Below are 72,089 nucleotides of genomic sequence, written 5' to 3'. Positions count from 1 at the left end.
AACAATAAGTCCTGTTTGAGTGAGTCGTCACAGAAACCACTCGTCAGTGATCACAGTCCGCCTGGAGTTTGCCCAAAGCCACCACAAGGACTCGCACACCATTTATCCATCAGCTTTCTTCTGCTCATCAGGGCGGGTCAAAGGGAAGTGGGTGATTGTCTTAGTCCCTTTAGAATAGGGGAATAACATGACCCCAGTGCCATGTACACCAGTGGAGTGGCTGGTGGAGTGAAAAACAGGCGTACATCTGGATTGTTTCATCATCTTCAGCCTCAGCTGATTTCTCAAAATTGTATTAAAATATTAATAACAGAAAAATCAGATGAATTCAAAGGCTTGATCCGTGTGTGACATGGCCAAGTGTCAGTATCAAATTAAATCAAATTAAATCACTTTTATTGTCACATCACATGTGCAGGTACATTGGTACAGCACATGCGAGCAGAGATGGGCAGTAACGCGTTACTTGTAACGCGTTACTGTAATCTGATTACTTTTTTCAAGTAACGAGTAAAGTAAGGGATTACTATTGCAAAATCGGTAATTAGATTACCGTTACTTTCCCGTAGGAACGCTGCGTTACTGCGTTACTAAAACCGTGATTTTTTTTTGCGAGAATGTCTCATGACAGTGACGTAAGCAAGTGTGACGTTGGTGACAGCAGCTGTGTGCAGATCAACAATGGATAATATATCGAGTGCAGAGAGAGTATGAGCGTGCAGCGTTTAAAGTGTGGAAGTACTGACCTTACTTTGAGTTTGATTCCATAAAAAGTGACAAAAACATTAGCGTCCATCGTGCGTGGGAAGAAAACTTCTTTTTACAGCGAAAAAAACCCCTAAACTTCCAACAAGCACCGAGTAGCTACGACGTGATGGGAAACTCACAGAGACACTCGCGCGGATTCTTCAACTGACCGCAGCACACCTACACCAGGGTAACCCTCCGCCTACCCTGCTCCTGCTTTACAGGTGAAAATAGAGCAAAAGGACCGCTGAGTCTTTGACTTTATTTATTTTCTGCTGTGTTTTACTTGCATCTGTTTGAAAGAGTGAGTGTAAACACAAAAAATATTTTATTTTATGTGCTGGAATGTGTAGAAAATAGGTTTAAATGTTAAACTAATTTATTCAAGTCAGAGAATGTTGCAGATAATTAAATTTTTGCTTGATGCATAAAGTTAAAAGATTAAAACTGATAAAACAAGTTAAAAAAAGAGACTTTTCCATTTGATTACATTTTGTATGATTGATTATGTAGAAAAAGTAGAATTGGGCTGAAAGATCTATCACTTTATCACCTCTTCAGGTTGTAAATCGTGTTTTTAAAAAGTAACTAAGTAACTAAGTAACTAAGTAATTAATTACTTTTGAAAATAAGTAATCAGTAAAGTAACGGGATTACTTTTTGGGGGGAGTAATCAGTAATTAGTTACTGATTACTTTTTTCAAGTAACTTGACCAACACTGCATGCGAGTGAAATTCTTGTGTGCGAGCTTCACAAGCAACAGAGTTGTGCAAAATACAATAATGTAAACAAGCAAAATACAAGAATGGCTACATCTGAAACTAATAAATATATGTACAATATATAATAGTGTATGCATTTCTGGATGTGTATACTAAATGTTTTTCTACGTGTGTGTGTGTGTGTGTGTGTGTGTGTGTGTGTGTGTGTGTGTGTGTGTGTGTTGTGATATTATTCTGTTATCATATGTTACCTTATATATGTAATCAAAGTAGTTGAAGTATGATACTGCTGTAGATCATATTATACCCTTTAACATAGAGTGTGTGATCAGTATGTAGTCTTAGTTTGCATTATACTTCTGACTTAAAAGAGTGTGAAAATCATTAGATCTATTGGATTGACCTGCATTACTCGACACTGTTGAATGTGTTACACTGTTTCTTGACATTTCATACTGCTGAATCATGAAGAGAATGTTGTGTGCAGAGGACCTTGTGCCGATAATAGAAGAGACAGACCACATTCCACACCCCCACCTTACAGAAAGCAGAGAAAGACAGGGAGCCGAGGTCATAACTTAGGCGCCGTAAAAGAGAAAGAATGTGAATATTTAGGCTTTTACGACTAGGTGGGGGCCACTAGAGACTATAAAAAGCTGAGCAACCCGTCACCATTATGATGGTCCTTATGCTCTTAAGTGTTGAATTGTATGGAAATAAATGATTGTTGATTGAGCATAAATACACCGAGTATTGTCCTTCCTTCAGCCCAAAGATTCAAAGAATTGGGAGATTTCAACAGTGTGTACACATATTTTACAAATTAAATAGAGTCAACAATAAATAAAATATATAAAATATACAGAGTTGAATATGTGCAAAACAGTGGCATTACTGTACAGTATGGAGTGCATAATGTTGAAGTTCCAGTAGTGAAGCTGAGGTGTCTATGACGTGTTCAGCAGTCTGATGGCCTGATGGAAGAAGCTGTCTCTCAGTCTGCTGGTACGGGACCGGATGCTGCAGAACCTCCTTCCTGATGGAAGCAGTCTGAACAGTTTATGGCTGGGGTGACTGGAGTCCTTGATGATCCTCCCCGCTTTCCTCAGGCACCGCTTCCTGTAGATGTCTTGGAGGGAGGGAAGCTCACCTCCAATTATCCGTTCAGAGCACTGCACTACTCGCTGGAGAGCTTTGCAGTTGTAGGCGGTGCTGTTGCCGTACCAGGTGGTGATGCATCCAGTGAGGATGCTCTCAATGGCACAGTGATAGAAGGTCCTGAGGATGCGGGGGCTCATGCCGAATCTTTTCAGTCTCCTGAGAAAGAAGAGGCGCTGCTGCGCCTTCTTCACTGTATCTAGAATAGAATAGAATAGAATAGAATTCAACTTTATTGTCATTGCACATGCACAGGTACAGGGCAACGAAATGCAGTTTGCATCCATCCAGAAGTGCTTTAGTGATATAGATATATTACAATATATATTAGCAATAGTATAGATATGTAAGTATATTACAGAAATGGGTCTATTATGGTATGTTATAATGTACACGGTATGAAGTATGTTGTGACTATTCTATAACTAAGTATGTACAGGCTGTAGTGAGTACAAGCTATGAACAGGATATAAATATACAGAATATGAAATAAATAACTTTACAGAAATCTGGGATATACAGCTATACAGAAATGGGAACTATGCAAGTTGTAAACAGTTGTAGGATTAAAGATTATTGAATGTACAGAATGATTATTTACACAGAGCTATACAGTACTACATTAATCTACATTAAGATATGAGTAAAAACTGAAGGTAGAGCTTATTTACATTTAGACATGGTCCGCGTTAAAAATGGCCTGTTGGGTGCATGTGCTGGTGTATGATTGTGTGGAAACTAAACGGCTGTTGAGGGAAGGGATGCAACACGAGCATGAGACTGCTGGACAGCAGTGCTCATCGACCCCCAAAGAACCCCTCAGTGTCTAAGGTGCATGTACAAGTGAGTGAACAGTGAACAGGTGACTGGGACTGCCTCGGCAGGACAAGGGCTCGCAGCTCCAGCATATTTTATGTGCTGGGCTGAACAGTGGCTGTTCCAGTGCTCACTGACCCCACAACCCTCATGGACCACACCGACTGGGTAAGCGTCTGTGAAGACCAGCTGATGGTGAGTCACCAGGCCCACTGCATGGCCCTTCTCCATGTCGGTCCAGTCCTTCCAAACCAATGGAGAACTCAGTAGAGTCCCTGTGAGACCAGTCAGGCGGTGAGTTTGAAGTGGGCACAGCTCAGCAGGTAACATTAGACTGGTCTCATGCACAGGAGAGCTAGCGGCCAAGGCAAAGTGGTACCAAGGTAGCATGGCTGCAGTACTCCTCTTCTGATGCAGCAGAACCCACCAGACCCTGAGGCCTCACAGCCTCATAGGTGCAAAGACTGCATCCATGCATCCAATTGAACACCTTCCCCTGAAAGCTGAAAGGCCTCCAGCCAAAGGCCTGTACATATGTAGTTAGTGTGTAGTGTGGTTGTTTGAACTTAACAATGAGGGCACTACTGAATCTTACAGTTGGTGCCAAAAGGCCATCAAAGGCAGGTTACAATGTAAACACTGTGTCCAGGTCTGAAACATGAGGAGTGTTATCAGGCCTGACATGTGCTCCTCTGTCCTGCAGTGGACAGAAACTCCTCTTTGGAGTGGCATAATTAATGCGTATAACATCATATTGTGACACATAATTGTTCTGTAATTTTAATTTCAGTAGTAGCATTGGCTACATTTTTGGGTAAATAGTCGTATATAACTTTGCTTTTTGCAAAATATCTACATGGTGCAAAATATTTTTACATTTACAAATACATTTGCATTTCAAGTTATAAGAATGATGCATTAAACATATTTGTAGTATTCACCTGAAAAAATATAACTTTTTCCTATCAAATTTGATGATTTTTGTGTGATTTTAGACCAATTGTGTTAATACAGTGTGGCATGAATAAGGCACAGCGGGTCCAAGGATCACAGTTTTGAGCCATCTTTATTTCACGCGGCTGCAGCTCTCAAGCTGCCAGCCGCAAATACACCACACCACAAAACACACCAACCGCTGAGTCCCCGTGTTTTTAACTAGGCGGGCGTGTTTAAGGATGCCCTGCAGGTGCGCAGACCACGCCTCACCACATACAGTATGTCAAAAGAAAAAACAAACAAACTATAAATTCAGACATGTGCCGAAAAGAATTAATGTGGGATAAATAGTTTCTAAAGGTAAAATCAAACGTAGTGAAAAACCAGAGGGTTAAAGAGGAATCCAAACACCCTCACAAAGGGGGGTCATTTCCTCTACATATGGAATATGGAACAGAGTACAGAGATAGTCTCGGTGTCATAGAGAAGCTTGGATCATCTGGCCAGAGTCATGAACCATTGTGCGACACACATGGAGCCAGTGAGGAAAAGAGGAGCCCGTTCCTCATAAAAACCAAACAGAATAACCTCATGTGTTGTTGTGATTTTACTATTTCATAAGCACATTCTAACCCCAGGCCAAACATACATAAAAATACACTATACATATGAATTACATTAAATGTAACTGTCCAATGGCTAATAACCTAACATAACCACGTGAAGACCGGGAGCTCATAGCACAAGCATGCACCTACTGTAACCCATCATAAGACTATGTTATTATTATATGTAAAGTATTTTTAATCTATTGTGTTTACAAAGAAAGGAAGATCACAGCAGGGCACGTGTTTAAACATGATTTCATAATCAAATACATAATTCTTCACCATATAAAATACATGTTCAACGCACCACAACAGTAGAGTCATCACATGATATTAAACAGAAGCTGCCACTCAGTTCTCGAGGTCTCACAGTGAAGCGGTTCATGTTCTTCTGTAGGTTCAGGCTGCGCTTCATATTTTGGCCACCAGATGTCATCAAAGAGAACTGTGTTGAAAAGCTTTGAAAAGCTCAACGAGATGTAAGCAGATGTTTCATTAGCTTATTTCCATCCTCTACACTTTGTACTACCTTTGTACCAGACAGCATAAAGTTTGTATAAAGGCTGAAGGTAGTCAATGAAACTAAGCGTCATCAGCGTAATCTCAGCTACACGTGATGTAACTGAACACTGACCATGAATACCACACCAGTGGCACCAGTGCAACACAGCCTTTATTGTAAATTCATCACAGTATGAAAAGCCAACCTGTTTATTTTGCACAAAACTACCCAGTATTCTAATGCAACAGTTGAATAACACAAATGAAGTATAGTCTAGCTTGTCTGTCCTGGTCTCATCTGTGATATGTCCTTTTGTCTCGAGTATTTGATTTTGATTTTGACATCTTCTCCTCCTATATCAGCACTTATGTTTCAGTCTCTGTCTCAGTGTTAGAGCTCATGATCAGTTGACCTTCCCTTGTCAAGGTAAATATATTTCTAAAGATGCCATTGGCATAAAATTCTCTGTAGATGTAAGTAACTCATCTAATCCACACATGCAAAGAGATTAAAGCACAGATGTCCATAAATTATGTGTAATAATCAGAAATGACAGAGGGAAACACATGAAGAAAGGGGGCTTTAATGGGCAATCCTGCCACTTAGTGCAAATTAATATTATCTGCTTTAGTCCCAAGTGATGTGGCCTATAAAACAGTATAAAACTGAAAAAAAATCTCATGATAGGTAAAGCCAGTGAGCTCTCTCACAACACACCCTGATGGCATTGGCTATAGAAGAATTTCTAAACGCCCACCTCTGCAGCTGTTTATTGACTCTGACAGTGAGCTATGCTAAAATAACAATAGATCTCTCAGCTTCCCTGCCCAAAATAAAAGTCAAACCAAAGACAATTTGCTTACCTAAATTCCTATCACAAAAAACAAGAGAAAACAGGTTTCAACAGAAAAAAAACTTGCCATTCCTACGAGGCTGCAGCAGTGTTCGATATATACAGTGAAAGAACACGAGTTCTCTAATTTACAGAACTATTTACAAAGGTCGCATCTAGCACTCATATTACCACACACACAAATTGACTTATTCTCAGTAACAACACAGAAACACTCGGCTGCTTGTTGGGTGGTGGAGGCCAGGAGGGAGGGGCGAGGTGTCATCTGCACCCGAGAACCTTACATGGAGTCTCCATCAAGACACACCCATGCACACACCTGAGGGGGAGGAACGAGAAAAACCCACAACAATATCCTCCAGTGGTTTGATGCACACACAAGAACACACACAACCCCTAAGATCTTGGGTCATACCATTCCACCCCACCGCAACAAACCCCCAAACATTTCTCCCTATAAGAAATGTGTATTTTACACCCCGAGAGAGCATCGGCTACAATGTTCCCGTGAACTTTCTTAAAGCAGATTTCAGTGTTGAAGTCTTGGAGTAACAAAGACCTGCACATAAGGTATCTGCATATGAGACAAAAACACAAGAGGGATATAGTCAGAAAACACAATGATTGGGATAGGGCTAGAGCCAAGATACACTCTGAAGTGTTGTAGTGCTAACACGTTTTCAGTTGTGCTGTAATGTAGTTGACGCTTCTTGAACTTTTGCGAAAAATAACAAATTGCATGGCCCACATAATGCTCATCCCCCTGTAGGAGTGCTGCACGAATTTTGGTTGCTTCAAAACCAGCTTGACACTCATTGGACCACCAGAGGGGGTGATATAAAGTCAAAGCTGCCAAAGAAGCACGATGCACATTGTCACTACCATACCTAAGACTACCTAAGATACCTATGAATCAATCCATTGTGTTTGAGTAGCAGGGAAATCCACTATTGCTTGCACTTTAGCAGCCACTTAAAGGATTTGCCCTTGCCCTACCTGTTTACTTATATGAGTAACTACAGCTTTACCAAATTCACCTTTGGCCAAGTTCAACATCAGAGAATTATCAGAATACACTGCACAATTACTTATCCCACACGGATCAGTATTCATTAGTCACTGGAATGTGGCTGGCGCATTTTGCAATCCAAAGGCATCGCTGTATGTTGTAAGAAACGGTCCGGTGTAACAAAAGCACTGATTTCAGCTGCATGGGTGGTTAGTGGGACTTGTCAGTATCCTTTAACGAGATCTAGTTTTGTGACAAACTTGAGCCGTCCACACAATCATCCATATATGGAAATGGGAAAGAGTCGGGTTTCGCGACAGCATTAACCTTACGTCATTACAGAACGGCACCGTTTGATCAGGCTTTGGCACAAGAAGTGATGGAGAGCTCCAAGGACTACTACTGGGTGCTGCAAAGTTATGATCAAGGAGATGTTTTACTTCTTGTTGCATCAAACCGCTTGGGGTTTATTTGGTAGATATGCCGTTTAACGGTCACCCAGAGCAATTAACACAGTGGTTTGAGTGGGAATGTCATTAAACAGAGTTGGGTGGCTTTGATACGCTTGTGAATATCTGCCTGAGATTAACACAGGTGTGATAAGTAGGAATCTCGAAAGTCGGTCAAGATCTCAGAGTTTCAGAGAGCCATACCAAAAACAGAACTGTGTTTGTCATTCAGCCCATCATCACAGAGGTTAAAGGGAGTGACCAACATTGACGCAACATATACGGAAGACTGGCTATTAGCGCTATCGGTACTTTTACAGTCAATGTAAGCCTTCAGCACATCGATGTGGCAGGCACGACTTTAATTTTTACGTTTTTTTATGAGATAAAAGACAAATATGCTCCAATTATAAGTTTTCACAACATATTATCAAAACAATAGAATTTCATGTTAGTTTTACATGGTGCCATGCACTTCCTGTTCCTGGCTCAGAGCCTAAAGGCAGCTGCGCACAGGCAGTAAACACTTTTTATCATGTGTGATAAACAGAATACTAAGGTGATTGGTCAAAAGCCACAGTTCTCCTTTTTGACTGTGATCCAGCACTTCGGCTCACCTTTCTTCTTCTGCAGCTTTCTGGGCATCTCCTTATTTGGAGATGACCCTTCTGCCGGCAACGTTCCCATTACCATGACAACCATCACAGTTAAAGGGGGTATAGTGCATACCATAATAACAGATTTATGATCAAGGCCATACTCCTGTGAGGAGGTTGTGAGGAAGTGTTGTCTGTTAGTATCAGAGTGAATTCAAAACTATTCTACAATACACTCTGCGCAATAAAAACACTAATATGCGATGCTAAAAATGAAATATTAGCCTTTAAGACAAAAATAAATCCCAACAGGTAAGCACAACATAATCTGTCTCACTGAGTTTGTGCTCTACAACATACAGACCTGAAGACCTTGCATGTGGGGTCGAGCCAATGACAGGCACTAAAGCGAAAACACGGTCATGTGACTGAAGGACTGTGTGTAGCCCTGCTAGAAAAAAAAAGAGCAGCGGAAAGGTGTGTATGATGTAAACTATTTAGTCATGTCTTTTTGCTTTAAATAAAGATGTGGATGAATAAGATGATTTGTTGTTGTGTAACTTGGCCAATCAGCAATGAGCTCCCAGTGACCCTTGCTGTTGTCCTTGATCACATGACTTTCCACAGTCGCCATTGCGTTCACGTTCACCCAACGTCATGTGCTCAGCAAACTGTTACCGAAGCCGAATCACTGCCCACATAGCAAAATTGCTATGGCCCGGATCTGGCCCACACAATGTGCTTATACATGGCCCACATACCGCAAAGGATGACAGCCCTTTGGTGGCCCAGATCTGGTTTTCTAGAGGTGGCCCACACATGGGCGACCAGAAGGCCAGTTGCAGACACACTGCTGGCCCTGTGCTGGCCCAGAACAGTTTCAGCTCTGGCCCCTGATGTCAGTCTAATGTGTACCTTAATCAAAGCATGTAATAACAACATGTTCCGGAACATAATAGTGCAAAAGTAATGTGACGAAACTCTGTTCAGACAGGAAGTGGACTGTTTCCTGTAAAGCACTTTTCTATTCTCCCAGAGCTCTATACAACAAACCCACACTTTCTCTAAACTGAGTGCTTCCTAACTACATTCATACACATTCACTCTTGACATTCAGACTGGAGAAGCCAGGGATCAAACCACTAACCTTCCTATCAGTAGGTGACCTGCTCTACCTCCTGAGCTACAGCCACCCAGTGGTAAACATGAGTAACCCCTCACTAGGTTTTGGATAAAGTGTACACTCACAAACCTGTCAAACCTGCATTTGAAATGTTGGCTACCATAGCAGTATAGTTTTGCAACATGGAATTTGGATCTTCTAACTAAAATAGGAAAATATGAATATAAATAGTGCCATCATTGCCAGACCTGGCCCACATATGGTTGATATACACCCTGCCATGACACCAGTCAGTCAGAAGTGCCAGTTTGATTCCGGATCCGGTCCAGACATGTTTCCTATGAGCCTGGGCGACATAAACCAAACCACAATCAGGCCAGATGTAGCATGCTATCACATGAACAGTGCTGTCTACACCAGGCCTCACCCATATCTGGATGGTATACGACTTACCATGCCAGCAGTGCCAACTTGACACCAGCTCCGGGCCAGACCTGTCTGCTATGTGGGTGGAGTTCCAAGTGACTCTGCTGCAGTTGTTTGTTGTTCCGAATGCCACCCTGTTCATCAGTCAGGTTTTTATTTTATCTGGTAAATGATGACTCAACAGACGAAAACCAGTCTGAAGCAAGCCTCCATTGACGAGTAGTGATTCCACAGTTCCAGTTAACTGGATGGCAAGCCAACTCAAGAGTAGATAAGACTGCTGAGGCTTCGTTCCCATGACATGGTGGGGAAGATACCTGCAGGACTTCAAAATTTCCTTCTTCACTGGAGTGTGGAAGATCAAACAATTAGACAAACACAGACCGGCCCCAACCATCCATCAGTTATCAAACATTCATTTATTCATTTGACTCAGAGTGTAACGTTGGGTTGTGTTGTGTGGTTGAGAAGAGGCGGCAAAACACCTAGCAGGCTAGTCGGAAGAACACACACCCACGCTGGTATCGGTAATCCACGGTGGTTCTTTAATACGCCTTCTTCAACAACCATATAAAAGCCCGGTTGAACGGCTGCGGCTTAACAAACATAGCGCACAGTGTTCGTACAACCCATAACGTTGCAAACAAAGGTGTCTGGAGAGGTAAAACATGAAATCCGTCCCTCCTCATGCACTAGCGTGCAAGCACATGTCCACACAATCACAGAGACAGAGAGAGAGCAGTGGCACAAACTGATGACACAATCAACCCTCGACTTGGGTGTCTTAAAGGGACACCACACCATAGTGGCTGTTACAAGAGGCAAACTGTAAGCACGCACTTTATTTTAGTTTGTTATTACCGGGAAAATAGTTTGTACTTATTTTATTGTGTTAAGTACATTTCTTGGCAGCTGCAGTGTTTCAAATATACAATTTTGTGCACTGTTACTCTGGTGTGGTTCTTCCTTATTGATGCCTTGGGCTCCTGACGATCCCAGATTCTCTGGTGTTGGCCTAGTGACAGTTTAGTTGTTCTTATTTTTTTATTTTTTTATTTTATTTTTTTTTTGCCTGTCCCGTTTGGCTCTTTTGCATCAGAATTATTGTCTAAAGGCAAAGAAAGATGCCCAACGGATTTACTTTACCAAATTGACCATCCCAGCCATAATGGTCCATTTGATTCACCTTTTATTGTTTATTTTATTTTCATTTACTGAATACGGGACAGACTTGACTGGAGGAAAGGAGGAGAGAAAGAAAGAGGGAAAGAGAAACAGCTGAGAAGAGGGACAGGGGAGAAGGGCAAAGGACAAAAACCAACAGAATGGGCAGAGAAAAAAAATGCATCTATCGATCACCTGGATCACCTGCTGAGAAAGAAAAAAGAAAGCAAGCAGAAGAGAACAAGAGTAATAGAATAAACAACATCACAATGATATATGGGAATATGACAGTAAATATTAAATATTAAACATTATTGTGCAGCTCATAAGATCAACAGAACACAGTGTGCTTTGAGGTAGGAGCCAAAAAGGGTGTAGTTTGTGGGTGTGATCACCCGTGTGTACACCTGTGAGCATGGACGCGCTTGTTTTTAAAAGGTTCCTTCATGTAATGATCTGCTAGAGGGTGTGGGGGGGCCACAGCCCCGTCCTCCAGGGCATGAAGCAGGTATGGAGGAGATCAAAACTCCAGACATCCAGAGGCCCCCAGAACACAAGAGACCAAGGAAGACCAACAGAGGGGCAGCCGCGCCACTGTCCCAGAAAGAGCTGAGGAGAGTCCCAGATGAGGGCTCACTCAGCAGCCGCGGAGCAGAAGCCAGGGGGAGTTGCAGTGACGCGCCCGTGAGCTCCGCCGGACGCCAGCTGTGCCTGAGTGACCGAGCCCCAGGCCGAGAGGCCGGGGGCACCCCACCTCCGAAGTGGCCCGAGCGAGCCCCAGGCTCCAGGCCCCGATAAGCGGCCGCCAAGGAGTGAGCCGGTGTGTACCTGGACGCCCACCCCCAGACACAAAGAACCACCAACGCACCGATGTCTGAGGGAGTCCGCCACTGGCAGGGGAAGTGGTGGTGGGGGGAGAGAGACCTCCAAACCTTGGAGGGCCTGAGATGTCCCCAGAGAGGTGGCGTCTGACACCCAACCTGACATATAGACACAGACATACAGGCACACACATATACAAACATCCATTCCCACCCTCATGCTCTCATATGCACTTACTCCACACTCAACCAACGTGGAGACAGACATAAAGAGACGCTGTACACACGATCACACTCCCCAAGCGTACTCTACAAACCGGGTCTAGGTGCCCCCGCCCCTGGAGGGGGGAACTGCACCCAGACCCAGGTGGTGTTACCCTTTTCCCTGCGGTGGGGAGAGGCAGACCACCCCGACTCCGCAGCAGCAGGGAGGCCCCACACTCCAGACCGCAGTCGGACGGCCAACTCCTCCTCCTAGCCCCCCCGCTCCAGCAGGTCGCAGAGAATGGGGGTGAGAGAAGACTCCAAACCTCCCTCCACCCGCTCATTGTAGTGTTGATGCATGTGTGTTCTAAGGTGCATTTAAAACCCAGGAGGGCATGGAGCTACCTGCCAGAGAGCAGCAGGTAAGCGCATGGTCCCTCCTGCTAGCCCTCAATGTCTACGTGTATTTAAAATTGAGAGGTGGGCAATGACGCCAGGGGTGAGGTGTACACCCTGATGGTACTTTGGACTCCGTGTATCGTGCCCACCCCCAAGATCCTATATGTATGTGTAATGAGAGTGTGAGTAATGTGAATGTCTAAGTTGTGGGATAAAATTGAGGCAGAGGCAGCCAGAAGGGGACGGGGGGGGTAGCCTCCTCTGCACCCTGGTGACATACCCCTACTCCAAGGTCCTGCATGTGTTGTGGTGGAGCGGGAAGAGGGAGGCAGGTGGAGATGGGGAGGGAAGGAAGGGAGGGGCAAGTGACCCCTCCCTGGGGCCAGCTCCACCGCTGACCCCAGTAGGCACCCCCATACTCCGCGACCCGCCAGGGAAAGGGGGCCCAGGCCCATCCAGACCGGGGCCCAGTGCAGCAGCGCCTCCCGGCCCCACAGAGCCCGGGACAGTCCACCCAACCCCACCACAGAGAAAACTGCACCCACCCCACCATCCACTCATCTTCCAGACTACATAAGACAATAGACGCCCAGGCTGAGATCTTCCTCCACCCCTCCTGTATCTCCCCTTCCTGCAGAGAGAGTTCCTGAAGAGAGGAAAGCTCCTGCAAGATGTGACAATCTCCCCCACCAGTTGAAGAGCCCCCCAGGTGGCTCGACGCACCGGCGGCACCCTGCGCCAGGGCTGGGCCCCCTTGCACCCACCCGCCCACAACCGCGGCAACACACCAACCAGGACCCAAGCCCCCGGGGCCCGGCCAGGCCCCCAGCCCAGAGATGGAGCGCCCCCAGAACCTCATGCCTATCCCGGACCCACCCAGGGGCAGCCAGGCTACCAGGTCAGTAACCCACGTCCGTCAGCACAGACCCTCCCCTAGCCCCGCTGCACGCATCCACGAGGAAACAGTCACCTGAGAGCCAACAGAGCCCCTAACCGGACATGACCGCTACCCCGGGTTGAGCCCCCCAAGGAAAATGCCTCCGGGGAACCCCCCGACGCCCTAAGCCTGTCCCTACCCCCACACCAATCACAACAGTGAAGGCGGGACCAAACTATGACCCCCCCACCCACACTAGGTGATGGAGCTGATCAAAGGAGCCCAGAGCAATTGATCTGATGTGGTGGCCGAGGCTGTATCAAGACTAATGTAATCTAATAGATAATTTCTATATTGGTTAGAATTAAGATTATTTTTATTTTTCCAGTTCATGAGGACTGTTTTCTTGGCTATGCATAGGGCAGTGAAAACCATATGGGCCATATTCTTTTCTGAAGTGACATTATCTAAGCTGCCCAACAAACACACTAAGGGGGAAGTTGGAATGTTACATTTCAGACACTTCGATAAGTCTTCACATATCTCACGCCAAAACTTCTGAACTGGTGGACAGAACCAAAGAGCGTGGATATAATTGTCCGGTGAATTGGTTTGGCAGTGTGAGCAGTTGTTGGTAGACGTAAAGCCCATCTTGAACATCCGATGACCTGTATAGTGCACTCTATGTAATATTTTGTATTGAATTAATTGAAGACTGGGATTTCTAATTAGATGAAAGGTTTTTAAGCAAATCTGAGACCAGAAGTTTAGGTCTAAGTTAACTGATAAATCCGCTTCCCATTTTGCAATAGGAAGTGATATTGATTCATCTGTTTTAGAAAGCATTCTGTATATTTTGGATAGTAATTTGGGGGGTTTAAGAGTAAGAAATTGAACCACACTTGGTGGTGTTTGTAGTTCAACTTGACCTGGTTTAAATTTCTTTTTTACTATGGATTTAATTTGTTGATATTCTAAAAATCTTTTCTTGTTGATCCCATATTGTGTAACTAGTTCGTCAAATGAAATAAATTCTGTTCCTTCTAGTATATGTTCTAAATATTTGATTCCTTTACCACTCCAATCTGAAAAGTTTATCATATTATTGTTTTGTAATATGTCAGGGTTGTTCCAGATAGGTGTACGTTTGCATGGGATTAATGAAGACGCCGTCAATTTTAGAAACTCCCACCATGCTGTCAGAGAAGAGCTGATGTTGATGCTTTTAAAGCATTCATGTCGTTGGATGTTTGAGCTGATAAATGGTAGGTCTGAGATCTCTAGATTATTGCAGAGTGCTTGTTCTACATCTAGCCAAGGTTCATCTAAGAGGGTATGTTTTAGCCATCCTGAGATAAACTGAAGCCTGTTGGCTAAGAAGTAGTGCTGAATGTTGTTCTAGTCCTCCTCTATCCTTGGTCATTTGTAGTGTTTTTAAGCTTATACGTGGGGGTTTATTTTTCCAAAGGAATTTGGACATGTATGAATCTAGAGATCTGAACCAATCTTGTGGCAATTTAGTTGGGATCATTGAGAATAAATAATTAATTTTTGGTAAGACCATCATTTTTATAGTGGCAACCCTTCCCATGAGTGATATGGGTAGACATTTCCATCTAGCCAGATCATCTTCTACCTTCTTTAAAAGTGGGATATGGTTTAATTTAGTTAGATCTGCAAGCTTGGGAGAAACATTAATACCTAAATATTTTATATTTCCCGATTGCAGTGGTGTAGAAGAGGAATTATGGAAGGAGCAATTAATCGGTAGGACTGTAGATTTTGACCAGTTAATTGAGTAATCTGATATTCTTGCAAAAGAGTTTATCAATTCAATCACCCCAGAGATATTGGTTTGTGAATTTTGGAGAAAGAGTAACACATCATCCGCATAAAGGCTGATTTTATGTTCCACGTTCTTGCATTTTATGCCCTGAATTACTGAATTCTGTCTGATTGCTGCTGCTAGTGGTTCAATAAAAATTGCAAACAGTGAAGGGGAGAGTGGGCATCCCTGCCTGGTGCCCCTCAAGAGACAGAAGCTGGAGGATGTCTGGTCATTTGTTCTAACACAAGCTGTTGGGGAATTATATAATATTTTTAACCAGTTAATGAAAGAGGATCCAAAACCAAATTTGTGTAAAGTTGCAAATAGAAATTTCCAGTTAACTCTGTCGAATGCTTTTTCTGCGTCTAAAGAGAATATTGTAGTTTCTAGGTTTTTACTGTATGAGTAGTCTATCAAATTAAGTAATCTACGTGTATTTGTTGATGAGTGCCTACCTTTTATGAAACCAGTTTGGTCAGGATGAATTAAGAGGGGGGTTATTTTCTCCAGTCTCTTTGAGAGAGCTTTGCAGATTATTTTAAGGTCTACATTTATAAGGGATATTGGACGATAGCTTGAGGGATATACAGGGTCTTTGCCTGGTTTTAGCAGGAGATTAATGTTTGCAGAATTCATATTTGATGGAAGTCTGCCCTTTTCTTTAATTTCCAACAACGTTCTGTAGAAAACTGGTGCTAGAATCGTCCAGAATTCTTTGTAGAATTCTGCAGGAAAGCCATCTGGACCTGGAGCCTTATTATTGGGCATACTTATCAGGGCTTCCTGGAGTTCACCTGGTGTCAGTGGTGAATCCAGTGCCATTGCTTGAGTGTCCAATAATTTTGGAAGAGTTATGTTGTCCAAAAACTGATCAATTTCTTTTTTAGATGGGTTTATTTGTGGTGAATACAACATTTTATAGAAATCCCTGAAAATGTTGTTTATTTGTATCGGTTCATATATTGTGTTCCCAGATGAATCTTGAAAAGCACATATAGTTGTTTTTTCTTTATTTTTAGCTGGTTTGCTAGAAATTGACCGGATTTATTACCATGTTCATAATTTTGTAGGCGTAGTCTTTGTACTAAGAATTTTGTTTTTTTTAATCAATTATCTCATTTAATTCTAGTTTTGTTTTGCGTATTTTGTTCAATGTTTCCTGATCTTGGTGGGACGCGTAGGCTTCTTCTAGTGATTTGATGTTTTTTTCTAATTCCTGAATATTTTTGTTTTCTTTTTTCTTTTTATGTGATGAGAAAGAAATTATTTTACCTCTCATCACAGCTTTCCCTGCTTCCCATAGAACAGAAGCTGATGTTTCGGGAGTGTCATTATAGTCCAAATATGAAGTCCACTCTTTTTTAAAATATTTAATAAAGTCTTCATCTTTAAGTAGTGATATATTAAATCTCCAGTTTTTTCTTGGCGTAGTATTATTCTTGTGCATTAGTGTTAAAGATACAGGACCATGATCGCTGACAGCTATAGGGTGAATCTCAGTGTCTGAAATGTCACACAGCAGTGAGCTGCTGACCAAAAAATAATCCAGACGAGAGTAGGAGTGATGGACATGTGAGAAAAAAGTATATTCCTTACTGGTGGGGTGAAGGGAGCGCCATGCATCGCAAAGACCAAAGTCGCTCATATACTGTTTGATTATATTTGTGGACTGCCAATTACGCTGAGTTCCCGCTGTATTGAGCCTATCCATGTCTTCATTTAGTCCAAGGTTGAGGTCGCCTCCAAGAACAAGTGTGCCATCTAAGTGTTCAGAGAGTGCACTGAAAAAACCGTGAAAGAATGAGGGATCATCAACATTTGGACCATATACACTTACAATACATAGCTTTTTATCACGTATAGATAGTTTAATGATTAAGAATCTTCCCTCTGGATCTATAACTGTATCGAGTACTGTGAAATTAATATTTTTATGTATTAAAATTGCTGCTCCCCTTTGTCTAGAATTATAACAAGCTGAGAACACATTGGGAAACTCAGGTGTTTTAAGTTCATTCGAACCTCTAAGAGGTCTGTGGGTCTCTTGTAAAAGGACAACATCTGCCTGTAGTTTTTTGAGTTGGTTAAATATTTTTAACCTCTTTTCTCTGGAGCCAGCTCCATTTATATTCCATGTAATGAACCTCAGTGTACCCATAGATGTTTGTGTATAACTAGGGATGTATGCTGTGTGCGTTGCTTAGACTGGTGGAGAGAATACGTCACTTGTTCATAAATAAAGAGAAGGAGAGAGAGAAAAAATGTGTGGCGAGATGCTCCCTGAGTCTGACTTTGTGTATGCATAATTACTAATATGAGTAGGCTTGGCATTAAGTGTGTGTGTGTATCTTATATGACTGTGTGCGCTGTCTGACTGATGTAAATGTGCTGCCGTTGAGCGCATGGTGCGTATGTGTCGAAATAAAGGATGTTTGTGGATGAGTGTCGAAGCAGGTGATCGAGGCAGTGAAAGGAATAAAGAAAGAAACCAAGGACAGGGGTGAGCAGCATAAAACCAAGAGGGGGAAAAGAGAGGAAAAAAAACGAGAAAAAAACAAACAAAAACAAAACGTAAACATTCCAATTAAATCACTGACGGAGAGTGACGGTGTTAATTCTGCTATGAAATCACACTTTAAGATGCGATTTGATACCGGTAAGTTAAACAGATGTTAATGCAAGTTAGTGTGAGTGGATAGGGAAATGGTGTAGCTGATTCTTATCTGGTGTGAGGTTAATACAGCCACGGAGTGATGTTGGGGTCGCGGTGGAGCTGTCCGTCCACGTACAGCCGGTCCACAGCGATGACAGCGCGGGAGCCCTTCTGGATGAAGCCGCGTCGGATTGGGAAGAGGACCCTGCGTCGTTCCAAGATCTCTTTGGGGAACTGGTCGTTCACGCTGAAGTCCGTTCCTTTTAATTCCCTGCCGCGGCTTTTCACATGTTGCTTTTGTTTGAAGTGGCCGAATTTGGCCACGATAGGACGTGGTCTCCCGGCCGTAGCCCGAATGGGGCCGAGGCGATGTACCCGATCAAAGACTATGTTCTTCACAGTGTCCTCCGGCAGCTTCAGGTGGGTTTTGATGAAGCTTTTTACCGTGGTCTCCGCGTCCTCTCCAGCAGCTTCTGGAATACCAGAAAATACCAGATTATCACGCATGCTACGAGCTTGTAGATCGATAACTGTTTCTTTTCTTTTTTTATTTTCTCTATTGAGCTGGGTAACATTATCTGTGAGACATTTCACCGACTCCCTTAGCGTGGCATTTTCAGCAGCGAGCGTTTCCACCTGCTGCTGGCTGTACTCCAGGGATTCTCGCAAGCATTTAAATTCTCGGTGAAGAATCTCCACCAAGGACAGCCTTGCGTCGAAACTGGACAATCGCTTGTTGATTGACTCCAGTATGTCGGCAATATCTTTGCCGGCTGGCGATGTTGAGCCGGGCGTTGTCTTTTCGACGACGGCGTCTCAGGTTTGGCCGGGGAAGCTGCACACTGGGCCTTCTTCATCACGAGATCCTGAAAGCACTGATCAATATAATCTTGGAGAGTTTCTAAACTCTCCCCGTTGTTCTCCAGGGTGTTGGAGATTATTTAGACAAATAGTGTTAGTTATAAGACAATTGATAAGTGTATTTGGTAATACTGAAGCTTAAATGAATTTGTTCAAATCTAAACTACCATTTGCTTTAATTTTCCGCCAAAATCTCCGGCGTCTGACGTCAGTTACAACATGAGTCGCTTACCTTGTCCGTCACTTACCTCCTCCTCACTTCAGTTTCTATGTCATTTAGTTGTTCTTATTAATAAACTGTAAGTAGGGTTACAAGTGCAACAGATGTTATGTCAAAGTGTGTCTTCATTTTCATCTGAGCACCTGCAAGCGCATTACAAGCAAGACTGGTGTAACAGGGCAGCCCTTAGCAGCTGGAAACACAGTGAGACAGACCAAGGCAAGTGTAGTGGAACAAAGTATTTATTCGCTATACGGCTCTCCTTACAACAATTAACTTGTCGAGCTTCTTTACAGCACAAAAATCCCCTAATGACAACTGGCAGCCTTAAATATGTTCAGCTGTCACAGACTTAACCATTATTCCATTCTCAGGTAAATTCTTAAATCCCAACCTTCCACCACAGTATACAATATATCAATAAGAATAAATAAATACATAAATACATCTTCACATTTACATATTAATAAATATTTCACACTTTAATGTTACACAAAACCCAATATTATAAAAACCCAGAAACCCAAGCACAAAAAGATTCACCACACTCTTTACCCATGGTCTCTCCCGGAACCTTTAAATGGTGTCTGGACCCCCGGGGAAACATTTGCCCAAACACCTTGAAGAGGACACAGGCAAGAAAGGTGAGTAATCATTAACTTACAAACACTTATTTGCACCACTTTTATCCCTAGATTTCACACACACATTTGCATTAGTTTTCCTTATTGGTAAACCTTAATCACAATCACCATTCTTCTCTCCTGACAGACAACCACCACATTCCTTGATGAGGAGCAGCTGTGCAGGATCTGAAACAAGGCCACCAACTGATTTTAAAATTCCCAATAAATAGTCAATAAATATTTAAACTTCTTGTGTGCAAATCCATGCTTAAAGTGCAATGCTCATAAAGTGCTTGATAAGGTGCTTTTAATAAAGTGAAAGGTGTGCTCTAAAGTGCTATACAGACAATACAATATAAATAAATGCAGTAAGGGAGTCCTCTTCCTTACATTTCCTCCTCCCTCTCTTAAGCACGAAGTGCTTCAGTCCTCTGTCATCCTAGATAAACAATCAGCAACCACATTTGACTTCCCCGGCCTATACTGGACCGTAAAGTCATAAGGCTGCAGAGACAGGTACCATCCTGCAATGCGGGCATTCGCATCCCTCATGCGGTTCAACCACTGGAGGGCACGATGATCAGTCTCCAGAGTGAAGTGACGTCCCAGAAGATAATACCTCAAGGCCTCAATAGCCCATTTCATGGCCAAGCACTCTTTCTCTACCGTTGAATACCTCGTCTCCCTGTCGAGTAGTTTCCGACTCAGAAACACCACAGGCCTTCTTTCACCATCCACCTCTTGCTGAAGGACAGCACCAAGGCCAACTCCCGAAGCATCAGTTTGCAAGATGAATGGCTTGTTGAAGTCTGGACTGTGTAGAACTGGATGTGTGCAAACTGCTTCCTTGAGGTCTCTGAATGCTTGCTCAGTCTTCCGTCCAACGCACTTTGTTAGGGGCTGAGCCTTTTGTGAGGTTATTAAGTACAGTGGATCGCTCTGCAAAAGAAGGTATGAATTTCCGGTACCAGCCTACTAGACCCAGAAAACCTCTCACCTTCCTTTTTGTTGTCGGAACTGGGAAGGACTGAATTGCTTCAATCTTTCCAACCTGCGGCTTTATCTTCCCAGAGCCAACTACAAAGCCCAAGTACTCCACTTCTCTCTTGGCTATGGAGCACTTCTTGGGATTGATAGTCAGTCCAGCCATTCTGATGGAGTGTAGCACCTTCTGTAGGTGAATGACATGCTCTTCCCAGGACTGGCTGTACACCACCACGTCATCCAGATATGCTGCAGAGAATGCTGACACATCTCTCAGTACATGGTCCATTAATCGTTGGAATGTCGCTGGTGCACCTTGAAGCCCAAATGGCATGACTTTAAATTGGTACATACCAAAAGGAGTTTTGAAGGCTGTCAGCTCTCTCGCTTCTGGCGCCAAAGCCACTTGCCAGTATCCTTTACACAGATCAAGTGTTGTAATGTACCTTGCTGATCCAACTCTCTCCAGCAGGTCATCCACCCTGGGCATTGGGTAGGGATCAAACTTGGATACTGCATTCAAATATCTGAAATCAATACAGAATCTCAGGGTGTCATCTTTCTTTGGTACCAAAACAATCGGGCTGCACCACTCACTGCTTGACACCTCAATGATTCCCAGGTCCAACATCAGTTTTATTTCTTTCTGTAGCACTGGCACCAACCGTTCAGGAATTCTGTAACTCTTTTGTCGAACGGGTGCATCCTCCTTCACCCGTATCTTATGCTGAACCAGTGATGTGAAGCCTGGTGTTTCTCGAAAGAGCTGTGGGTCCACGAGTGGTTTTATATCAGCCTGCTCAGTAGGAGACAAATGAGAAAGGTCAACTGAAGCACAAACTTGACTGTTAGTTGGAAAGAACTTCTCAGTCACCTCCTCATCCTTAACTGAACGCACCAGTAACTGATAGACCGGCTCTTGTCGGCTGTGGAATTCCTTCAACAAGTTCACGTGAAATGTCTGATATTTTTTAACTCTTTCTGGCATATTCAGCTCATAAGTGACTTTACTCACTTGTCTGACGATCTCGTATGGTCCATGCCATTTTGTCAGCAACTTGTTATCGCTGGTGGGAAGCAATAACAGTACTTTCTGACCTGGAAGGAAGACCCTATCCCTGGCCTTCTGATCATACCAAGTCTTTTGATGTTTTTGTGCAGCTTTCATGTTGTCTTGCATCAATGATGCCATTTTCTCCAACCTCTCTCTCATGGTGATGACGTAGGCTGCGATGTTTTCGCCCTCTGCTTTGGATTCCTCCCAGCAGTCCTTAAGCAGATCCAGGGGGCCTCTCACTTGGCGACCGTATAAAAGTTCAAAAGGCGAGAAGCCAGTGGAAACCTGCGGGACCTCCCGGTAGGCGAACAGAAGGTATGGCAGCCATTGATCCCAGTCAGAACCTGTGTCAGAGACAAACTTGCGCAGCATACTTTTGAGAGTCTGGTTGTATCTCTCCACTAGCCCGTCCGTTTGGGGGTGATACGGGGTGGTCTTAAGTCCCTTTATCCCTAACAGCTTATAAACCTGCTGCAACAACTTGGATAGAAAGTTCGTTCCACAGTCCGTCAGAATTTCTCTTGGTATGCCTACCCTAGAGAAAAGCTGCAGAAGACAATTAGCAATGTGACGAGCTTTAATTGATCTGAGTGGGAAGGCCTCAGGAAACCGTGTTGCATAGTCACATATGACTAATATGTAGCGATGACCGGTGGAGCTCCTCTCTAAAGGGCCCACAATATCCATGCCTAGCCTCTCAAATGGTGTTTCAATAATTGGCAATGGTTGCAACTGGGCTCGCGCTACTCCTTTGCCTGAGGTCAACTGACATTTTTCACAGGAACGGCAAAACTCAGAAACCTGGACATACATCCCTGGCCAAACAAAACGGCTGCTGATCCTATTCAGTGTTTTGTGAAAAGCCATATGACCTGCCCATGGAATTGAATGACCCAAATCCATAACTTTGTCTCTGAACTGTTGTGGGAGTGCCACAGCTTCGCACTTCCCCTTTCTCTGGTACAAGATGCCTCCTTTAATCAAGTAAACAGTGTCTGCAAGACAGCTTACCTGACCTTGACTAGCCCCCTCTACCTCTGTTACCTTCTCAAACCAGGGTTTTAGAGTAGGGTCGCTTCTTTGGAGTGCACCTAAATCTGAGGGAACATCAAACTCAAGTTGGTTATTTGGCTTAGGGAACAATGCTGTACCCTTTTCCCCTGAGCCTTTGAACTTTTCTCTTCTTTTCTGAGCCCTAGACTTCCTAATCTTCCCTGGCTCCGTTTCGAGAGACTCCTCAAAAAAGGGCAGTTCTTGCATCCTTTCCTTTGCACTTTGTGCTCTTGTGACTACATGACAGGGTTTAAATGGTTCAACTGTCATATCTAGAGGAAGTGAGCTTCCAGATTCATCACCTAAGCCTTGAATGTCTTTCTCAGCACTCACTTGAGGGTCATAATCTGACTGATGTATTAGATCAAAAAGAGTGGGGATGTCATTACCAAGTATCACTGAATATGGCAAACTGGGAACCACAGCTACCACTAACAAGTAGGTTTGACCTCCCACTGTCAGGTAAACCTCAGCAGTGGGGTACCTGTGTTCGTCCCCATGCACACAACTTATTGTAGCCCCAACCCCACTTAGCTTTTCTCCTGAAATTATGCTAGAATGTACAAGAGTCTGAAAGCACCCAGAGTCAAGCAAAGCTTCCTCTTTACGCCCATTAATTAAAACAGGGACAGTACAAGCTTTCTTTCCTACTGGCTCTGTGGCTGGTCTTGGAACTGCACATAAAAGAGATGGTTTTGACTTAAGTGCAGGGCAAAATTGTTGTGTATGGCCAAAGTTATGACAGTGATAACATTTAATATCCTGAACTGAAGACTTAAAGGATTTCTTCACATTGTGAGGTCTATGGGAAGGGAGCTGCCTAGAACTAGAAAGATTTCTAGCCTGAACTTGACCAGAACCCTGTTCACCCCCAATGGACTTACTTGGTTGGGCGTAGTGGGTCTCCCGGCTGAAGTAGGTGCTCTTGCTTCCTTTTCTGGCTGAAGTGAAAACCTCTGCGAGGCTAGCTGCTTCCTTTGCAGTCTTCGGGTCATGCTCACGTATCCAAATCTCCAGCTCTGGATTAACCATTCTCAAAAACTGCTCCAGAATTATCTGCTCAGATATTTCTTCTACAGTTGATTTTTCAGGTTTAATCCATCTTGAAAACAGGTCTTTCAATCTTACATAAAGTTCACGTGGCGTCTCACCTGGCTCAACTTTCAGAGATCTGAAGCGGCGTCTGTAGGTGTCAGCAGTGATCTCATATTTTGCCAGAATTGCCTCTTTCACCTTATCATAATTCTCAGAGTCTGTTAAATCCATAAGAATGTAGGCTGTGCGGGCTTTACCTGTCAACAGGGGAACCAGACGAATAGCCCACTCATCTCTGGGCCATCGACACACGTTTGCCATTCTTTCAAACGTAGTCAGAAAATGTTCAATGTCATCTTCTGGTGACAGAGGAAAAAGTTTTGGTTCAATTAAAGACCTGGACCCACTGGCCACTGGAATGTCTTCACCATTGAATCCAAGTTCTTGTTCTTCAGATGTTGTAGGGGGCGCTGGCGCCTCTGGTGGGTCAGGCTTATCAGTTACAGCGTTAACTTGTAGCTGGATTTGCTGAAATTGATGCTGCATGCCTTTCCACCTTTGCTCCTGACGTGACGAATCCTTCTCCCACTTTTGGTCTCTGGCTGCTTGAGACCGCATAAGAGATTTCACCAACCCTGTTAACTCCTCCAATTTGTCCTCAGGGCTTGTTGCTGCCATGGCCTCTAGCTCAGATGAAGCTCCAACTCCTTCATCAGGCTGCTCCTCTTGGCCTGGCTTTCTTCCACCTCTTGTCATCATCTTCTCACTGTGGCATGAGTGACACACTCCTGACACCACTTGTAACAGGGCAGCCCTTAGCGGCTGGAAACACAGTGAGACAGACCAAGGCAAGTGTAGTGGAACAAAGTATTTATTTGCTATACGGCTCTCCTTACAACAATTAACTTGTCGAGCTTCTTTACAGCACAAAAATCCCCTAATGACAACTGGCAGCCTTAAATATGTTCAGCTGTCACAGACTTAACCATTATTCCATTCTCAGGTAAATTCTTAAATCCCAACCTTCCACCACAGTATACAATATATCAATAAGAATAAATAAATACATAAATACATCTTCACATTTACATATTAATAAATATTTCACACTTTAATGTTACACAAAACCCAATATTATAAAAACCCAGAAACCCAAGCACAAAAAGATTCACCACTCTCTTTACCCATGGTCTCTCCCGGAACCTTTAAATGGTGTCTGGACCCCCGGGGAAACATTTGCCCAAACACCTTGAAGAGGACACAGGCAAGAAAGGTGAGTAATCATTAACTTACAAACACTTATTTGCACCACTTTTATCCCTAGATTTCACACACACATTTGCATTAGTTTTCCTTATTGGTAAACCTTAATCACAATCACCATTCTTCTCTCCTGACAGACAACCACCACATTCCTTGATGAGGAGCAGCTGTGCAGGATCTGAAACAAGGCCACCAACTGATTTTAAAATTCCCAATAAATAGTCAATAAATATTTAAACTTCTTGTGTGCAAATCCATGCTTAAAGTGCAATGCTCATAAAGTGCTTGATAAGGTGCTTTTAATAAAGTGAAAGGTGTGCTCTAAAGTGCTATACAGACAATACAATATAAATAAATGCAGTAAGGGAGTCCTCTTCCTTACAACTGGCATGGCACTATACAGTCTCTCTTGGGCCATGGTGCATCATTTCACCATAAACTGGCCATGACGAGTTGCTTCCCTCAAGTTTTCAAACAGAGGACTACAAAAAAATGATCAAAAATGTTCAGCCAAGGAGCACGTGTGGAGAGCTCCAGACAGACCTGGAATCAGCAATTTTTTTCAAACAACAAGTAATGCACTGTATGCATGTTCACTACGCAAAACTCCAATGCAGGTTGAAGCACGTTTACAGTTTGCTCAACAACATTTACTTAAGCCTGTAAAATACTGAGTATGCTCTGGTCAGATGAGACCAAAGTTGATGCCATAGTACACACCATGTTCAAAAGGCATGGAGTTTGGAGGTAGGAACATCGTGGTGTGGGGCTGTTTGTCAGCATGCGGCCCTGGTACACTTTATATAACTGAAGGAAGGATAAATAGAAAAATATACCAAGACATTCTTGATAAAACTCTCTTGCCATCTACTAAGAGGATACAGACAAAATGAGGGTGGATGCTTCAGCAAGAAAATGGGCAGGAGCCTGTCTCAGACACAATAGGGTGATAGACAGGGTAGACCCTGGACAGGTCGCCAGTCTGTCGCATGGCTAACACAGAGAAACAGACAACTATTCACACACACATTCACACCTATGGGCAGTTTAGAATCCCCACTTAACCCCACTAACTGCATGTCTTTGGAAGCGGGAGTACATGGACAGAACCCAGGCAAACACAGGGACAACATCCTCCATACAGAGGTGACAGTGCTAACACCACCATGCTGTCCTACATACATCACAGTATTCAATAATATAAATCTATACAAATATAACTGCTTTTCTTCCTCTCCTGTCCTGTCTTTCTGATATCTTTCTCCATCTCTGAGTGAAGTTATCTCACACTCTTTTCTTTCTCTGGAGATCACCACAGCTGTAGCTTTAGCTAGCAACACACTGTGCAGCACTGTGTTTTCTGTTTGTTGAGTTTATAGAAGCATTGAATTTGAAAGGACCTGCCACTTATAAAACGTTATTTCCTTTATTCTCTGTCCTGTTCAGTAGCACTAGCTCGATGCTGAAGTAGTGTAATTCCTGCACATTAAATTGTCCTTTATAATTAAAATTCTTGAATTGATGCTCGAAGTCTGGACTTGAATCACCGCTTGAATGTCAGACCATCACAGTTGTTACGCAGATGTATGATTTAAAAACCTTTCAAAAAATTGTTTGTCATTGATCAAAAGTTTATGGACCTAGCTGTACCAGCAGAGATGGGCAATAACGAGTTACTGTAATCCAATTACTTTTTCCAAGTAACGAGTAATGCAAGGGGTTACTGTTGCAAAAAAGTAATTACATTACAGTTACATTCCTGTACGGACGCTACGTTACTAAACTGAGAGTGTCTCATGACAATGACATACGAGCGTGCAGCGCCCATGGCAGCATCAGACGTGTGTAGATCAACAATATGGAGCGCGGGATAGAGTGTGACCATGCAGCGTTTAAAACGTGGAAGTACTCGCATTACTTTAAGTTTTAGTCCGTAAAAAGTGACAAAAACATCAGCGTCTGCTGTGCACTCTGCGTGGGAAGAAAGCTTGTTCCTACAGCGAAAAATTAAACTTCAAATCTGAGCGAGCACGCTGCCACGGGAATGTGACACTCACAGAGAAACCCCCGGATCCCCCCACTGACATCACCACTGTGGGCAAACCTCCACCTGCCCCACTCCTGCTAAACACAGACGATAGATCTAAGAGCGACAGGACTCAGAGCTGCTGAATCGTTGATTTTATTTATTTTCTGCTGTGTTTTACTTTCATCTATTTGAAAGAGTGAGTGTAAACACAAAAAATTATTTTATTTTATATGCTGGAATATTCAGAAAATAGGTTTAAATGTTAAACAAATTTTTTTTAAATTTTTGTTTGATACAATGTGCATAAAGTTAAAAGATTAAAACGAATAAAACATGTTTTAAAAATAGACTTTTTCATTTGATTACATTTTATATGATTTATTATGCAGAAAAAATAGAACTGTGCTGAAAGATCTATTGCTTTATTACATATTCAGGTTGTGTTCAAGTTCAAGTAATAAATTAACTAATTACTTTTGAAAATAACAAATTAGTAAAGTAACAGGATTACTTTCTTGGAGAAGTAATGAGCAATTAGTAACTTATTGCTATTTTCAAGTAACTTGACCAACACTGTACCAATCCGTTTATCATTTACTGCAATTTTCTTTGTTTTGCTTTTGTAGTTTTGTTATATTTGATTTTAATTAAAAAAATTTTTTTACAAAATTGATGGAATAGAAACAAATGTCATCTTTTTTTGACATAAAACTGTTTGTCAATAATGTCACATTTTGAAGTCCATAATGGCATTTCCTGTCTGCTTCTCCACTTGTAAGCATTAACCAATCAAAGAAGAAACACTCAACTCTGTGAAGCTGACCAATTTGTCTTTGCTGTCATACTACATGTTTTGTATGTAATCAAATTGTCTACATATTTCGCAGATACTGTAGGTTGGATGTGTTTTGAAATTCCATTGAAATTTTTTTAAATTAATTGTGTTTGCTGTTTTTATACTACTACTACTACTACTAATAATAAACTTTACCCAGGACTCTATAACCTTTGATAAGCTTAAGCTGCAATTTTGACTGCAGCTGTTGAAGATCCAGCTATGGCTGCGTTGCTGGGGCCAGCACTCATCTTTATCATGTATGCTGCCTTCATTGCTCTGTTATCAGCAGCTGTTTGCAGCCTGGACATAGTTTTACTTTAACGTGTTCTTATGGCTTGTTCTGGAAACTACAAACAAGTTATTTAGGAACTCTTAAAGCCATTTAGAAAGTCCAAGTAAATGTTTAACAACATATTTAGATGCACATTTATACATGCACAGATTATGAAATGAGGGTTTATGTGTTATTTCATTTTGCAATTCATGGCTAATTCAGGTATTTACTAGTTGTTAATTAAGTATTTTTATGAAGTGAGTCAACCAACTGAGCCTTCAAAGCATTTACAACTTAAATCTTAAAATGCAAAAAGCCTTCCTTATCGTCATAACTGAAAAAGCATAAAGGAATACAGGACATACAAATATTTGTTGTGTGATGCAAACATAACTCACCATTTGTAGAAAACAGAAATGTATGTCAGACCAGAGCCCGAGTTTGCAGAATGGTTTGAAAGGGAGAGGATGCAGACTTGCAGAGTATTTACTCTGTGGAAGCAGCTTCCAGTTTGGATTCAGGAGACAGACACTATCTCTACTTTCAAGATCAGGCTTCAAACTTTCCTTTTTGCTAAAGCATATAGTTAGGGCTGGACCAGGTGACCCTGCATCCTCCCTTAGTTATGCTGCAATAGACGTAGGCTGCCGGGGATTCCCATGATGCACTGGGTGTTTCTTCTTCACTCACTATGTGTTAATACACAAATCTGCAATAACATTTTTTGGAATTATTCATCGCTGGCTCTCTTCGACAGAGTCTTTGTCCTGTCTTCCTCCCCTAAACCCGTTTGGTTGCTATTTGAGTTTGCTGCTAATATTAACAGAGCAGCTGGTGACATGTTCTTTCTGAATGTTAAAGTCACCCACAATAATTATTTTGTCTGCACTAAATCAGATAAAAACTCTGAGAAATGAGTGTAAAGAAAAGCACATATCACCTTTGTAAGACTTTATTATTCTATTCTCTAAGAATGGTTTGGTTTCTATTAGAAATATACGAACACGGTGTAGTACTGAAGTAATATAAATGTAACTGAATTATAACATTCTTTGTTAATGCAGTGAACACGGTTTGTTTACAGGCGCGTTACAGTTGCTCTAGTGGGCGGGGTGTCGTACGTTCATTGGCCAATCAGCGCGCTCTACTCCTGAGCAGGTCCCGGCCAGGCGGGCTCGTTGCTCCGTCAGCCTATCAGCGGCCGTCTTCTTCTGCGCAGGGAGAAGTTAGCAGTCGAGTGGCAGTCTGGTTCGCAGCCACGATGGGTGCAGTACGGCTTTTTGTGGTCGTCCTTCTTTTTGGGACAAGGATACAAGAAAATAATGGTAAGTGATCTGAAATGAACACAGTAGATGTGCGTGTGTTTTCGTGTATTTGTCGAAACTTGCACTCTTGGTTCGACTCGCTTCCCTTAGAAGTGCTCTTTGTTCAAGAACCCCCAAGAAGCGGGTTGTGTCTAACTAAAATGGCGTAGGGTCTGCGGCCAGTCTGCTGCTGTCTGCCTGATGAATGTTTATAGTCTGGGGGGAAAGGATAAGGCAGCAACAAGTCACACGGCGCTGAGACGGTTCAGCGTGCTAAGCTCGGTTTTGGTCACCCGTTCCGACCCTGCTTTGGACCAGCACAGGACCGTCTGAAGGAACAGTCCGAGTGTGGCTGATAGAAAGTTGGCCGCATCACGGACGGCTGTTTGCTTTTTGTCAAACATTAATTGAAATTGGGAACAAGCATTTTTTCCTGCTGGGATTTATGTAAATATCTGTATTTACCATCTCAAACGCGTTGTTAGTGTTCTGGTCGGGACTCATCTTGAGGAGCATTACTAACCTTTGATGTGAGTCTGATAAATAACTCCGTTATTCTACGTGGATAAATGCTTAAAGAGTAACTTGCTGGTTGACTTCAGTAGTTTTCTGCCTGACGAGCAGACGCTAGCCCGTTAGCTTCTGTCAGAAATTCGTTTAGCGCTGCTGTAACTTTCAACAAGAAACTCGTGTAAATAAATGCTGAAGTCGCTGCTGCGTAAATGCCAGAGCTGCATCGCTCCGCTGCATGTTTGCAGCAGCGTAGTCGGCTACAGTGGAAGTGTTTAAGGAAACGCAGCTTTGAAGTAGCCAGCACGGTTAGTGACGAGGGCAGGCGCGTGCACTGCTGCTCGTGCACTGCTGCTCGTGCTCGCGAGTGTTGAGCCCAGATTTTTATTCGTTTTTCATGAAAAAAACATCGTGGTCGCTAAAACCATCGCGTGACTCTTACAGGTGAAGGGTTTTCTTAAAGGTACAGCCTTCACCTGCATCTGTGTTCTTTGCGCTTCATTGTGTGACATTCCTTTGTGTATACAGAGAGGCTCGATGAGTGGGGAAGCGTGATTTCAGCTGAGGTCATTAAAGCCCCCCGTGGGGTCCTCATATACTCATGATATGTTGGCTCAGGGACACAAACAAAGGGGAGGCACTTCTGCTCTTTGTTCAGCGGGAGGCTTGTCATGTTGCACGTTTGGAGCATCATCAGTCCTTCTTTCTTTTGTTATCCTCACATTAACGCAAGTCTGATTTTAATTGGACCACGAGTGGCTGTGGATTACAGTGTAGACTGCATGAGAGCATCTTCACTGCCACCTCTGTGCCACGTTGCTGTTCAGCACCACACCCATGCAGCTCCCACTCCTGCTTCAGCAGCATCCGCACACAGCTGAGCACAGGCAGCAAGCTAAATTGGATGGTGTCACTAGTACTCATCATCCTCCACCCTAACGGGCACGAGGTGGTGCTCTGTCACTTCCCCCCCTTCCTTCTTCCCTCCCATTTTCCTCCTCCATTTTTAGCACAGTAAGTAATGAAAATCGTGACATATCTTGAGACGTAGAAACCGATCTCCTGCAGACTAGCCCACGTACACAGTACTACATACAGAATTCAAAGTATACGCATGTTTGCAAATGTATAAATGCAGCAGATGAGCTGGAAATGGTGCACGAACCTCAGAGAAGCAGTGCCATTCAAGAGCTGTTGTTTTGTTTCCCAATGTTGAAGTTTTGCTAGAAGAGTGGACGCTCAGTAGAGTAGACGAGGGTGGGTGACGTTCAAGTAATTATTGAATAGTGTTAGGGTTAGGCCACGATGTCACATGGTTACAGTGTGGTAGGAAGCTAACTTTGAATCGATTATGATGTTTGTTGCTGTTAGGGCTGCCACGATTGGTCGACTAGTCACGATTACATTGACGACTGATTTAATAGTCGACGCGTCGTTTGAAGCTGTGTAAGATCCAGAAAGATGCAGGAATAAGTAGCAGGATTTAAGACAGGCTTCGCAGCGACGCGGTGAAGCCTGTCCAAATTCAAAGACTCCCCCAAACGCGGCCGAAAAATGCGTTCTTCATTTCCCCAGATTTGAAGGATGGGTCGGGTGTGTCCTTCGTGGCCCACCATATCCCAGAATTCATAGCGCGGCCCAGCCAATTCCAGTGTCCAACAATGGCGGCAGCTACTTAGTGTTAATATTACTCTTATTACTCTTTCTGGGTCACAAAATAAACGTTTAACATATTTTCAGGGGAGAATGTAGCTGTGGAAACCTCAAACATCTGCTCGGTTTATTAAGACACCGTGTTTGCAAAAGTGCGCCGATGTTTTCAGCTGTTCCCCACCAGCTAGAGGGCTCAGTGGAGCCGGCGAGAACAGCGGACTCCCAGCACATCATTTTCAAACCCACCGCTGTCTTTCGCTACTGAGGTTAAACATGATATATGAGTCACTTAGATAACTTACAAATGTTATTGTTTGGCTTTTTTCAGTGTTTTATTTGTTGCTGAGTAAATCTGTTTGGCTGAGATTAAAGTTATAGTTTTCACACAGCTGAATAAACATCAAGCAGACAGCTGATTAAACAGAAGTGTGAGACGGTCGAGAGTTTACTCCGGTGTCCTGTTATATTTTAGATAGCAAGGAGTTTATTAAACTTCACCGAAACAATCTGCAAACTTCATTAAACTTTAATAAACTATCATCTTGTCTTTATTTGTAGTTAGCACCTGAAACACTTCAAGCTGTAAGCTAATGATAGTTATATAAGAGCAGATGCTGCTGGTGCAATAAGCTGTAGTTTTACGTCCAATGGATGATGATCTGATTAGTCGACTATCACAATAATGGTCTGTGGCAGCCCTGCTGCTGTGTTTGCTGAATGAGAGGAGAGCCTCTGTGTTAATCCCGCAATGCTGTTTGATGAATCCTGCAATAAGAGCCAGGACGGGCTGTTTGTTAGTGACCCAGTGGTAATGGGATTTTGTTCCACCAGTGGACGCTCTGCTTCCTCTTTGATGGAGGGTTGAACAGATGTTTTTGTTAGAACAGTAAAAATCGACACAGACGGTCAGTTGCTGTTTTTTGCGTCTGGTTGTGTTGCTCATGCGTCACTGTTGGGTGTTTATACAACATGTTATTGTTGTGGAGGTTTTTCCGTGCACCGTGTTCTCCCACCATCGGGACTAGCAGTGGAGGAATGCCAGGCATGTGGGTGACCCCAGACAGCCGTTGTCCTTGCTTAAAGAACCACAACTAATTTGAGTGGTCGTAGCCACACGAGCAGCCGCTGGCAACAACGTGTTGATGAATAACCCTCGGTCACTGACGGAGAGGCTGCTGCCCGTGTTTCTGAGGGAAAGCTTCAGTCTGGCTGAGGACGACGTCTAGCGTATGATGTTAGGGCTGAAGCTGCTGGTTACTGTAGTGATCGATTATTAATGAGCAGTAAGAAGAGAAAAGTGTTTTTAAGTTTAACTGCACACGTCTGTCAGCAACAGTTTGTATTTCCTTTGCTTACTAAAGTTTGATTTGTTTAAAGAAAACATTCTGTTAAATGCAAAAGTAAATAATCTCAACTCCAGTCAAATAAAGTAAGCTCTGCATGGAGTCTAAACAGACTCCGTCAGACTCTGGGAGCCAAAAGAGTTCAGACACTATTGTATCTGTGTGTTTTTGTGCGTCAGCATGTCTGTGAGTCTGTGCCCACTTTGCAAGAGACGTGACCTGGACGTGTCTGTGTGGTGGTCACAATGCAAGCTTTTCCAGTTCTCCAGATACTAAGGAAAGGAGCCTCGCTGCCTCCTTTAGCAGAGGACACTCTTTACCATCCTGTGTGAGTGTAGAGGAGACGATGCTGTGCTGTAATCATTTCATGCCAGGACCTGACGCTCAACATCACACTGCTGGGATAAAAGCCACTTATTGTTCAGGTCAATATCTCAGCTCCAGATTAGGATGAATATTAACCGATAAAGGTCGTGCATTAGTAAAGTCCTTTTTACTTCAGTACAGTTCAGTGTGATGATTGGAGGGAATTTTGCATCAGTCAGGGAGGAGGGGCGGAGTTACACGGGAACACAGCAAATATAAGAACATCATTTTCTATGCTGTGATTCAGTGTTTACTGTGTGAGGCAAATGATGGTGATGATGTGATAAACTAATAGTAAGCACCGTCTGAGTGTTGGCAGCTGTTTCTGTCTGTAAGCTGGTTCACGTCATAAACAGCCTGTGTGGAGCAGCTGACCCTGACGTTATCTACAGTCAGGTCTCGAGCAGCCCAGTTAAGGTTGGGCGATACGTACATTTCTTTCCAGTGGACAATCGTCAGTCCAGTGAACGATGATAGGTGACATTTTGATGGGCGGAGCCTTGTAATCATGCACAGACTGATTCGCACGTTCAGAATTTACACGTTTTGTTTGGAGGGGATATTTGACCTTTTGCTTGTTTCAGTATTAATGCAGCTGCTGTTTGGATTATTCGTTTATTTGAGGTAAAAGACTTAACGTTACGTCTGAGATTTATTAATGTTCGCTGGGTGAGACATTTAGATTTTTACTTACTTTGTGTTGACATTTGTGTCTGTTGTTTGGTGGAGTGTGTGAGACAGATAAACAGGTTTAGAGTGGAAAAACAAAGCCAGTGTCTCTTTGTTTCCCATCATTGTAGTTTTTAATTAAAATTCAATGTTTTTTGTTTCTGAACGCAGGCTGCTGCCGGTCGTTCTGCTCTGAGTTTCAGTAAATGAATCGCTGTGCCGTTAATACAGCTCTATTATTTTTTTGCATTGACTCGTTCTCTTAGCTTCCACCAACATTATTAGCAAACGTACTCGTGGGCAGATAAATAAATCGCTGGTGTGAGAGCGATGGGCGAAAGGCTCAGCCTGTCGTCAAAGGTCGATATATTCATCCAGCCTTAATCCCAGTCACTGTTACTGTGCATGAACGTGCGCAGTGCCTTCAGTTGTAATAGCACATTGTAACTAGGGCTGAACGATTATGGAAAATAATCTAATTGCGATTTTTTTGCCCCAATATTGCGATTGCGATGCGATATGCGATTATTTTTTAAGGTCTTTGTCTTCTGTATTATTAAACAAAGACAAGCAATACATCATATAGTATGGCCAATACTATATTACATTAATTTTAAACTGTTCTTTCCTGGAAGACAGACCTCTGTTATGATGACATGAGGTGATGCATGAATTGATGACTGACATTTTTATTTAACTTCTTCAATCACAACAGTATATTTGAACATACACAATAGTTTATTTTTAGCTTACAAACATCTGAGCATAAAGTGCTGACAAGGAACCCTGGTGTAAACATTAAAATGAAAGTCAGTACAATGTGCAGATTGCAGAAATATACATAAACAAAATCAGTGGCTTTACCACACTCAGTTTTTCGACATCTGTGAACTACTAGACAGTCATTCAATTAAAAAATAATATTAAATAAATAAAACTAATAAATAAAAAATACACACATCTTACTGATCTCTGCAGTCAGTAACATTACACATAAAGTGCAAACATAATAGCAATTGTATAAACACACACACAAACATTGGACGGTCTAGTTCTGATTAGCGTCACCGCTGTCTCGGTGGAGTTTAATAAACTCGGCCGTCTGCTTCTTGCTATCTAAAATATAACCAGACACTGGTGTAAATTCTCGACTGTCTCATACTTCTGTTTAATAAGTTTTCTGTTTGACGTTTAGTCAGCTGTGTGAAAACCAAGGAGGAACCCACCCGGGGGATTAATAAAGTTTTATTTTATCTAATCTAATAACTTTAATCTCAGCCAAACCGATTTACTCACGAACAAACAAAACACTGAAAAAAGCCCAACAATAACATTTTTAGGTTGTCTAAGTGACTTATATATTACGTTTAACCCGAGCAGCGAAACTCCGCGGTGATCTGAAAATGATGTGCCGGGAGTTGTGCCGTTCTCGGCCGCATCAGTAACCCTCGAGCTCCCGGCTAGCTGTCGAGCTGGTGGGTAGCAGACGCCTCTGAAAACGTCGAAGCACTTTTGCAAATATGGGATATCTTGATAAACCGAGCAGATATTTGATGTTTACACAACTACTTTCTCGCCTGAAAATATGTTAAAAGTTTATTTTGTGACCCAGAAAGATTAGTATGAGTAATTTTAAAACTTAGTAGCGGCCGCCATTGCTGGAAACTGGAGTTTGGCTGGGCCGCGCTATGAATTCTGGGATATGGTAGTAATTTGGACAGCCTTCGGCGCGTCGCTGTGACGTAATCGGTCTACAAATGCGGCCTCAGGAGGATGCAGCCCATGAATTTGGACATGTCCAGAGTATAATCGCAGCCTTTGCGGTTAGAAAATTGCACTTGATCATGTCGCGATATTATCGCAAATGCGATATATCGTTCAGCCCTAATTGTAACATTCAGGCATTGATCTTACACACTTACATGTATTTGTTACAGCTTCAGCAGAGAGAAGCAACTCGCTGTGTGCTTTAAGGACGTCACATTTGTACAAATGGCTTTCGTGCTCTGTGGGCAGATGTTGGAGGTGTTTCCCTCTGTGTTGTCATCAGTGTTGGCTCATCACACTCATCATTTGATGTTACTCTGTAAAATGCCATTTAACAATTTAAACCTACACACACCCTAACACATTTGTGCCTGTCCTAATGAGGACACACACGTGATGTTTTTCTCTGTCGAGCCCACAGCAGCAGATGAAAACGAGCACGCAGAGACTTGGAAAGTGATCAACACAGTGACTGTGCTCTACAAACAGGTGAAGATGCAGCCGACTGCTCATCTTGCTGAAGTTCAGGCTGCTGGACTGGAGTCTGCGTTCACTCAGCTTTAACAGCACTCTCGGTTCTTGGCTAGGTTAGCGTTAGCATGCTGTCCATGCTGAAGTTGTGCTAACAGCATCGTGCACTCGTTTCTGGCCTGGAGCAGTCTCCACTTTACCATCGCGCTCGTCTTTTTTTGTGCAATGTCCATGCTGTGGACTGCACCGCTGTTTCCCTCGTCCTCCGACACATGTACTGAAGTCAGCTGACCGTAGCGAGGGTGCGAGAACCAACAAGTGGGATGGATAGGCAGGCAGACGAATGATTCTAAGCAGCTAGACTACTGTTCGATATAACGATATATACCGTCTGATGATATGAAAACATCTATTGTTTCATATTACCCCATCGTTTGTTTCGTGGTGTTGCAAAACAAACTGTTTACTGGAATATTTTTCATGGTTTTGATGGTCACTGGTTCTTAAAGTTCTGTCTTTGTCTTATATTTAACCTCCTAACAACCGAACTCTTCCACGGCATGCATGTTCCACTCAACGTCCTCGTAAGTGGATATCAGGCCCAGAAACATTAAGTATTTTGGTCTAGACAACCCACATATGTGGACGCCAGGTCCTAGGAGGTTAATATAACCACACTACGGACGGACAAGCGTCTGCTTTTATGCGTTGTCGTTAGCAACAACGACGCGTGGCTCCGCCGTCCGCTTGTTTGCTTTCCACATAAACCTTTCACAATAAAGCTAAGATCCTGTTGAGATTTTTCAGAATAAACTGAATTATGTGAAATAGTATGCAGAGTGTTTACGGACCAGAAGCAAAAAAAACCCCAAAAACGTCGGGTGCTAAAAAATAAACCTTAGAACAGGCTTTCCCCCGCAGCACGCCGTGTAGTAAATACAAAGAAAACTCTAGGTACACGACGCCCAGCTGAAAACACTTCACACAAGTCGAGCTGATTCACAGAATATATATCGTTGTTGGGACGATAAATGTCTTCTGTCGGGATATGAGATTTTGGTCTTATCGCACAGCCCTATGGACTACTGCTGGGTTCTCTACAAGAACCGGTTCTGGATTCCCGTTCCTAACCAGGACTGACAGCACGTGGTGTTCTGCAGTAAACTGGACTAACCAACAGCAGGACCCTTTCAGTAAGTTATCGGCACGTTTGTAAGTCGATCGATAATGAACGTCCTTAGCTAGCTAGTTAAGATGAGCAGTTGGTTGGCGTTGGTGTTGGTTAGCTAGTTTGTGAACATAAATGAGTATAACCTGACTAAAGAATCACTCTGAGCTGAGGGATGTTCCTGCAGCTGAGATGGGTTGTGTCAAAACGTTACCGTTACAGTACTACAGTACAGTTTATTATTCAACTAAGAGCAGCAGGCTGGACTTTTCAGATCATGTGTAGAGCTGATCATTAAATAAGTGCAAAGAGCAGCATGTTTGTGTGCCTGCACATGTGTGAGGACAGTAAGCTGTCATTAATGGAGGATTTAATGCAGAAGAAGAAAATGTATTCTTCACTCACTGCCTGTAAAATTAGTGACATTTTCCAGGTTTGTTGTAACACACCTGATGGAAGTAAAAGAACCAGAATTAAAACAGCAACAGTGTTTCTGTGCTGTAACCAACAGTCTGTGTTCCCCAATGACTCGTTACAGTTACTTATAGTTGTTGTCTTTTTGTGAAATGAGTTCTCTCTCAGTGGGTCAGCAGAACATCTGGAAAGGGAGGAAGTTTCTCCAAACCTCTGGATGCAGGAATGGTGTCTGAGTTTTTCTCTGGGGTGGATGTATCTGTGCATAACAGTGTGGACTCTGGGTCCTGTAGTTAAATAAAGAATAAATTGTACGTCTATGAAACCTGTGCTGCTGTTTTTATTGAAAGTGTCCATGTTAGCCGGCTGTAGAGGGCTCTGTGAGTGGACCGGATCGAACCTTCAGTTTCAGATCATCTTCAGTCTGATGTTAAAATCTGAAAGCACCGCTGGTTTAATTTCCAGATAATTCTGACTCTGGGCTTGTGTGTGTGTGTGCAGCTGATGCCATCGGTCTGTGGTGGGATAAGAACTCAGGAGAGCCGAATCTTAGAGCACGACAGTAACATAGGTGTGTAGCATCGCTAGCTAGCAACAAGCTTGTGCCTAATCTAATCCAGCCACCACGTTAAGAACAGGAGCCACAGAGGGATGTTACGTGTGGTATTGAACTGTAACATGTTCACATGTGAGTCTTTGTCATTAGAGTGATGTGGTTGGATTTACCTTCATGAGTCACAGTTAACCCATCAGCTAATCGTTTGAAAACCGCCACATAAATGTATCCAGCGGCTGCGCAGTGACTGCACCTCAGGTCACGACTGCGCAGACAACGTGGCAGCTCCAACAAACAGGAAAAGTTTGGCTTCATTTTTGTACCATGGGAGGAAGTAAAGTGGTGTCTTCTGTGTGCTACACACTCATTGATTCACACAGTGTGTGTTGTCATGTAGGACGGGGCCAGAGCAGCAGAGCAGACGCTTCAGTCTGAGCTGTGAGTCAGCGGCTTCAGACGCCGGCCCGTCGTGGCCTCCATTAAAGTGCTCCAGGTCTCCCCGCCTCTTCAGCCGGGCCTACTTTCACTCACTCACTGTCTGTGAGAGTGATGTAATCATCTGTCAGTGCCCCACTTCATGATATCTAAGGTTGAGTTTAGATTTTTGTATTTAACTTGTAATGTCTCTGCCTAACCAGAGAGGGAGCTAGTGCTCCAATGACTCATTGAATAACTCTATTATTTACCTTAAATCATAGACCCTCTGTGGGGTGTGTTAGCTGAAGCATGGTCGAGCACGGTGACTGCAGTAGAAACGTGTCTTTGTTTTTAGCAAAAAAGCCCGATGACAGCAGTGAAGATGATGTTTCCATCGTTTGCAGGAGTTTGTTACACACACTGTGACAAGTAAAGACACAGAGCTGTGACCAAGGAGGTGAAACACATTTCCCAGCATCCATCAGCAGCGCCTGTGATCACTGTTTACACTGTAACAGCTGGAGGGAGGGCTCGCTCACATCACCTGTTTAACTTCCACACAACTTTATTCCTTTGTTCTACAAACAGTTTTACAGCATAAACATTATTATATGATGTTCAAACAGAGACTGGTGCACAGTGCTGGTTTATAGGCTGAGCCTTTACTCTCCAAGCCTGCAGCTGACTGAAGCACCTTATATTGTTGTTTCACTGAGCTTTTTATTTAAAGCATGTTTTAAGTGCAACAGGAGTTTTTCTTATGAGCACTGTGTGTTACGTGCAGCTGTGGTTTGCATTGTCGGGAATATTCATGTAATCATTTGGTGATTTAGAAAGTGTATAAATGATGGTCTGCTCTACTCTAATGTGAGGCTGCGTCTCTGTAACACTGATGGAAGCTCGGATACTACCACACACACACACACACACACACACACACACACACACACACACACACACACACACACACACCAAGAACTCCTGTTCAGTCATTACATTTGATGACATCTGTGACACTGACGAGGATCCTTCTGTATGTGACCTGTAGATCAGTGTGATGCTGGGAAACCCTGGGCTTGGCTAGAGGTGAGCTGATCATTACTAAAATAAAAGTAAAAGTCAGACTGTCACATAAAGACTCCCAAACTTTGGAATACAGATGTTCAAAAACTAAACAGATCGTCTGCAGGATCTATGAACAGCACCAACACGCTCCCTTTCCTTCCTCCTTAAATATTTTTATTATTAGTTTGAATTCAGGATTAACAGTTTGGACAAACACTCATCAGACCCGATGATATAAGCTGTGAGACGGTCAGCGGGGCTATGAAGGCTGTGTGTGGGGAGGCGGTCACATCACATCGTGCAAGGAAGCGACAGCTTAGACAACATCAGAGCACTTTTGCAAACAGGCCCCATCTCGACAGATGTAGCCGGGACCCCCCTCCACGTGACTCCTGCTGGTGCTTCATGTCAGTGAGACGGCTCCTCAGAGAGCCTTGTCCTGTGCTCGCCTGTGTTCCAGCTGGTGACAGGAGGTCTTGTGGTCTGGACTTCTGTTGCCTTCTTGTCTCCGGGGTGGTGGAGCTGCAGTTTGTCTGCAGGGTGAACAGCTGATGATATTGCTCAGTTATTTCTTTGAAATTTGTGCACCCATTCCTCACCCCCCACAAATAGATCTACTGTATTGGGGCTGAGTCACGACGTGGTTCATAATTAGCATTATGGTAAAGAGCAAATCCCACAGAGCCCTTGTTCATCATGGTTGCCAGACTCACAGAATTAAAAGAAATGTGCACGTTTCACAAGCTGCAGCATGAATGTGATGCAGTGTTGATGCTGAAATGCTATATTGTGCAGCCCTATATAAAAATGAGAGGGTCCACCAAGCATGGCAACAAGAACAGTCTCATCCTGTGTAGCTGTTGAAGTCGTGGTTAGCAGACTGTTGATCACAGGCTCCACCTTTTCCTTCTGAAAAGTGTGAGGCGAGCAGCTGACCGGCTGCTGGCTCTTTAGCATAGGCTGCTCAATATTTATGAGCGCAGGGCCTCAGACAGACGTACGACCTATTGATTCTCTGTTTAATCATGCAGACTGTGGGAACAAGAAGCTGGCTCAGCTTTATGTTGCCTTCTCTGATATGATAGCTGGGTGCTGTGGTTGTTGCAGGTTGTGTTTAAAAATGCATCGTTTGCATAAGGAAGTGTCTGCCTCCAGTGTGATGGAGCACAGGCTGTAGGGATCTGCTAATGCCTCGGCTCCCACCATGCTTTCCAAAAATGGGGCTTGATCTGCAGTTAGTGTCACAGACAGAGAGCTGCATCTGTTATAGTGTTTGAATAGCCCAGTGCTCAGCTTTGTGTTCCACATAAACAATAGAGCCATCCACAGAGCAGGTTTCTCATCTGCTTTGTAAAAGGGGGCAGATCCCGGGGCCCCTTTCCCAGCATGCATGCATCCACACATTCAGTCATACAGAGATCACAGCTGGCGTGGACAAAGGGCTGGACATAAAGGAGCTGACCGGGTGGATGTGGCAGTGGGCAGGGCCGTGACCTTTGGAAATAACTGTGGGAGCTGAGAGGTACCTCTGAGGAAGGGGAATGAAATGAAGATGGGGGTAGGGCAACATGTAGGGTGTGTCTGTGATCAAAACAAAGCAAGAGCTTGTGTGTTCAATCGAGTGTGAGCTCCACGTAATGACCGATTGACCTAAGAAGAGAAACGACACCTCCTGCCTGCACACGTACTGATTTAAAGTATTATAACGTTGATCATTTGTACATGCTAGCAGAGATCACAGGCTGCACCCAGCTGACCAGGTGTTGACTAAGGCTCAGACACCAACATGGACAGCTGGAGACCCCGCCTGAGTGCACACATAGGTGCATTGTAATGGAAATCCTCTGCTGACGAGTCCACGAGGCTCTATCAGAGCTGAACGTCACGTCCAAAATATCATATCTGCTTAATGAGTAACTTGATATCAACTACTGTTGAGACTCAAGTGTTATGTGATGTAGTGACTCCAAGTTTCAAGGTACATATTAACTTGTATTATACATATTTTGGTTCAGAGGTCGCGACCTCTATAGATCAGCACAAACTGCTTTGTTGTGTGTCTGACAAACAAAAGCTAAACCAGTTCCACACCACTGAAGCTGCAGCATTTTTACAAACCAGTTCTGCTTCATCCGTTTCGTTCAGCGATCCGCTTTCGCCCTTCTCGTTCTCCGTCGCCGCCATGCTTTTTCCACCATGTGCGTATGAAAACACTGCGCATCTGCGTTTTACCCATATTCTATCGCCATATTTCATTTTCTTATCATTGCCCAACATTATACTGGCATTACCGTGAACGGTATGATATGGCCCAGCCCCAGTCAGAGGTCAAGTTTTCTGCAACATTTTTGAATTCAATGAATCAAGAAGGTCACCTCGGATCTTCACGTTGATATCGTAGGTCCATCTGCTAAAACTCCCGGCCTGCTTGCTCTACGCGGCGCCTTCCCATCATGACACCACGCTGGAATCCACTGGTGTTTGTAGAGGCGTCTGCATGCCCAGGTGCTGGATGTTATACACCTGTGGCCATGGAAGTGACGGGAAAAACTGGATCCAGTCATTTGGTTGGGTTAGTGAATACTTTTGGTAATACAGGGTAGAAAGCAATACTGTGTTCAGCCACGCCCCAGGCCTAACGCCGTCAACCTGACTCAGCATCTGCCCGGCACGCACCAAGGATCACGCCCAGCCTTCATCCAGCTGTGCCCTCTTCTCCTCAACCAACTCAACCTTTGAATCTATTATTGTACGATCTACAATATAAAGGAGGCGACTGTTGTGATTTGGCGCTGTATAAATAAAATTGAATTGAACCACTTTAATATTTAGACTGTTACTCTGTCAGCCACTGGGCCTGTTCCAGTCAACCCACTGCTTCCAGACTGGGAGTCCATGTGAGGACAGATTACCCAATAGGTTTGGTATCCTGGTCACTGCTTTCAGATCTTTTCAATCATACTTACCTGTACATGCCCTTATCGTATGTGCAGTCCCTCACATGTGTCTTTGCACATGTTACACTGAGTGATGTACTGAACAGTTGTAAAGAGATTTCCTGTCATTGCTCTGCACTGCATCTCCTCATCCTGAGTCCCAGCAAACTTGAGGTTCTTGTGTTTGGAGCTGAGCGCTTCATTAAAGAGGCTGGTCGTTACATCAGCCCTCCCACCACGTGCTAAGAATCTTTTTGTTATATTTGATCAAAAACTGAGCTTGGAATAGTTCAAAGGTCATCTGTGGCTCCTGGACTACTTCCTGTCATTTACTTAGGAGGTTAAAAGTAAAGATGGCACCATACCACTTTTTTATGTCCAACGCTGATATCATAAGGTTGGATATCTGCCCACAGCGGTATGAATCCGATACAGTCTATTTTATAATCGATACAACTGTTTGAATGTTTCGCTGCATTTTGTAACATTGTAACACTAAAGCTGTTCTGTCACACCTGTATGCCTAAAACACACGGCAGTGCAGTGATGCTAATCTTTGCATTGAAACTTTTAGCAGAACTTTAAATCGAAGTATTTAAAGTAATATTTAAAAATACATTTAAAATGCAGATTTCAAAAAGTGCAATATCAGCACAAACTAATGTTTATAGTCAACAGCTGAAAAGAAACAAACAGGTTGCAGAGTGGAGCCTTTTATACTTACAGCTGAGTATAAACAGACATCCAGAGTAGAAAGCAGTGAAATGCAAACATGACACTCAGTGTGAGCTCTTTCTATCACCTTTAACCTCAGACTGAAGTTAAACTCAGCCTGAACCAGGAAATAACTGCCAGAACATTCACCTTCTTTTGTTTCATTTTTTGTAAATAGATCACTTTTACATTTCCATATATGACATTTAATTTGTATCATATTTGCTTATCTGTTTTCTTTTACTTGGTTTAAATGTGTTGTGCAGTTTATTTCGGTTTGTCAGGTTCACACTGATGGTGTTACAGTCCCAAAAACACTGTACGTGTCAAATATGATACATATGATCTGAAGAAGTGTTCTCATAGTTTGTTTTTCTGAGCCACGAAACTGTTTATCCTGTAACAGTTTTTCACAGTAAAGCTTGAGCCTCGAAGCAACGACAGCGACCGACGCATGAAACGATACATTTTTAGACACAAGTTGTAACGGCCGCCGTTTCCTTTGTGAGTATTTATTACACAGCGTGCTGCGAGGAAAAGCGTCTAACGTTTGAGTCTGAGGTTTATTTTTTAGCACCTGGCGGCTCTTTTTTAATTCTCATCCGTCAATACTCTGCATACTTTTTCATGTGATTCAGTTTATTTTGAAAGGTCTCAACAGGATCTTGAGCTTTATTGTGAAAGGTTTACGTGGAACATAAACGAGCGGACACGCGATGGTGTTACCGTCGTTGTTGCTAACGACAACGCATAAAAACAGGCGCTTGTCCGTCTGTAGTGTGGTTGTATTAAATATAAGAGAAAGAGAGAACTTTAAGACATTAATACAGCCACTACAGTGACATCAGAACCATGAAAAATATTGCCGTAAACAGTTTATTTTGCGACACCGCGAAACAAACGACAGTGTAAAATGAAACGGTAGATGTTTTTACATCGTCATCCGATATATATGGTTATATCGAACAGCCCTACTGCAGGTTGTTTCAGGTTTTCCTCAGGTTACCACTTGAACCGTCTGTTATGCTATATTAATGTATTCACTTTAATATTTGGTGCAGCTGTGCACAGCTATTAGCTGAAGAAATCAGATGGATGGTAATGTCCCTGCTGAAAGGACCTCCCAGCGGGGTTTGGGAAAGAAGTAGAAAAATGGAAAACTGTAAACGGGCTTTGGTGACAAATGTTCCCAAGAATCCAAAGTGAGATGGTTTCTGTGGAAAACGCAAACAGCTGGACATGCACACACTTATTATTTTCATGGAGGTGCTGGCGCTGATACTTTGTGCTTATTACTGCTGTTTTTAAACACTTTAACTTCAGTGTAGTTGGATTTACCACACACACACACACACAGACGAGAGCAGAGATGTGGCTGTAAATAAAAGCCAGCTGACAGCAGAGTGACTCACACAGCTCGTCTGTCCCTGCAGACACACACTCTGTTACTCAGGTGTGTCTCACACGTCTAGACAAAACAACGGAAATGTTGCTGCGCCACATACTCGGAGACTTCTGCTTAAAAACCAGAGTGGAAACAGAAAGCGTGGCTTGCTGACGCAGACGCAGATTAAAGTGAACCTCTGTGCTTTGTGTTGTTTGTGTTGTTGGGAGGCCACATTCCTATTGGTCTGTTTGTATGAGCGGGTTCATATCAGGTCAAAAATCACAGCTTTGTTTGAGATGCAGTGAGGCAATAAAAGAAACAGTCATAGTCTGGAATTGTGAGGATTTACATGAGAGGACATAAAGAAATCTCTGTAGCAGGTTTAAAGTTTGTTTTCACCACAAATAAAACAAAAGCAGTGGTGTGTGGAACAACTACACCATCAATGAATGAATGAGACCAGTGACTAAAAATACCTTAGTAATCACTTCTTGTATGACTTTATTCGTTTTCCGTATCGTGGTGTGTTACAGTATGAATGATGCACACCGTTGGAACATTTATAATTAGGGCTGGGTATCGTCACTGATTTCTAGAATCGATTCAATTCCGATTCACAAGGTCCCAAATCGATTCGATCCACGATTCGATTTAATTCGATTCGATTTAAATCTGGGAAATTTTGACAGTCAGAAGTATAATTCAGATCAGAACATTTACATATTTTTGTATCTATAAAAAGGAAGCTGACACTCGCAAGACTTTATCCAAGGTGTGAGCATCACAGCAGATGCCTTTGTGTCAAAGTAGCTGAGGATAAAACACAGAAAAACATGAAGGTTTTCCTGGCCTGGGATTTTATAAAAATATTCTGCAGTACATCAAAAACGAAAGAAAACCATTAATTAATGAACATTACCTCTGAAGTTACAGCGGTTTTATTAGACACACGGCTAAGCATTTTGCATTTTGAATAATATTAAAAAGTTTAAATTTGTTCAGTATTGAACAGCAGAAATGAGGTTTTCTTTTCGGAAGAATGTAAAAGGGGAAAAAACAGCGGCCGACAGCGCTGTAAACAACAGTAGACTTGTGCGTAACAAGCAAGCGAATAATGAAGAAAGCGAAACTGTTCGAGAGAGAGAGGGGGGGGGGAGAGGGGGAGGGAGAGAGGGAGAGAGCTGCGCATCGCAATGGAAGCAAAACAGTAAAAGAGTGAATTCATGACAATGTTTATGTGAAGCGTTTGGATCTTCTTTTGCTGCTGGTTCGGTCAATATTGTTTGGAGAGAGATCAAACTAACAGCTTTAGAATCAGCGCATAAAGGGCGTGAACACAAAGCGCGGACCCGGATCAGCGAGCTGTCGGCTTTCAGCCCCGACTGTGAGAAAGGCGACATCTAACTGATTCTGATCCGCGGGTCGCGCTGTGTGTTTAAGTCTATGTGCAGAATCCCTGTACCTGCTCTCATTTACTGTTTGGTGGTTCTTGAAATTTTGTGAGATGTCACCAGAGATTCTGGCATTTCGGACAAAATAAATTTATATTAAAAAATCGATTCAGGATTTTAATGAATCGATTTTACGTTATCCAAGCCAGAATCGATTTTAATCGATGAATCGATTATAAAAACCCACCCCTATTTATAACAACCACTTCAGTAAATGTTCATGTACACACACACACACACACACACACACACACACACACACACACACACACACACACACACACACACACACACACACACACCCTCCAGTTTTAATGATCTCTGCTGTTGGTTTACTGTAACTGACAGCTCACTGAATGAAGGGTTAATTAAGTGCAAGACTGAGGACGACATAAACGTTCGAACTTTCCTTGTCGACACACTCACAGAGCACTCCGTAGCCTAGCAACATGGCAGAATAACAAATCTGTACGGTCCAAACAGCAGGTTTTAATCAGTGGCTGCTTTCAGGGGGAAACGAGTGTGGGAGATTATCATGGCAAGCAAGGTGTGGATTCCTTGGTCCATTGTAGTTCCCTGTGGACCCACTGAGGCAGGTCATTTAAGCTGATCAGAGGAGTCGAGCAGCATCTTCACCAGCAGCTCCCACAGACAGAAGTCTTTTCCACACACACACCACAGACGTGCCATAACACTGACAGCCACTCATGAACAGGTTTTTCTACACGATCTTACACAGCACGCCTCGCTCAGTTAAGCACCTGCTCCTAGAATGAAGCGCTGTCCATCAAACATTTCCACACTAAAAACATCAGGACCAACTCAGGCTTCACCTTCACCTGGCTCCTGAGCCGCAGACAGGAATGCTGGTTTCATTTTACATGCTTACGTAGTGTGGTACGTCGCACACAGACACAAACGACTTCACAGAAACTACAAATGATTATTGTACAGTCAGTGACAGCTGCCTTCTTCACCAGGAGCGATCAATGCGTCTCACACAGCTCTGCTTGGTGTTTTCTTTCCAAATATTCCCTCCTTCCTTCCTGATTCTTCCCACTAGGACAACAGTCCCAGATGCACCCAAACATTTGTTTTGTTGTTGTTTTGGTTTTAAACACCAGCTCACACTGTGCGTGTGTGTGTGTGTGTGTGTGTGTGCGCGTGCGCGTGTGTGTGTGTGCGTGCGCGTGCGTGTGTGTGTGTGTGTGTTCGTCACATCCCAGAAGAGTTTAGGTCTCTGCGTCAGATCACTGCTGGTTCCCATAACTCCCATTCCTTAGAAATGTTGGTTTCTGTAGAAGTGCCCACACTGACATATCGTCACTTCTGTAGACGTGGAGGAAGTTCTCCATCACAAATTGGCCAATATGGGAGTTTCAGAGTGAATTATGCAGTGTCAGCATTCGTCACCATTGATGGCATTGCTGCTTCAGGTTTTCCTGATCGTGTATCACGAGTTACTCGTTGCAGGTGTTGTGCTATCAGCATTTGTCAGCCTACTGAGACCCACTTGGGCCATAATACCAGCAAATGACCATCCTCAGCCGTGCATATGTTCCAGCACTGATATTAATATTGGTTAGCTCTGATGAGTAGTGCAACATAAAGCTGAGTGTAAAAGACCTGAATGAGATACTCATTTAATGACTGCTTCTTAGTCACGGCCCAGTGAAGCTTTCTGAAGCTCAAAAAGCTTCATTACTCACAGCTTATCGACACAGTTGTCTTTGGTGACATCTGGTGGCCAAACGATGAAGCGCAGCCTGAAGCTACAGATGGAAATGAACTGCTTCATTGTGACTGCCCACTCGAGAGCTGAGTTGGCAGCTCCTGTATAATATCATGTGATGACACTATCGGGCTATTGTGGTGCGTTTGTGTCTTTGATGAATAAATGATCCATATGTGGCGTGTTCTCTCTCCGTCTGCGTGCGTTCTCTGGTCTCGTGGTCCAAACACATGCAGATAGGGGGCTTAGGTTAACTGCCCATAGATGTGAGCCTGGTTCTGCCGCACGTTTCTTCCTGTTTAAAGGGAGTTTTTCCTTCCCACTGTCGCCAAAGTGCTCATAGGGGGTCATATGATTGTTCTCTGTATGGTTTATTGTAGGCTCTACTGTACAATATAAAGCAGCTTGAGGCGACTGCTGTTGTGATTTTGTGCTGTATAAATAAAGTTGAAGTGAATTAATCCTCCCCCCTTTTTCCTCTTCCAGGCCTTCAGTGTTACTGTGACCGCTGCAGCACCAACTCCAGCTGCACGACAGACGGTATCTGCTTTGTAGCCATCCAAAAGTCAGGCAGCCGGATGACCATTGAGCAGCGCCAGTGTGTGCACAATCGTGACTTGATCCCACGAGACCGACCCTTCATCTGTGCCCCATCTACCAAAGATGACAGTGGCATTTACCCACTGTGCTGTACCACAGACTACTGCAACAAAGAGCCAGTGACCCCCACTGGTAAGAGGACACCAGCCATATTGCCTCTTCATGCCTTCCTTTAATTATAAAGTACAGCTACTACGCTACTGCAGGTGGAAAAGCTTCTCAGTCGTTAAAACAAAGTGGAGCGAGAGCGTTAGAGTAGGAGGGTCTTTTTCATGAGTGCAGTGGGCACTTAGTGGACTGGTGCTGTACTGGTCTGCTGTGGTGCAGAGGGAGCTGAGGGTGACTGCACTGACATGCAGTTTAGAAAAACTGTTTGCATGTTTTTTTAAATAAATAAAAAAACACAACCCAAGTAAATATAAAATGCAGTTTTCATTAAACGATGATTTATTAAGGTGGAAACGAGCTACGCAAAACTATCACGTGAAAAAGTAATTATGCCCTAAACCAAAGAACTGCTTCAAGAACTGCACTCGTGTGTTTGTGATAACTGGGAGTGAGGCCCACTCGTCTTTTCAGAATCGTTTTACATCAGCCTCATTGGAGGACTTTAGAGCACGACTGGCCTTTCATTGGCTCAAGTCTGGACTTTCCCAAAAATAAGTGTTGTAGTGATGTAGTGCGAGGTGGACTCGGATGGGTTTCAGGTGCATTACCCAGCTAAGCTTGAACAAACTGAGGCTGAACATAGTATTTCATAGTACTTCTACTTTTGTACTTTTGTGTTAGAGGTGAGAATTCCTGTTTTTCTAATGATGACATTTCGTTCGTCCTCCTCGCTAAATCCAAACAGCAGTGACTCTCATTCCCTCGCTGGTCTAAAACGCCGCTGTTGTCTGGTAGCAGACGAACACGCTCGGCGCAGTGCACCAGGTAGATCGTTAGATAGATGGGGGGGATTAATGATGCGTTCGCGGGGTCACATCTGCTGGTGAAGCTGCTGTGAAGTGCACGGTTGTGATGGTTTTTACCATCATGATGACGTCAGTATGGGCGCTGCTGGTGAAGAGAAGGTGTAACCAGCTGATTGAGTACACAAACCTAAGCTACACGTAGCTGCACACCAGGTTCAAAAAGCCCGATCCAGTGGGGATGTGTTTCTACCGCACTGCATGACTGAGGTCCTGAATCCACGTAAACCTGTGTCGTGCACTCTGAGATCCACAGAACGAGGACTTGAGGCTCGTCGTCACATTAACCTTTATGCTTCCAGGCTGCAGTCAGGCCAGCGCAGGTCCAGGCTTTGGGTCAGCAGGTATTCTGACCAACACTCTTTGTGTCTTGCAGGCCCCACAGCGACCCCTTCTCCTCTGGGGCCGGTGGCCCTCGCTGCTGTCATTGCTGGCCCTGTATGTGTCCTCTGCTTGCTGCTGGTTTTGGCGTTCTACGTTTGCCACAGCCACAGAGGCCTGGGCGCCGGGGGAGCCGGGGCCCACCACCACCATCGGGTGCCTAATGAGGAAGACCCCTCCATGGACCACCCTTTCATCACTGTGGGAACAACACTGAAGGACCTAATCTATGACATGACCACTTCAGGCTCTGGATCAGGTAAAACGCTACATCTCAGGGTCTGATTTGTGCAGTGATCAGCTGAAGGAGGATTTAGACATTTCAAAGGTATATAAAGGTAAAACAGCAGCATGGATTCATAGAAGAGTCCAGGGGCCAAACAGACACTTGACTGAAACAGAACTGTGACAGAGGTCTCGGACTGAGCAGCTAGAAGCGTACATGTAACAGGGGCAGGACAACATCTGCTCAGAGATGCTTTTTGATGACAGCAGAGGAGATGCTTCACAGTGCTGAACGTGGCCCTGTCTTTGTTTACCTGCTCCAATTCAAAAAGTCAGACTTGCTAATAGGGCTGGGCCATATTATACCGTTCACGGTAATACCGGTATAATGTTAGGCAACGATAGGAAAATGAAATATCGCGATAGAATGGGAGTAAAACGCGCATGCGCAGTGCCTTTGTTTTCATACGCACATGGCCGATTGTTGAGTGAAACAGATGAACCAGAATTGGTTTGTAAAAATGGTGCAACTTCCGTGATGTGGAACTGGTTTGGTGTTTGTCCGTCAGATACACAACAAAGCACATTTTTTGCAGAACATGCAAGCGGCCGTCGTTATTGTCGTATTTGTCGGACTAAGATGCTCTTAAATCTGGGAGTAATCTGGGTCCTAAACTCCGTATGCTTCAGGTCAAACAACACTGCAGCATCACTTAGAGTTAAAAACTGTCTAAATTCTTTCATCTTTAATAAAACGATCAGCATTGCTGCTTTACCAGGTGTAACTATGAAGTTTAACTTCCAGGCATCCATGAAAACAAAAGTTATTACATTTAACGGAGTTAGAAGTTAGCAGGAAGCTAGCGGAAGTTAGCTCGCTAGTTTCGCTAGTTACCTAAGCATGATATAGCATGTTCTGACTGAGAGATTTCTGAAAAAATTCAAACGTACAGCTCTGCTACCACTTCCAACATAAATGAAGACAGGAAACTAAACAGCAGTGACGTTTGTAGGGTTACTGAAGTTGGGCTAGCTGGTATATAATGATGTGCTACGTGACCGCTAGCGACACAGCTATGTTAGCATAACATAAACAGTGAAGCTGGAGGACGAACACTAACACTTTTCCACTTATAAAAGTTAACGTGAAGGTAGAGCAGGGCGATATGGCCAAAAATATTTATCACGATATATATTTGAAAATTTGCGATAACGATATAACCGACGATATAATTGATGCGAGACAAAATACAACTCCACAACATTACTAGCGCAAAAAGACAACCTTCCATTTATTTTCACTTAAACAAGAAGCTGGTTTTTATGTACATTAAAGCTTTATAAAAATGTAACAGTGCAAATGCAAATTCCTTGCTGAAAGTTTAACCAAAAGGCATTTCCAGTAGAAATGGGCTGACATATCCTGAGCATAACCATGTATAATATCCACTGAAGTTAAAAAGAGGTGCTTTGCAACATTAAACTGCAGTGTGCAGTACGCATTTTTCGGACCATAAGGTGCACGGGATTATAAGGCACATTAAGCGAAACAAAGCAGTCAGATAAATCAAACTTTATTAAACTCATTCTTCTTGCTTCCTCCACTTCTGTACCATTGATTCATTAATGTTGAATTCTCTGGCAGCTGCTCTATTCCCATGTTGTTGCAGTATATTAATGACTAACCTCGTATTGTGGACGGATTATCTCAGTTGTTCTCCTGACTGAAGTTTGGTCCGTTTACAGCATCCTGCCATGCGATTGTATTTGTCTCTAACCATCAGGAACCTTCACGTTAACTTTTATAAGTGGAAAAGTGTTAGTGTTCGTCCTCCAGCTTCACTGTTTATGTTATGCTAACATAGCTGTGTCGCTAGCGGTCACGTAGCACATCATTATATACCAGCTAGCCCAACTTCAGTAACCCTACAAACGTCACTGCTGTTTAGTTTCCTGTCTTCATTTATGTTGGAAGTGATAGCAGAGCTGTACGTTTGAATGTTTTCAGAAATCTCTCAGTCAGAACATGCTATATCATGCTTAGGTAACTAGCGAAACTAGCGAGCTAACTTCCGCTAGCTTCCTGCTAACTTCTAACTCCGATATATGTAATACATTTTGTTTTCATGGATGCCTGGAAGTTAAACTTCATAGTTACACCTGGTAAAGCAGCAATGCTGATCGTTTTATTAAAGATGAAAGAATTTAGACAGTTTTTAACTCTCAGTGATGCTGCAGTGTTGTTTGACCTGAAGCATACGGAGTTTAGGACCCAGATTACTCCCAGATTTAAGAGCATCTTAGTCCGACAAATACGACAATAACGACGGCCGCTTGCATGTTCTGCAAAAAAATGTGCTTTGTCGTGTATCTGACGGACAAACACCAAACCAGTTCCACATCACTGAAGTTGCACCATTTTTACAAACCAATTGTGGTTCATCTGTTTCACTCAACAATCGGCCATGTGCGTATGAAAACAAAGGCACTGCGCATGCGCGTTTTACTCCCATTCTATCGCGATATTTCATTTTCCTATCGTTGCCTAACATTATACCGGTATTACCGTGAACGGTATAATATGGCCCAGCCCTACGTGAAGGTTCCTGATGGTTAGAGACAAATGCAGTCACATGGCAGGATGCTGTAAACGGACCAAACTTCAGTCAGGAGAACAACTGAGATAATCCATCCACAATACGAGGTTAGTCATTAATATACTGCAACAACATGGGAATAGAGCAGCTGCCAGAGAATTCAACATTAATGAATCAATGGTACAGAAGTGGAGGAAACAAGAAGAATGAGTTTAATAAAGTTTGATTTATCTGACTGCTTTGTTTCGCTTAATGTGCCTTATAATCCCGTGCACCTTATGGTCCGAAAAATGCGTACTGCACACTGCAGTTTAATGTTGCAAAGCAGCTCTTTTTAACTTCAGTGGATATTATACATGGTTATGCTCAGGATATGTCAGCCCATTTCTACTGGAAATGCCTTTTGGTTAAACTTTCAGCAAGGAATTTGCATTTGCACTGTTACATTTTTATAAAGCTTTAATGTACATAAAAACCAGCTTCTTGTTTAAGTGAAAATAAATGGAAGGTTGTCTTTTTGCGCTAGTAATGTTGTGGAGTTGTATTTTGTCTCGCATCAATTATATCGTCGGTTATATCGTTATCGCAAATTTTCAAATATATATCGTGATAAATATTTTTGGCCATATCGCCCTGCTCTACTTGCTAACATATGCACAGTTTTTGACCAAAATAGGTTGATGAGCATGTTTCATAAATCTGACAGCAAGTGTTTGTTTTTTGCACAGGAAAGAAGTGATGTTAGTAAATGAGGGCCGTCGGGCCAAAGTGGACATGGTTTCTTTCCTTTAAAGCTTTTACCACGGTCAGGGTGCTGGTGATGTGTGCAGCACGACCCGGTTACTCGTCTTTGCACGTGGTGCAGTGAAAGAGTTGGAGGTTGGAAGTGCGTGCATGCTCGGATCAGCTGCAGGAAAGGGAAGCATGTCAGACATTTGAAGTGAATGCAAAAGGTGACTGTAATTATTTCATTGTGCATCAGGAGGTGAAAAACATCACACTTCGTTCACAACTGCTTTGGGAAATGTTGATTAGTCCTAAAATGTTTCAAATGTTCCTTATTTATTCATAACCTCAAACTATCAGACTGGAGCTCGATGCTGGAACCTTCACAGCAGTCCCAGTTCCTTATGTGTCCCCTGGGAAAGTTCCTGTTCTGGCTTCAACACATCCACACGCTGCATCATTCCTGACAGGCTTTGCATTCATGCACACAATAAAGGTGTAATAGGTGGAATCACCAAAACTAAATTCCCGTGCAAACGCACGCATGAATCCCGCTTCGTCCAGCTGTCGTAGGGCCAGAATGATGACTTACAGGTAGGCAGTGTGTCACAGTGGGTGTGCACGCCCACAGACTGGCTCCAGACAGCTGTTAGGTGACGGCCGTGACCACGGCGCCATCGCGCTGTTTCAAACAGGAAGAAAACAGCTTTAAATGATACGAGATCTGGTCGACTGGATACGTTTTTGTATGCACTGATCCCGTCCTATAAAATGTGTGTTCAACGCTGTCCTGCATGGTAGCCATGAGTGATGACGGCACCTCCAACATGCTGCCGAGCATGTTCTGTGTGAGTCTGCACTTTTTTTCCTGTGTCTTGTGAGCAGTTTTCCAAAGCAGTGAGACGATTTTCACACTTGTTCTTGGATCGTAGTTTGATGACTTTCAGTCTTTAACTCTGCTGCCATTAAAAGTCCATACAGTTGGATTAAAGCAGCATTCTGTCACAGGACTGTTTGTGCATACCTCTTCTTCACTGCTTCCTGTCTGTGATCAGAGAGCATGCACAGCTAGTACATCCCACCCATCCATCCACAAAACACCCACAGACTGGTCGGCAAACTCACCCTCTGATGTCACTGAGAGGATGACGAGCTGGTCCAGTGTTCTACCAACAGAACCCTAGAACCCTCGAGTGCCACAGACTTTCCCAGGCAGGCTGAGGACTGCGATCACAAACCCATCCTCAGCCAGGACATCCCTAACCTCCAGGGCCAATCTCATCCACCCCAGGGGCCCTGCTCCCCAGCCTCTGCTTCCATTACAGAAGGCAGATCCTCAGTGTTCCTTTCATTGTGTTAAGGTCAGCAGCATCCCACCACCACTGTAAATGGTGTGTGCAGAATACCACCTAAACCACTCCAAGGCTGGCCCAACAGGCTAACCAAGCCCAGTAAGACGGCTCCCTTCACCTTGCACCTTGTTGCAGCTGCAACTCCTTGCAGCAGCCTCAGAGGTGAGGAGCATGGTCCACTCAACGTCCTCAGCCTCCCTCAGAATGCGATTAAAGCAGATAAAGATATCATGGACTGAGATGTTGGCTCTCCCGCTGCACGTTTGGGTACACGTGTCCAACCACAGATCTGATGACACAATTTCTAAATCTGTTATTGACCTGTGACCTAGTGCGTCCTGGTGCCATGTGCCCCTATGAGCACCTCTGTGGTCCAACATCGGTTTGCACGGGTAAAGACTTGCCGTGGAGCCTGGGTCCAGGGTAGGTCCCAGACGGGGTGCACTGGACCCTCCATCTGTTGTGATTCACAGGAGTTAGACGGCTGATTCAGATGAAACCATCAACTACAGCAGGCTGTTTGTTTAGTTGATGGTTTTGAGAAAGTCTGTGAAATAAGAAATATTGGTTCTCTCCCCCAGTTTAAATCCCAACTCAAAACTCATCTGTTCAATCTGCATATTCACTGTGAATCCACTGTTTGTTCATTTTATCTTGTGCTTTTATTTTATTGTTCTTATTCTGCCATTGTTTTACTAAGTGTTTTATCCTATTGTAAAGTGTCCTTGGGTGACTTGAAAGGCGCTCATAAATAAAATTTATTATTATTATTATTATTATTATTATTATTATAAAAGCGGCTGAGGAAGGATCAAAAATCCTGTTTCAGTTGTTTTTATTTATTCATATACGACACAATGAAGTGTGTGTGTGTGTGTGTATATAATGTATTATTATAAGGGCAGCCGACAGCGCTGGAAGTCAAGTCGATAAATGGTAAATGTATTTGTATAGCGCTTCACTCGTCCCTAAGGACCCCAAAGCGCCTTACACATGCAGTCATCCACACATTCACACACTGGTGATGAAGCTACATTGTAGCCACAGCTGACAGAGGCGAGGCTGCCGGACACTGGCGCCACCGGGCCCTCTGACCACCACCAGTAGGCAGTAGGTGAAGTGTCTTGCCCAAGGACACAACGACCGAGACTGTCGGAGCTGGGGCTCGAACCGGCAACCTTCCAATTACAAGACAAACTCCCAACTCTTGAGCCACGATAAATGAATGAATAAAGTTAAATTAAAGGAAAAACAAGTGGAATGTTAAAGTTCTCAGGGGTGTTGAGGTGGGTGTGGTCCCAGCACGGCAGGAGGATTTGTGGATCAGGAAGTCTCTCTTCATTTAAGGCTCTTAAGTTTATGAGTCATCAGGGGCAAAGCAAAAACATAATCACCTAATCAAGTCACCTGGATTTGACCAGATCAAACTCTATGCTAACACTGATTACTGACAACAGTCATGAGGTGGATGTCCAGATGGGGACGCAGACTTCAGTTCTGGATGTGCGTGGCAGGACCATCACTCATATATCCGTCCACTTCCTTTCAGGTCTCCCACTGCTGGTCCAAAGAACAATTGCCAGAACTATCATCCTCCAGGAAAGCATTGGGAAGGGGCGTTTTGGTGAGGTGTGGCGCGGCAAATGGCGCGGCGAGGAGGTGGCTGTCAAGATTTTCTCTTCCCGAGAGGAGCGCTCCTGGTTCCGTGAGGCTGAGATCTACCAGACTGTGATGCTGAGACATGAGAATATCCTGGGCTTCATTGCTGCTGACAACAAAGGTGAGAAACCAGCAGGCAGCGAGTGAATGGTACACAGCACGGGGTCATAGTTCACAGTCAGGAGGACGCAGAGTTTACCACACTGTCTGTCACACACATAAATGTATTCATTCATGTGTCCATTTACCTTTAGTTAAGCAGCTCGACCTGGCCCAGGTAACAGCCAGACAAACATATTAGAAAGTGTATAAAATCCCACATCAAACACACCAAAGTGATCCCTTAAGCAGGTGGTATGCATATACAGTACAATCAGGTCCAAAATTGGTGTTTGTACTTTTGGTGCCCCTGAGCAAGGCACCGTGCCTGCACGCTGCTCCCGGGTGCTGGATTGGTGGCTGCCCACTGCCTCCCTGAGTGGCTTAAATGCAGAAGATTCATTTCCTACAAGTCTAATAAAGTCTACATTGTTATTATTATTGAATATCAGAGCAAGAGGCATTTGTCAGGAAGTGCACCCGTTACCCCTCAGCTGTGGAAGGCTTATGGTCGTCACCCTGCTGAGCGGGCAGGCAGTGCAATAACAGAGTTTAAGGCTACGTTCACACTGCAGGCGAAAGCACATCCAATCCGACTGTTTTGACCCTGTGCGACCCATATCCCATCATGCTATGACAGTGTGAACGGCACAAATCTGACCTGGGTCACTGTCGTATGTGGTGCTGAATCCGATACATATCCGATGTTTCAGAAAGCGACTGCTGTTTGATGATGTCGCATTAAATCCGTCTTTTACGTCACTGACACAAGACGGACGCCAATTATCAGCGCCGGAGAAGACATGGTGAACGCTTCCTGGACATCCGGTGTAGATGTCAGTGAAACTGTTGGGAAGACATTATGAACAAATCTGCAGCTATGCTTTGAAGCAGCGCTCCTCTGAAACAGCAATAAGGATCATTATTAGGCCATAAGCAAAATTGGGAAACGTAAAGTCCGAAGTCTTTACATTAAGGCCATCAGGCAAACATACTGTTGGTCTGGCGTTTGCTGTCACATTTTATTTGTAGTGTGAACAAGCAGACAAAAAAGTCGCATTTGAGCATTAAGACCTGCAGAGTGAACGTAGCTTAAATGTCAGGCTAGTTTGAATTGGTCACGTCTTTATATTGTAAGGTAAAGACCCGACAACTATACAAAGAAAACAGCACAGCTATGAGCAGCACTTTGGTGACAGTGGGGAGGAAAAACTCGCCTTTAACAGGAAGAAACCTCCAGGCTCAGGGAGGGGCGGGGCCATCTGGGGTGAGCGGTTACAGGAAGGACACGCTGAGCCAGACGTTAATAATCACTGATGTTCTTTTTCTTGGTGAATTAATTTTACACTGTAATTGAAATAATTCAGCTGAATTAGAATCTTCTTGCTGTTGATTTCTTTCCTTTATCATCGTTGTTTTCATTGTTTATTCATTTGTCCCTCAGACCCACAGTTTCAGTAACTTGCTACGTGCCTGCACGTCTCTGTCGTGGAAGTTAAGGACGTTAACGAGCACGTCTTCAGGTTTGATGAAGTTAGTGTAACGTTCTCTGCACACGTTCATTCCAGTGAATGCAGACGGGCAGCTTTCACTGGTGTGCAAGAACCTTTAATATTGATTATGAATTTCATAATAATGGTAACACTGGTTCCCCATCAGTGGGGAAAGGTAGCACTGGTCTTTAGTTGTCAGCAATGCTGATCCCCAGCGTTATCACTCATCAGCCGGTGCAGCCCACAGCTGCCCACAGCTGCCCACTCTACAGTGAGCTCTAACTTGAGAGTGAACGCAGATGTTGGCATGTAGAAAGCTGAAGGTCTGATGGATGTAAACCCAGATTTGAATCATTTTCTTTCCACCCTGCACCTCATCCCTGAGTCGGAGACACAAAGGTTAGGGTGTGGTGCGTATCACACACTTCAATCAGCTGCTGGCTGAAACTTCAGCCACTGTGTCAGTACTGAGAGGAGTGTGATAACGATCCATGTTTCTGTGCCCGGCGTGTAGATAATGGAACGTGGACTCAGCTGTGGCTGGTGTCGGACTACCATGAGCACGGATCGCTGTTCGACTACCTGAACCGCTACACGGTCACAGTGGAGGGCATGATCAAACTGTCTCTGTCAACAGCCAGCGGCCTCGCCCACCTTCACATGGAGATCGTTGGCACGCAAGGTGAGAACCTCACGCCTGTATGTATCCAAGGTGAATCGGCGTCTAAATGTTTGAATAGTAAACACAAACGAGCGAGTGTGCCAGCTGTGCTGCTCAGCAGCCTGGAGACATGCTCAGAGGAGGCGTGACAAAAACCTCGTTCAGTAGCTCACATGAGGCGACTGAGGCATGTTTAAATCAGCCTGAGGAAACATGGAGTCTGTCAGATAGAGGCAGGCATGCTGGAGTATAGACATCAGTCTGAGCCGTCGCACACAAAGCCAGTGCTTATTGGTCAGAAATCACCCTTTGTTTTTGTTTTTTTGCCTGTCCCGTTTGGCTCTTTTGCATCAGAATTATTGTCTAAAGGCACAGCCCCGTCCTCCAGGGTATGAAGCAGGTATGGAGGAGATCAAGACTCCAGACATCCAGAGGCCCCCAGAACACAAGAGACCATGGAAGACCAACAGAGGGGCAGCCGCGCCACTGTCCCTTTGTTGTCCAATACTGTCCCGACAGACGTGTATGTGACGCAGCTCGCTGCTGTAGTACACTGCTGTGTGTAATGAAAACTGGCTCACTGTCCTATTGGAAGTTTCTGTTCCTCTCATGTCCCCTGAAGTATATCAAGACAGTTCTGCAGAGCACAGTGGGGGCAGCTCTGTCCTTACAGGTCCCAGGCCGGGTAACTAAACATATCTCAGTGTTGTTTGTGTTTTTGTAATTATGGAACAGGGCGATACTGAGAGGACGGCATTCTGCATCGGATATGCAGTGATGCCCACTGTGGGCAGGCCTCTGAGTAAGGAGCCTAAAGGGATTTTAATTATAGCCCACGTTTGATACCAGTCACATGAGGAGGACAAGCTGAAATGTGATTGGCTGCAGCAGAACAATAGGTTTGAACTGAAAGCACTTCATAGCATATTCATAAAAGGCCCAGTACTCACATTTGTCAGAAGCTGCGTTACATGTGCTTCACAAAATATAATACATGCACTAAAATATTATCAAGTTAGGGAGGAAACGATGGAACGAGTATTTATTGTAAGTTCATGTAAGCGTGGGTGTATGTCTTGGTTAGCTGTGGGCGTGTGCTGATTGTAGCTCTGGGTGTGCAGGGAAGCCAGCTATTGCCCACAGAGACCTGAAGTCCAAGAACATCCTGGTGAAGAAAAACGGGACATGCTGCATCGCTGACCTGGGTCTGGCTGTGCGGCACGACTCCGCCACCGACACCATCGACATCGCTCCGAACCACAGAGTCGGGACCAAAAGGTAACCTTTGACCTTTCACTCTACACCTGTAAAACGTTAGTAACGCAAGAAGATGATGGTTGCAAAGTAGTGGTAGTCCTTTCAGTTTTTCTATTCGTGTGTGTTTTTATAAAACCAGTATCTCTTCTTGATCTCCAGCACTGGTGTCATGAAGCTGCTGTTTGTGTCATTCTAGTACATTACTGCCATCTTGTGGCCACTCAAAGCACTGTGGGTAAACACTGTGGGTAGTCACTGTGGGTAACAGTGCACAGTCTCAGTGGGGACTGTATTTGGTTGTGTTTTTGGACCAAGCGTTGCTCACCAGCCCGTCGTATCCGTCCTCAGGTATATGGCTCCAGAGGTTCTGGACGACTCCATAAACATGAAGCATTTTGAGTCTTTCAAACGAGCTGACATCTACGCCATGGGCCTCGTCTTCTGGGAGATTGCCAGTCGCTGCTCCATGGGAGGTGAGGGTCAAATAAAGTTCATTAGGTGGCAGCAATGAACTGACTAGAGCTAGTTTTTGCAGTATTTACAAGCTGTTTTTCTGTCAGGCATTCACGAGGACTACCAGCTGCCCTACTACGACCTGGTCCAGTCAGATCCATCAGTGGAGGAGATGAGAAGGGTGGTTTGTGAGCAGAAGCTTCGGCCCAACATCCCCAACCGCTGGCAGAGCTGTGAGGTAGGACGAGTCTCACTCACTGGTAGTTATCACCCACTCACTTATCCACACCAAGACCAGTGGGCCCAGTTCATCCAGTGTTACCATCCACATAGATGCGAATGTTGTCATCATCCAGTACGACGATGACGTTACCAAGAGTACCTTCATGCAACTACAGTACTGTCAAAAAGTGTTCTTGTGTTTCGCTTGTTTGTCAAAGATACATGTTTAATATTTCAACACAAAGATAATTAAAGTAACGTGAGAGCAGTTTTGAACTGATAAGATAACAAAGCTATGCTACCTGGCCCTGCAACAGAAGGTTCACGGCTCTGTCAGGTGCAGAAACCAGGCTGTGAATCATTGACTCTGCCTTGACCATCACATGTTTGACGGTTGCTATGATGATCTTTTTATGAAATGCTGTTATTTTGAACATGTAATAGCGTGCAAAGCTTCCAACGAGTTCAACTTCCTCTCAGATCTTGGTAGAATATGTTCCCAAATACTGAGGGATCATCCGGTTGTTTTTGGCAAACGTGAGACCAGCCTTGGTGTTGTCTAAGGAGCTCGTCTGGACTTCTTTAAGCTTCTTCAGTTCCCAGATTTAAGCCCTGTGGGAGTGTCCCCCCAAGAGGTCCGTGGGCCCCCTATTGATCCTCTACCTAATCACATGAGACAAGGTGTGAAAACAGGTGTGGGTCACAATCAGCCGTGAGACCTGGCCCCACCCTATCATGTGATTTCCTGAGGTCAGATGGCCCAGGATGTGAGTGGGTGTTAAGGATCTCAAAACTGGATTATAGATGGCAGACAGTTGGTGTGGTAAGCCCCGCCTCTGTTCAAAGATGGTCGCTCACAGTGCTTCTTTCACTCGTCTTTTAAACCAGTTCCTCTTAGAACTGAAGAAGCTTCTCGGATGAAACGTCTTCGAGGAAACAAGTCCAGATGCTTTTCTTTCCGAGCTCGACTACGACGAGCTGGATGACTGACAACCTTCACGCAGGCTTTTGTGTTCTTTTTGGTCGTCAGTGCTTTTGACCTTAGAGCTCTGCCATGTTTTCTCCTTCTTATTGTTCTGGACTGATCTGTATATCAGCTCTGTTCTCCTGTACCTGAGCTTGGGAACAGCTGAATCCGATGAGTGGGATGGATGAGGGACTGTGTGTGTTGAGGTGAACATATCAGGTGGTGTTTCCAGCAGAGTACATGCAAAGGCAAGCCGTACAGATTAGAAGAGTCTGCTGGGAAGTTTCTGATTTACTGAGGGAAGAAAAAGACATTTCAGAGCGAGACTGGCTCAGACAGCCATAGAAAGCTGTAGCGTTGAGCAAACGAAGAGTAGTTTCAGCTGTGTACGACACGTTGCCATGGCTAACACTGACACAGCTATTCACACCTGTGGGCGACCAGTGTCAGAGTCAGGGGAACTTTATTAATCCCAGAGGGAAGCTGGGGTAACCTAACCCCGCCAGCTCCATGTGTTTGGAGGCCGGATTTGAACGAATACCTTTGGGACATGAAGGTGACAGTGAAGTGCAACCTCTATAGAAGAACAAAAAGCATCATTGGTTTGAACATGGCGCCCTGCAGCAAGTATGCAGACTGCACACTTATGTGTGCGTTGAGTTGATGAGGCTGATTGTGTGCTCTTCCTCCTGCAGGCCTTACGGGTGATGGCAAAGATCATGAGGGAGTGCTGGTACGCCAACGGAGCTGCACGACTCACTGCTCTGCGAATCAAGAAAACGCTGTCTCAGCTCAGCCAACAGGAGGGGATCAAGATGTAGAAACAACTACCACGCCCACACACACACACACACGCCCACGCACACGCCCACACACACGCCCACACACACGCCCACACACACCCACACACACGCCCACACACACACACACGCCCACACACACACACACGCCCACAAACACACACACGCCCACACACACCCACACACACACACACACACGCCCACACACGCCCACACACACACACACACGCCCACACACACGCCCACACACGCCCACACACACACACACACACACACCTACACACGCCCACACACACGCCCACACACACACACACCTACACACGCCCACACACACACGCGCACACACACGCACACGCACGCACACGCACACACACACACACACACACACGCCCACACACACACACACACACACACACGCCCACACACACGCCCACACACACACACGCCCACACACACACACACACACACACACACACGCCCACACACACACACGCCCACACACACACACGCCCACACACACACACACACACGCCCACACACACACACACGCCCACACACACACACGCCCACACACACACACGCCCACACACACGCCCACACACACACACGCCCACACACACGCCCACACACGCCCACACACACACACACACACGCCCACACACACACACGCCCACACACACACACGCCCACACACACACACACACACGCCCACACACACACACACGCCCACACACGCCCACACACACGCCCACACACACACACGCCCACACACACACACACACACGCCCACACACACACACGCCCACACACACGCCCACACACGCACACGCCCACACACACACACACTATGACTTTCATCCATAGCATTATTATCTTTATGATTCACTGATTGCCCCTCCTGTTTGTTCTGAAGGGAAGTGATACGTTTCCTCTGTCACCTCATTTCGTTCATGGACTGACTAATCAGGACTTAAACTGAGAATGTGTGTGTGGGCTAACACACACACACATGAACGGCTGATTGGATGGATCAGATGAAGGATGGCTGGAAGGAAGAAGCCTTCACTCATTGTTCCTTTTTTCTTTCATCGTATGAAGTGTATCCGTGCCTCCATCGCGCATCTCCTCCACAAACAGACACACACAGTCCCGAGCTGGTCAGGGTCTGTGAAACCAGAGCGACAGCTGGAAGTGACCCGGACGCCTCTGAGTCACAGCCCCACATCTGTACATCAACATTGTGCTCTGACGCTTCAGTTCAAGAATCCATTTAAAAATAAGACTTTTCTGTGGAACAGCTTGTTCTGTTAACATGTTCGCTCACACACCCAGCCTACAGTGCTGTGCAAAAGTTTTGAGCCAAGCCCATTCCTCTCTGTTTCCCTTAGAACATGAGAAACGTGTGCAGACACTGACGTTCTAATTCTAATAGGCTTAAAGGCAGGAGGTTGATATTTGGCCAATCAGAATGAAGACTAACAGCTGTGGCTGAGGCCCAAACAGATGGACGGTCAGTGTTGTGCTCTTTCCCTACACAGCGATGACATTTTGAACCAAAACCTTCACGTTTTCATCAGACCTGCTGCTGCTGATTCTTCAGCTCCCTCCTTGTGTAGTTTGGCATCCCTCAGCTTTGTCTCTCGGTTTATGTAAGAATGGCTCTTTGACTCCGCCCATCCACTGACACCATTTCTGACCACTGGCCAACCATAGATGTAGCAGCGGGAGAGCCAGAAGGATCTCGTCAGGTCTTTGCTCCAATAATTATCGTCTGCTGTAGATTGTAACCCTGCCAGTGTGTGCTTTGTCCTGATTTCCTCACATTGTTAAGGACACCACACACTAATCACCTTCATAGTGCAGAAATACACTTTCATGCCTCTTTGAATTTGTTCCTAGACTCTATTGAACACACCAGAGTGTTTTATAAAAACCAAGTGCCTAAAGAAATGACGTAACCTTAGTTTAAAGGATCGTTGTTAAGGTGCCTGTTGTGCACAGAGACAGCGCCGGTTCATCCTTTGAGTTAGGTTTTAATGCATGAAGGATTCACGTCGGTGTTTAGTGGCCCAACAAACAAACAAACAAACAGATTCCTTTGAAAATGGTCACAGTGGATAGAAAAGCCCACATTGACCTTCAGAGAGCTGCTACACTTTAAAAGTCAAACCTAAACAGTGTAGTGGAGACTTTTGCACAGCACTGTACATTTTGAATGTATATTTGAATGTACCTTTGAACACGGGCCACGTGCGTTTGGTTTGCAGCAGGTTTGGGATCACAGTGAGGACAGCATTGATAGGAACACTCTCATTTGTAGCTTGTACAGATTTCTCTATGTAGACGCTGCATTGGAGCTGGCGCCATGCGTCATATCCAGCCGCCATGTTGCTCAGCAGGTCAGACTGCTGGCTCTCATTTAAAAAGAAAAACAAGTGAGAACCACAGAACAAGGCTCCACCAGGGAATACTTTACTGCTATTAGCAGGATGTCACAATTCACATTTTAATTAATGTAAAATATCAGAACGATGTGGATATTTGTCAGCAGAGAACTGCACAAAGCAACTGCACAACTGTAATGTTTACTTCAATAACAGGAGTATCTTTGTTACTATGAATAATGTGAGTATTTTCGCAGCGAGTGCCCTGAGTACAGTTCAAAGACAAGCTGTGGCTTTCTGAACAACACGGCAGCTGTAATGACGCATGGCTGCTGTGGGCAGCTCTGTGGAGCTGAGTGGGTGCTGCCACCAGAAGCAGGACCAGCGTCTGCCGTGAGCATTCCCGTTTTCCTCGCTCCTCTTGTGTTACAGTAGCTCTGGGGACTGAACCGGCTCGTCGACCCGCTCTCTGATTTATGCATCACCTTTATACTTTCTGCTGTTCGAGCTGCTCCGCTCATTCAGTGTGGTTTTCAAAAAGCAAAGCGGACGTGGCGAAGTCATTCATTTCTGGCAAACATGCTGCAACATATGCAATATACAGTAGATAAATGTGTCTATTTTCTATACTGTGCTCTGCTAAACCACAAACGGCAAGAACAACAACCAACAGCTGCCACCATGCCTTCCAAGCCAGTCGTTACTGGAAAGTGCCGTGCTTCAAAGCCACCGTGTCCTGTGTTGGCTGTCGTGGGTTTTTGCGGATGCAGCTTTGTGTGGTGTGCGTCAGAGGAGGCTTGGCAGAGACCCCACTGAGCAGCAAGCTCATCCTATGCATACCCGCGATACAGTGAGGATAGGAAGAGGAGACGCACACCGGACGCCGCTGCGCCCACGGCCCAACCGACACACTGGTGCCATACCATCAGACCTCCCCTGGAACACCTCGCCACCTCAACGAGAACTTCTCATACAGCTCATCCTCTGGAGCTCCAGCACCGTAGACTGTTTGCAGACAGAGCTCTCTCGAAAAGAACCATAAAGACTCGTAAGCATTAACGATGTCGCTCTCTAAGTGTAAACTCGGACTCTCCGATGTTCTGTTTCTGTGTTGACGACGACAGCATGAATCAAACGATGAACATTCTTTCTCTGTAGGATATTTAACAAAAAAGCAGTGAGGTGCATTCATTTAAATATAGCAAATGCATATTTACTAAGCCATAGGTTTTTCAGGTTGCATATTATTATTATGATTTTCTTTTTTGTCTTTTCTACTAGAATGTACATTTACAAAAACATGAGATGATCAAAATCAAACCGACAATTTTGTCATTTCAGCTTAGCAAGCCTTAAGGGACCAACACGTAAGAGTCAGGATATGCTCTTCATTCTGTGTGTCGTTTTTTAAAAATCGATAAATCTATTATACACATATATAATGAATGCTTTGATGGAGTAAGTGTCATTATTCTATGTAAAGGATATATAGATGTATATATCGCACCTGACGTTCCAGGTGTGTTTGTCCTGTTGCCAAATTGCCATGACATCAAACACACAGGTCCAGAACTGGGTACTTTGACTGGGACGTCTGCCACACCGTGATTTGCACAAAGACACCACAGAGTCTGTTTGTTGTTCAGCAATAAGTGCACTTCTGTACTGCTGTGGTGTTTATCTGTAAGTCGGCTGTCAGCGAATCAGTCTGTCTTCGTGGTTTCTTCTCCTTTTATCCATTTATAATGTATCGTTGTGCTGCTGCTTAATTGGCCAGCTCGCTTTCCAGGTCGAGGCGAGAGCTGCCGTTGGATGTGAATATCCATCTGTTGCCTGAATCATTGTGTGCTATGTTGCTCTAACGCAAACTCGCTCCGAGCGAGTCCTCTGCTTCTCTGTGCTGATCGGTTAACACGGAGGTCCGTTTATTATTTTAAGGAAGGGGCAGCTGAGGTTGGGACTTGTTCTTTGTTGTCAAAGCGTAAAAACTGCATCACTGAAAAGCCGTCATTATGGGACCTTTCAGTTGGCTCTGAAATCCTCAGTGTACACAACATTTTCAGGTAAAATCAAGACAAAAAGCTCCAGTTGGCTGAAGCTAAATATCATTTCACCAGCTTCTGAAGCCTACACAACATTCTCACAACCTGCTGCTGGCTTTTTACAGTTCTGCCTCTGTCATCATAGAAACATAAGACAAAAGAAAGATTGGCCCCTGCCATAGCCTCTATCTGCTGGAGGAAAACAAAACGAGGTGACAGGCTGGTTAAATGTTGCATGTCTGCAAAAGTTGTTGAACTAGCAGGCTTGTCGAGGAGGTTAGGGCGTCACGTGTCCAAGCTGTTTACGCTCCACGGTGTAGGTTGGAGGTTTGCTGGTAGAGGTCTGGGAAAGAGATTACATCCCTTTAAGCTCTGCACAGGTGGGCCTTTAGGTTGGACTGGGAGCACGTGGAATGTGTGCCATCCACAACAAAAGCTCAGTGAACAGCTCTCCTTATATGCCTTTAATAGGTCAATCTTCATTTTGTCTTAAAGTCACCAGCAGCCTTGTACCTTCTCTTTTCCAATCCCAACATAAGTGTATAAAGATGTTTACCCAGCATTTTTCTCTCTTGAACAGAACCACTTCGGTCTGTTGAGCCTGTCTTGGCTTTTCTTGTTCCACGTTCTCGAACTGATCCAACAGCTACAACGGCCACGCTTCACTGCAGCGGTTTCAGTGGCTTAACAGCTCTGTACCGAGTAGAGCAACTCACACTCACCCCTGCTTGTTTTTCAGTTTATTTCTTTGTGAACTAACACGTTAAGGCTGGAGTAGGAGTCAAATAAAGCATTCGGCTTGACGCAGTGATTGGGGAAAAGAGCTCGCACTTGATGACAGTGCCTCCTCTGGTCTCTTAAGGCAGTGCAGAAGATGATCTCAGTGAAGGTGAAAATCTAGGCACTAAATTCTTTCATCAATACTAAAGTGGGCATGTTTATCAGATTGTGTTGATTGGACCAGACACGTTCCATCAGACACTTCATTTCAAATACACAACTTTTCTTAATGTACAAGTATATTTGATTTTCACGGTGGACATTTTAATGCATGGTTTAACTCTGATGTCCAGTGGCTACCTTTTGGGAAGCTGTTGGGTTTCTCCTTATAACATTTCTAGGCTTGACCTGGAGGATCATCTTACTGCTGTGATGATCACACTAGGCCCATAAGCTGTCCTGGTGTTTGGTCATGAAACTTGGATTTTTAAATATTTGTAATTTCTTTTCATTCATCCATCTGTTCCCTTTTACTAACCTTAGCAGGGTTGCAGGGGTGCTGGAACGTATCCCAGCTATCATAGGGCGAGAGTCGAGGTGCAGGTCACAGGGAGAGATAGCTAACACACCTGTGGGCAATTTAGATTCACCAATGAACCCATTAAATACATGACACTGGACAGTGGGAAGAAGCCGGAGAAAGGATGTAAACTTCATTCGTTTTTAGTTTTGTACGTGCTTGCTTGAAGAAGAATGAGTTTAAAACAGTAGAATTTGGAAACAACCACAGGTACAGTCAAATGCTCTTCAGTATTCTCCTTATAGGAACACTTTGAATGGTGTGCAGAACCCATTTAGTTTGCAGAGGCCTGCTTAATGACGAACACAATTCTGCACCAAGAGAGTTTAATACAATTCATTTTGTCCTCGGTGCTAGCGTCTGAGGGTTCTTAGACATAAGCAGCTCCTTCTGGAGACTAAAAAGGGCTTTTTTGTTCCCTAACACCAGTCACAAAATTCAGGAGATCTCCCAGTTGATTTTAGGTGACCATATTACTTATGAAACCTCCGTGACCATTCTGAAATTGAAGGCGCTCTTGGTCGGTCATTGTTCTTACAGTTGTGCAACCATGTAGAGCAGGGGTGTCAAACTCAAATACACAGTGAGCCAAAATTCAAAACTGGAACAAAGTCGCGGGCTAACATTTATTGAAAAAAAAATCTTCAGATTCTCAGATATAAGAATGAATCTCTTCTTATAGACTCAAACAAGTTTTGCTGAAAAACTGAATATGGAACAAGCAAAGCTTAATACTAAACAATATATATATTAGCTGTATAATACCAGTAGGCCAGCTCTAATAGTAATTTGGTATGGCTTCGCGGGCCAAATGTAATTAGGCTGCGGGCCAAATTTGGCCCGCGGGCCAGAGTTTGACACGTATGATTCGTCCCCATACCCGAATCATCAAAGCGTCCTTGTGGTTGGCTGACCGTGAAAAGATGGCGTACTGTCGGTCAAAGCTCCATCAGCACTACAGCTGTGTTACGTGATCGATGCTTTTTGGACCGTGGCCTTCATCACGGTGATGTTTTCTGGAAAGCAATGGGAGTAAACAAGTCCTTTCCCTTTAACACAGTCTGACAGCAAAATGGGTCATCGCTGCTTTGGTCCTCATCACCATTGCAGCCTAGCTAAATATGGAGCTTTGTAAAGTGTGATTAACTTTGCAGAAGTGTCTGTTCTAACCCAGTCCATGGTCTTTCATCAACATTATTGAACTGTTTGTTGCCTAAAACTAACCAAAGAGCTGGAGGAGGTGACCGTGGACCATGTCCCATCTTACACTGCTGCCCTGCAATCTGGCTAAATCCAACCAAAAGTATATGTTTAGTTAAAAAGCCCCAAAATAACCGGAATAAAAAGTCTGAATCGATGTTGGATGCCCAGTGTTAAAGTCCGGGCCACCACACCTCCAGCCTTCAGACTTTGTAGCTCTTTGTCTAAACGGGCACTTGACTTTAACACGAGCCGATACGAAAGGACAAAACTAAAACTCACATTGCTATGAGACTGTGTTGTTTCCTTCATACTTTTAAGTAAGAAGTGTTTGTTTAGTTATTTGGATCATCAACCATGTTTCAAACTGTTAGCAAGAAAACCTGTACCTCATTTTGGAGACTCGCGTTCTGCTTTCTCTCTTTGTAGCTCTCAGTTAAATGGGGAGAGGTGCGCTGTGACGTATAGCCATGCAATCTCAAACCTCACTCCACCGGTCAGTAGCAGCATGGCTCAGCTGTTTGGTGACTCAGACCCATTAAAGCAGCACCGTAGAATATTCCACGTTTTACTTCGTGTACACGTCAGGCCTGTTTTCCTGCTTTGTGCGGATTGATGGATGGCCACAACAGGGAGGTGTCGTGAACTATGCCAGCAGCTTCAAACCATGCACTGACAGCTACAGCTGCGAATGTATCAGTCATCTCAGAGTCAACATCCCAACCCGAGCACAACCTGCATATCTCAGCCCAAACTTGTGTCTGCAATCGTGCAGATATCGCCCGTCTCCTTCTCTCAATATGCAAAGCCGGGCTCGGTGGCGTCTGCCCACAGAGTCCCGTTGGATCACACATGTTCAGAGACCTACCTATGCTAGCAGCATCTATACACTGTGACCGCATTAGGGTGACGTGCTCCTCTCCTGAGTGCCCTCCATCATCTCACAGACCAGAGGAAGGCGGTGTGGGTCACTAAAGGGCTCTGCCTCTGCTTGGAACAAACCTTTTCCAACCTGGTTTAATACTGCAGCGTGGCCTCTTTGGCAGCAAAGGTAGTAGAAAGCTTTAACATGTTTTATTTGGTGCCTAAGTTTGACTTTTGCTTTTGACCTGCAACGACGAGACTGCATGTGTCTGCATAACCCGCTTCATAGATGTCATCCAAAAGCTGAACGTGATCTGTAAAAAGCATCCAGTAATTAAAGTGTTTAAAAAGGACACTTAATCAAAAAGAAAATACCTCTTTGAAAGACCAATGTATTTTTACCTCACTGTATATATTCCTGATTTGTTTACTCCGACTTTGCAATTGATCTGTTTTTGTTTCTATGAAATGCTTAAAGATTGGTTTCTTCTTTTTCATGGTACTTTTCTGTCACATGGCGCTGTAATGTGTTAGTGTTGTGAGCGAGCAGTATACTCTCCTTCCTCTGTTACCGTGCTCTGTGTGTGACCTGTCGCTTGTGTTCTGCGTGAACTGTATAGTCGATGCGCTTTACAAATGTCCACGCCCTCTTCTCTGGTTACAAATGCCTTGTTCAGTATGGTTTTGTTTTTTTGTTGAACAAAGGAGGGGGAAAAAAGTGGAAGTGGGACGCTGGAAGAGTGGGGTGAGACTGTTGAGCAGAAACCCCTGAACTGTGGAGGTCACCTCAAAACTCTCTGGATTTCTAGATGTATGTTATAATCTTGAAATGTTTATATAGTGTGGAGAGATGAATGAGAGGTCAGCATAGAGCTAGAGGATAGACACATGTTAACTTCTAACGTAGCTGGAGTAGAAAGTGGTGTGAATAAAGGAACCCTGTTTCACTCTCACGTTTGTGTTTGTCAGCTTTATTTGAATGCTGCACACTCGGCGCTCTAACAGCACGTGGAACACATCGTTTAAAGAGCGCGATCATGATTATGTCTAAATGCATGCTCGACCATCCAGGCGAGGACATCCCCAAAGGTTGATCCTGTTCATGTGGACATAGCGTGACTTCTTCAGTCTCAGCTGACTGCAGGTTTCCCCAACCATATAAACAGCACCTCTGCACAATGACTGCAACCAGCAGCACTGAATGGGCTGGGAGGTCAGTTTGCAGTCAGCTGAGCCTGAAGAAGTCACGCTACGTCCAGATGAACACAATCAACCTTTGCAGTACATAATGACTGCTCCCCCCACAGTTTTTCACATAGTGTAATACAGTATTGAGCCAGAGCCACAAAGCCAGACATACTTACACTTTTTACAATTAGTAATCTCAGTCAGTAGTTTTTTTAGACCTTTTAAAGTTTTTCTTCTTTGTGTTTTTAGTGTAATCATTTTCAGAGAAATCAGACCCATTGCTAATTCGAGCACCTAACTCTTTAAGTCATCTTTAGGTGATTCTCAAAGAGCTGTTAGTAGACACAATGGATGAAACTGAACAACACAGGAAGGCTGAGCCCCTAAAACTCCATAATGAAAACAGTGTCATGGAAATTTGAAGCTGTAAGAGACTGAAATGTATGGATTTGTCTTTGAGCGGACTAACTGGTAATTCCCCCACACTATCAAACACTGTGGCTTTGACATCGAAACACCTGGACGCTACGAACCATCTAGTCAAAAGAGCACTATTTCAGTATCATGGGTCACGAATGCTTGGATATAAAAAC

The 72,089-nt window shown here is 44.1% G+C and overlaps 2 protein-coding genes across 2 annotated transcripts; one reads left to right on the top strand and one right to left on the bottom strand.

Annotated features, from left to right (window-relative positions):
* Positions 1-2,313: 2,313 nt before the first annotated feature.
* Positions 2,314-10,172, bottom strand: LOC143420447 (uncharacterized). The gene is made up of 3 exons (XM_076888680.1): positions 9,974-10,172; positions 9,769-9,866; positions 2,314-2,827 (listed from the first exon to the last, which is right to left on the bottom strand). Exons 2-3 carry the CDS (start codon positions 9,800-9,802, stop codon positions 2,418-2,420), a joined length of 444 nt encoding a protein of 147 aa, XP_076744795.1. The 5' UTR covers positions 9,803-9,866; positions 9,974-10,172; the 3' UTR covers positions 2,314-2,417.
* A 19,184-nt stretch (positions 10,173-29,356) lies between these two features.
* On the top strand, positions 29,357-71,261 carry tgfbr1b (transforming growth factor, beta receptor 1 b). Its single transcript, XM_004572066.6, has 9 exons — positions 29,357-29,457; positions 48,542-48,787; positions 50,003-50,266; positions 56,457-56,687; positions 58,673-58,840; positions 59,941-60,097; positions 60,425-60,549; positions 60,637-60,767; positions 62,414-71,261. Exons 1-9 carry the CDS (start codon positions 29,394-29,396, stop codon positions 62,537-62,539), a joined length of 1,512 nt encoding a protein of 503 aa, XP_004572123.3. The 5' UTR covers positions 29,357-29,393; the 3' UTR covers positions 62,540-71,261.
* The last annotated feature ends 828 nt before the right edge of the window (positions 71,262-72,089 follow it).

The sequence above is a fragment of the Maylandia zebra genome, linkage group LG9 (assembly GCF_041146795.1).
Source record: "Maylandia zebra isolate NMK-2024a linkage group LG9, Mzebra_GT3a, whole genome shotgun sequence".
In the NCBI taxonomy this organism is placed as follows: domain Eukaryota; kingdom Metazoa; phylum Chordata; class Actinopteri; order Cichliformes; family Cichlidae; genus Maylandia; species Maylandia zebra.
This window is presented reverse-complemented; position numbering and strand designations above follow the sequence as displayed.

Bases quoted from the DNA above. Each gene is read 5' to 3' on its own strand.
- LOC143420447 (XM_076888680.1), bottom strand. From the start codon at position 9,802: ATGGCAGGGTGTATATCAACCATATGTGGGCCAG. The intron at 2,828-9,768 runs GTCTGGCAATGA...ATTCTATTCTAG, and splicing joins ATCAACCATATGTGGGCCAG to ATACAGTGAAGAAGGCGCAG.
- tgfbr1b (XM_004572066.6), top strand. From the start codon at position 29,394: ATGGGTGCAGTACGGCTTTTTGTGGTCGTCCTTCTTTTTGGGACAAGG. The intron at 50,267-56,456 runs GTAAAACGCTAC...ACTTCCTTTCAG, and splicing joins CACTTCAGGCTCTGGATCAG to GTCTCCCACTGCTGGTCCAA. The intron at 56,688-58,672 runs GTGAGAAACCAG...CCCGGCGTGTAG, and splicing joins CATTGCTGCTGACAACAAAG to ATAATGGAACGTGGACTCAG.